The sequence below is a fragment of the Adiantum capillus-veneris genome, chromosome 12 (assembly GCF_014529385.1).
Source record: "Adiantum capillus-veneris isolate H3 chromosome 12, ASM1452938v2, whole genome shotgun sequence".
NCBI lineage: Eukaryota > Viridiplantae > Streptophyta > Polypodiopsida > Polypodiales > Pteridaceae > Adiantum > Adiantum capillus-veneris.
Window position 1 is genome coordinate 51,034,691 of NC_140942.1, and position 72,089 is coordinate 51,106,779.

Genomic DNA, 72,089 nt, shown 5'->3' on the forward strand with positions numbered 1-72,089 from the left:
CTTCTGTATCTCATTTTCGAACCTTTGGATGTATTGCTTATATTCATGTTCCCAAAGAAACACGAACAAAGCTTGAAGCTCATGGTCTGAAAGTTATTTTTATTGGATATTCTGACACTTCCAAAGGCTACAAATTCTATGACCCTTCCTCCAAGAAAGTAATTGTGAATCGTGATGCTACTTTTAACGAACAGCTTATGGGAGGCTCATGGTCCATGGATGATTCTGATGATACTAAATCATTGCTTCAGGCTTTTCCATTTCTTTCAGAAGATGAAACTCTTTCTATAGAGAAACTTTCCTCTTCACAACCATCCATTCCAAATGTTGCCAATGATGACATTGATATTTTTGTTGATCTACCTTATTGATTTTAAACATGGCTCATGTCATGTTTATGATGACGATATTGCTGATAATGCTTTTTCTACTTCTGAAGATCCCGTTACTTATGATGCAGAAGCTATCTCTTCACCACAAAAGGATCAATGGCAAGAGGCTATGGAATCAGAGTACGGTTCTCTTATCTCTAAAGGTACATGGATACTAATTGAATTACCTCCTGGTCGTACAACTATTAAATGTAAGTGGGTGTATAAGACAAAAGTAAAAGCAGATGGATCTTTTGACAAGTTCAAGGTGCATTTAAGTTGCAAAAGGTTACTCCCAAGTAGCTAGTGTTGATTATCAAGAGACTTTTTCACCAGTTGTTTGGATTACAAGTGTTCGAGTTTTATTGGCATTTGCTGTTCAATTTGATTTAGAAGCTCATCAAATGGATGTGCGAACTTCTTTTCTTAATGGTGACTTGGAAGAGGAAATTTATATGGAACAACCAGAAGGGTTTGTTATTCCAGGTAAAGAAGACCTTGTTGCTCCACTCCATAGGCACTATATGGTCTCAAACAAGCTTCGCGAGCGTGGTATACAAAATTTGATCTTTTTCTCACCTCTAAAGGATTCATCTCTTGCTCGTCATACCCCAACTTATACATAAAACGCCAAGGTAGCAGTTTTGTGATTCTTGCTCTTTATGTGGATGATACCATCCTTGTTTCCAATGATTTGGGATTTCTTCAGCAAGTGAAAAAGTTATTGTCTTCTGCATTCGATATGGTGGATCTTGGAGAGATTCACTCTTGTCTTGGCATTCAAATCCAACGGAACCGTACAAAAGGTATTTTATTCCTTCGACAGTCAAAGTTTATTGCAGATACCATTCAAAAATTTGGTATGGAATGTGCACATTCAGCCAACATACCTTGTCTTGCGAGCTCTACGAAGAACACTTCTGACAATGGCGGTCAACTTGTCACAAATCAACCTTATGCTAACTTGATTGGATGTCTTCAGTTTGTTGGTATGAACACTCGTCTTGATATTTTGTTTGCTGCTAATTATCTTGGACAACATCTTGCATGTCCTTCTCTTAAGAATTGGTCTGCTGCAAACCGTGTATTAAAATACTTGAAAGGCACTACAGATTTTGGTTTAGTCTATCGACGACAACTCACATCGGACTCTATGCAATCTCTTTCTCTTTTGGGTTACACAGATGCAGACTGGGCAAGCTCACATTTATCTATGCGATCTACTAGTGGAAATTGCTTCTTTATAAATGGTTGTGTTGTTTCGTGGACCAACAAGAAACAACGTTGTGTTGCAGTTTCTACGACTGAGTCAGAATATGTTGCGGCATCACTTGTAGCTCGTGAGTTGATTTGGCTTCGACAAATGATGGTTGATATTGGTCACTCTCCTCTTTCTAGCACACCCTTGCGGTGTGACAACCAAACTGCTATTAGTCTTGCAAAAGACTATGTTCAACATAATAAGTCAAAGCACATTGCTGTCCATTATCATTATGTCAGGTATGAAGTACGCAAAGGAACCATTATGGTTGAACACTGTCCAAGTGACCAGATGATTGCAGACATTTTGGCCAAAGGCCTCAATGAGTCACGTTTCATCCTCTTGCGCTCGGAGCTTGGAGTTGCTTCGGCCTCACTCTTTCTAGATTAGCTTCTTTGCTATTGTAATAGCTTTTTACATATGACATTGTAATCGTTTAGGTACCATGCACTATGCACACTCCACATTTGCACATTGTGATATCTAAGTCACTTGAATATTTGTACATAGATGCACAATTCACTTTCACATCATCACCGCTAGTTCATATTTTCACATTGTATAGGAGGTTGGGTTTTTCCCTTGATCTCCCCAAGGGTTTTTTCATCCAAAGCTAGATACCTTTGTTTGAGTGGGGGTGTTGGAGCTATATATGGCTCACTCTACTGAACTTGGTCTCACCTATATATTTGTATCTTATCCTCAATATGAATCAGTCTTTGGGAGCGTATATGGTGTGTCTCTTGTCTCGTCTCTCTCTCTCTTTCTCTCTGCATCTCAACATGAAGTTGAGTCTTCATAATGTTGGTGATCTTGTTGATGTCACTCTTTACCGAAATGTTATTAATGCCATATTTATATATATGCAATACGAGGCCAGATATTCAATTTGCAGTTTCACATTATAATTTTTTTGCATAGCCTAGGGTCTAACAGCATTGGCAAGATATCAAGTGTTTATTTTGCTACTTGAGTGGCACTTTACATCTTGGGTTGTTTTATCCCAAGTGAGAATCATTGCTGCCGGATATACATGCTTTTTCAAACTCAGATTGGGCTAGTTGCTATGACACATGAGTGTCCATGAGTGGTTTTTGTTTCATCCTCAATGGCTCATGCATATCATGGTTGAGCAAGAAGTAAACTATTGTGGCCACTTCTAGTTGAGAGGTTGAATTTATGGCAGTCTTCACATCTATGGTTGAGTGTGTATGGGTCAAATGCTTTACAACTAATTTGTGTGTTGGATAGGATACTGCCAACATCATCTATCAAAGTGCATTGGCAGTTGCAAGGAACCCAGTTTTCCAATCTTGCAGAAAGCACATTGAGGTGCATTACCACTATGTGAGAGAGATACTTTTAGTACAAGAGATTAGCTTAACTTATGTGCCAACACATGAAAAACTTGGAGAATTTTTCACAGAGGCATTGTCTTGTGAGAAGTTCAAATCTTTGGGCTTATTCCCCTTTGTGGACTGATCATGTCCTCAAGGCATGGCACTTCCCTATACTCTATGTGCCAACCCTCGTTCATTGCATCACTCCTAGGGGGGATTTGTTACCATACATATGTGGTAGTGACATGTGTGAACACACTTAGGACTGTCGATGTATTTTTTCCCTCACTAGGAGGTTTTTCCCTCGTGCAATGTATATACGCCCATCACTCTAGGGCTATCTCATCTTTCATTGTGCACTAAGCAGTACCTACTCTTTGTTGTGTTATGAGCATTCAACATTCATCATTCAACTATTTTATTAGCATTGTGCTATTAATCTAAGCCAAGTACTTTCTCAGGGGCCCTTGAGGGTGGTAGACACCTGGCATGCGCTCTCTCTCTCTCTCTCTCACACACACACACACACACACACACACACACACTTACACACACACACACCGTGTTTAGTTTTAACAAGTAGTCATGTTTGTGGAAAGTACTAGATCTAAGCTTAAGTCATTAAACCCTTCCGATGCACTGGACGTTTTCTTATCTCCATATCTATCTTTTTTGACATAGTTTTTTTAGAGGTCCAAGCTACTACAATGCTATACCTCATGCTATACTTGCTCTGTTCTCCTCTCGTTAAACAAAATATCCACAAATTCTTCCACATTGGAAAGAACTTGGGATGCTCTTATTAAATTTTCCATCTCAGGATTCGAGCACCAATGTATTGAGGATCGAGTTTCTACTCGTTGCTGAGCTAACCAGTAGGCCCAAGACGGGCAGTTTCCTGAGGTGCGTGTCTCTCAATAAAAGAAGAGAAACATCCAACCTCATTCATATGGTGGTCCCCACCTTTTACTTGCATGCTTTCTCTGTTTTTTCATCGTCGCCCATCACTTATTCTTTTCATCCCCTTTTCTCCCCTTTACTTTTCAAAATAGCATCTCTTGTGATTTCCCCTGAATAAATCCTTCCAAAATTGAGCCCACATACTGCAAACATGTTTACAAGGTCTTCCATTATAGTTTAATATATCACACATGAGATTAAAAGTTGAATAATTTTTTGTTTTCTAAGCATCCACGGTGACCTTCCAATTTGGCCAAAATCTTGTTTGCTAGCATAGGAGGGAGTACCACAACACAAACATAAACGTTGGTGCCAAAATGTGAAAATTCTCTTCAACCACAAAATGCTCTCCAATAGAGGCAGTATTTAAACAGAAAAATAAGTGCTCTTAATATGGATGTTCATAACATATTAAGAAAAAGTAACATCATTTAGTTTTCCTCATGTTCATGAGTGCATTTCAAATCTTATGCAGCAATGTCGCTCTACATTTGAATTCGAGCATGACAGGAGTATGTAGTTTTTTGGATCTATCAATATAACCCACTCACAAAAAAACCATGAGACAAGAATATAAAATATTAAGGCTATAATTGCACTATCATGTCATATGTTTATACATAAACATGTGACTTAGTTATGATGTATATAAATGTTTATGTTGGCATAATCAATGGCTTATTGGACATTTGTGCCTGAAGCCTAAAGGGCTTCCCTTGTTTCTTGAAGGTAAAGAACAAGGCTCCCATCATCTTGTACGACAAGGTAGTTTCTAGACCAACAACCAGGTCCGCTACTGCATTGAGTAGGGGTCCACCAAAGTGGCTTACCATTACTATTATACACATCAAAAGTCCCATCTAGGTTGATGCGAGCATAACAATGTGCCCCATGTCTAAAGCATTTAGAATCTGGACATGCCCATATTGGATTTTCTGGACTACCATGGTATAACACCAAATTGCAATCATCTTGCATAATCAAGTAATATTCCTCACTAGGTGAGTATATGAGGTCCGGGTAATCAGTGTTAGCATCTCCACTCACAAGCACATTGATATCATAATTACATGTAAATAAACCATAATTCCATGGGCGACAATCTTGTAAAGTATCGTCTCGTGAATTGATGCTTGTTGTATTGCTAGTATTGAATGATGCTCTTGAAATATTGTTGGTTGTGTTGCTACGAATAATATGCCCATGTCGAGAAGGATGGATTTGATATTTGGTGTTGGTTGAGTTTCTTTTTCTTAAGGGAACACCTGAGTATAATTCAAAGTGAATGATTAGGTAGCAAAAATTATTTTCTAGATAAAGCAATTCTCAATTTAGAAACACTCTTTAATCAAATATCAAATGATCTCCTCAGAGACCGAGATCTCTCTCTCTCTCTCTCTCTCTCTCTCTCTCTCTCTCTCTAGCTCTCTCAACTTCTTGCTTACACAGTCTCCCCCTGGGCGAGGGCAGCCCTGTGGGGGGGCGTTAATCATCAGCTTTGCCCTCCCCTCCCCAGCCCACGACCTTTTAGCCCTGCACTCGGACCTGCTCTACCGACCTCGACCCGACTGTGTCGATGGTCTGCCTCAAATGCGGACCTCGTCACTTTGTGTTGATGCTCCGCCGACTTTGTCCTCGACCCAAGGGGCGTTGGTGACCTACCGACCTTGACCCAACTGCATCCTGTGTCGATTCTCTTTGAATGGAGATTCCCACACAAGACCTCTCAACATTTTAACAAAGAAACCCCACTATGAGCGAATCGGGGTTTCCCACACAAGTTTTGAGCCTCATTACACATAAATACGCCAACCTTTTGGTTCGACTCTCTGTGAATCAATGCCTGCAGACTTTGACCTCTCCATAGGAAAGATGACGACCCCGAAGACCCTCGCGAAAACACGGTTGAGTTTTGCCGCCATTTCTACAGCTCCGAATAAATGCGATCGAATCGAGTGCCCCGAAGCAACCCTTGATCGGGTCATGGAAGAGAATCGCGACCTCAAAGCTTGCCTTTGCAAGTTTGAGGCACGATTTGACTCCATGGTTGATCTCGCCACCAAAAAATTGAAAGAAGTTGAAGCGAAGGCCATCGCAACCCACTCGGCAACAATTGTGAAGGTGAAGACATGCGTGGAAGCACAGCTTCGAGTACGATGACTCCAAGAAGAAAATGCCCTAAAGGTCCGCATTGGTGGACTACCTCAAGCATGGGAAATGACCGAGAAAGACTTCTCGGCTCGCATCAATTTCCTCAATGAAACTCTCCAGCCGATCAAGCTCGAGTACAATGCGATAGAGTATATCATTTTGGGAGGCCCTAACAAGCCCATACCAAGTGGACATGCCATCCTTGAATTCAAAAGTTGAGAGGGTCGGCTCGAGCTTCTTCAACAATCACGTCTTCTCAAAGATACCAAGCTTTGGATTGCAGAAGATTTCACTCGGTTACAACTCAAAAACAAAAGTTGAGAACTCAAGAAGGTATATGAAGCCCGCAAACAAGGAAAATGGGCAGTCTGTCGAGGCAGTAAAGCCATCATCTAGGAGTTTTGAAATCCCAAACCAGCCCTCCCCACAGTTGACTCCCCCTAGGTTTCTATTGTCTTCTCTCATCTCCCTAACGGACCCTCAATCCTTAACTGATATGTATCGTCATCTTTCGCTTTATGTGCAACCGTTGTAATGTTTGCTTTTGGTCCCATTGGTCATATCTGACCTCTGTGGACGATAATTCAATCTATCTATCTATCTCCCCACCCCCCACAAGTATGGGTTTCTCCAATTTCCACCCACATTTACTTTTTTTAGGAAAGTTTGGTCACTTCTTTGAAGCTCATCCCTGGAAAATTGTATGAAAAAAACATTATGGTCCTATGAAAACATTGATATGGCTAGGGTCTTATCTCTCTCTCTCTCTCTCTCTCTCTCTCTCTCTCTCTCTCTCACACACACACACACACACACACACACACACACACACACACACACGCGCTGTTGAAATGTGTGCGGTCTAGCTGGGAAGGTGCAGAGCCTATGGCTGTGAGAGTTCGTGATGAGAGTCACACTTTGTGAGAAAGTGTTTGTGGAGAATCACCAACCTCTTTCTAAGGGTGATAGGAAATCTAAGAGCGTTCGTGACAACAAAGTCACAAACCCTCTTTCCTATCATGCTTGGAGTTTGCTTGTTCTCATAGTCAAGATTATGATGAGAGGATCACCAAATCACATTCAATTTCACTTTACAAGACCATTTAAAAACACTAAGTTTTAGCCATGAAACCTCAAGGCTCATACAAGCACAATTCTCAATCAAAACCCGAACCTCTTTCATGGTATCATGTAGCCTCGCCCCCAATTACATAGTCGTAACATCAAACAGTTGAAAGGAATGCTCGAGCTTTCACCTTCTTGGCAACCATTTTTTGATTTTTCTGAGATTTAAGAGCGTCTATATTGAAGCTCAAACACCATTTTGATAAGGGGAAACCCTAATTCACTCCTTCACAAGCTCAGATACAAGATTGCGAAGAGGCGGGACTGCAACACACATAGTTTGAGCAACCATGGAAGCTATTGAACAGTAGTGCAAAATTGCTGGTTTTTTCTGTAAAAAGCAGCCCTCTCTCTCTCTTACCCACGGTATTTTCAGCTGATGTGTCAAGTTTTGGGCCATTTTACCACTTTGGACCAAAACTAGGTCATTTCCAGCTTATTTTTTACCCAAAAAATACCATTTTTGATGCGAAAAATTCCAAACGGAGTCAAAAAAATCCCTTAATTTGTGGGATCGCTTGCATAAGCATAAAAAGCATAGATAAGTATCATTTTTCATCAATATACCATTTTGGATCACTTTCCATGCAATTCTGCAACGACACCTGTTAGCTGCTATTTTTGACAGTTTTTGTCCGTATCACTCTTTATAGGAGAGATGAGTGTGCCACCATGAGACACTTGGACTATGTACATTGTCAAACCAAATTAAGCATCTTATCAAGTGGAAAAGCATGCAAATGTTCCACATCTAGGGCCACGACTCCCCGGATAGGTATGTACATGATAATGACCGCAGTAGACGCTTCAACATATATCACAATATGTACATGATTGCTTTTATTTGCATACATCGAGAAGTGTCAAGAGTGAGGTGAATGTTTTTTTTTTCACACTATGTACCTCCCACGGCACGAAATTCACCCCCTCTGAGCTTGCACATCCTCCGGTATGTGCCAGAAAAACATTTGTAGAGCATCAAAACTCATGGTCAAATGCCATATTCTCACTTTCATCCTCAGTTTGCATATAGTTGGCTTCATCATTCTCTTCACTTGGTCGCATCAAATGGATCAGCATCCCCTCTTCTTTTGAATACTTTAATTATTTTTCCTGCAATGGGAATTTTCAGTTCCTTCCCATATAGTTCATGCAAGGTGTAAGTTGCATTTCCATGCACATGTTTGACAACATAAGGACCAAACCATGTCTTTTCAAGCTTCCTTATTGTAGAGTGCTGGTTTTCAAGGCTACTATTGTACACCAACACCCAATCACCTTCTTCAATGTCTTTTGTCAAATCTGTCTTTGTTTTTCAACCTTGCATTCTTTAGTCGAGCTTTTGCAAGCTCAATGTCTTCAAGCCTTCTTTCCTATTTTCGTATCCGCAATGCAAGAAGGTCTTATCTACTCATTCCATCTTCCCATGGCAATACATTCCATGTAGGAACTACATCTTCAATTGGCATCACAGGTCTTTGACCATACATTAATTCAATCGGCATATAGCCAATGACAATGCAAATGGCAGTAACCTTGGCCACTCTCCAAGCTTACCTTCACAAGCCTTAGCTAAAGCTTTGATTATTGGAGGATGCCCTCTTTCACTTTTTCCATTTCCCTCTGGGTTATAAGCACAAGTTAAAGCTAGTTTGATACCCATTCTAGGGAAGAATTCCCTTGCTTCATCAGCATCCAATTCTCCTCTATCTGCAGTTATCTTTCCTAGACACCCATAGCGACAGATCACATCTTCAAGAAGAAATTTACATACAGCTTATGTACTCTTTGTCCTCAATGCACGCCTTTCAACTTGATTAGACAAATCTTCTCTTGCAAGCACCAAATAGCTCATTTTCCAAAGTCCCAAAGGCATTGTAACCAAGTCCACAACTCATTTGTAATGCATGGCTAATGGATACGTAGGATGTAGTCCATCACGATGCCGTACATTTGAATACATTTGGCATGTCACAAAAGACTCCACAAACTCAGGCACATCCTTATACATCCCTTTCCACCAATACCTTTCTTTTACTTTGGCAAATGTTGCCCATACACCTCGATATCTAGCCCATAAACTTTCATGGAACTCCTTGATGATTTGTTGTTGAGTAACCTTATCACATACTATGCGCAATGGTGTTCCATCTCTTCGTTTAGGATGCTTCCATAAGTAGCAATCCCTCAAGAAGTATCTATATGATTTTCTTCTTATCCTCTTAAATTCCTGCTCAGTCCAATCATCATGCTTCTGCAGAGTACTTAAGTAGCGACCTATGAAGAGCCATTCATCCTCATATAGTTCCTCTGAAAAGGACTCAAGTGAAGACACAAAACATGCATGACTACTCTTTGCATGATCAATAGTGTAAAACTTTGCGCCTACATCATCTCCGTCAATAATCATGTCCTGCTCATCTTCATGCCTTACCCTAGATAGCATATCTGCCATTGGATTGCCTTTCCATGCAATATGCTTGAGCTCCTGATTCAAGGACTTTATGTAGGCTATCCATCGCAGCATTGCAATATCAAGAGTCGAGTAGTTTGTGATCATTCCAAGAAGAGGCAAACAATCAGTTTCCACAACCACTGACGCCCATATCAAGTACTCCTTGTCACACCTCAATGTTGTAACCACCCCCCATAGTTCCCTTTTTACTTGTGCATAATCTCGTTGGCAAGAACTCAGAATCTTGGCTCCAAATCTCACCACATACCTTTTTCCCTCATTATCATCTTGCCCTACTGCCCATCCTATCCCTGTAGGACTCGTGTCCACTGTCACAATGACAGGTCTCTCACATGCATAGTCTACCTTTCTCAAGGTTGGCGATGAAAGAAGTAGCTTCTTTAGCTTTCTCATGGCTTTTGTGTGCTCTTCTTCCCATCAAAACTTCTGATTGTTTGTCAACAAACTATAAAGGGGATCTGCTACATGTGCATAATGTGGAATCCAAATAAGATAGAAGACACAAGCACCCAGAATCTTCGAGCTTCATTTATACTTGTACATGTTTCTTTCATGTTTTTTATTGCATCCATCTTTTTTGGACAAGGCCTTCTACCATAAGGACCACACATATGCCCCACAATCAACACTTCATTAACACCAAATACAGATTTTTGCCCTGACAAGGTAAGAGTAACTTCTTGCTGCTTTGACAAAATATTCTCACAATCTTTGATATGGTCTGCAACAAGCTTACGGCACCCCCTTGAATCCATAGATTCATCTTTATCTTTGTCTTCACATCCTTTGATGGGCACATCATCAAGAAATGGCATTGTGATTTGAGGTATGAAGTCACGTAGAACCTTGTTCATCCCATTCATCATATGTGCAACTGATGTTTTTGCTCCTTGAGGTAAGGTACACATCCTTACCAGGCCCAAATGTGTTTTCATAGTTGTCAGATCTCTGCTCTCAACATCTAGCTGAAATTGATCATACCCTGAATAGAGATCTCCCATTGAGTAAATTGACCTTCGTGCAATGCCTCTCTAAACTCATCCACTATAGGTCTTGTACCCACATTCCTGATGGTAACCTTGTTTACAGGTTTCATATCTTGTATGAACCGCAAAGCTCCATTCTTCTTAGGCACAACGAACCACCTATTTGAATATGGCGCACAAGAGGGCTCCAAGATACCCATGATAATCTTTTCATTGAATAGTCCTATTAACTTTGGCAAATGTACTTTCAGAACCGGAACTGGGCATAGATTCCAAGGTACATGAGGGATAGTAAAGATCAGCATAGGTGCAACAACATTAGGATCAACACACCCTATCTCATGTGACTAGAAAGAAAAAGCCTTACCATGTCTTGAAAGCATTCCTTTAAAACTCTTCTTCTCTTCTTTTGTTAAAAACTCTTCACAACCAACTTTTATCTCTTTTAGGGATTCCATTTTGAACTTGTATCCAGTTCTTTTTGGATCCCTGAGACTCAGCTGCAAAGAAGCTTGCTCTAGCTTTTTCCTGCAATCTCATGGTAAAGGTAAGGCCACTGGTATCACTTTCTTTGCCACTATTCTGTACTTGGTCTCCACATGCACTTTCGGTCTTTCATTAGCATTGAAATCTTTTTGATCTTCAAAAGCCTCAATCACATCATACATTTCCATAGAGAATACTTCCACAATGTGGGTTCCATCTTGCATGCTAGGATCCATTATAGCTTCAATCTCAAGCGTAGTATCTACATGAGAAACTTGTTCAAAGAAACCTAAAATGTATTCACTATCCTCTATGAAACCATTTTCTTTCATGTATTTCTTTACACTATATACATATTGTCGCAGACTTCTTTTCATATCCTCAAGCTTCAAAAAACATACTGACCCATGCTCTGTTATTCCCTGGAAACTTGTAGAAAAAGCTTCTTCTCGCTTTGGGTCAGGCGAGAATCTTTTTATTTGTGCCATTGCAATCCCACTTCACAATGGTACATGGCCAAAACCCCTTGTCTCCCTGTACTCTTTGAACTCTTTGTTCACTTTTGGTAGAGGATACTCATGAAGACTATTGCGGTTCCTCTCGTGATTCACACACAGTCAAAAATTGCACAGCTCGCTTCGCATCTCTGCTCTTTACCCTAGCATAAGCAAAACCATCATCCAAGACCTTTGTTTCCATGTGAACGGCTGTGATGTATGGTTGCCCAAGGATAAGAGGATAGGTAGACATCTCCTGCACAAAGAAGTTTTGCTCATCCTTCACATTACCAATTGTCACTTTCACATTTTAACAAGCTCGATACAACTCTCCTGATGAGTTATTTGCATCTCTAATCATCCACCCATGGTCTGTGTCTATCGGCCACTTACCCTTCATGTAAAGACTCTTGGGCATACGATTGATCTCAGAGCCATGATCTATTAATGCAACATATGGCTCCTCAAGATCACCCACCTTGACTGAGGTTTCTATTGTAGCTCTTGCCCAATGACTTTTGGAGTAGTGGCTTTTGTAGGAGGCTTCATCATCATCACCATCATCTACAAATCTAGCATGTGCATCTCTTTGAGAAGAGTGGTAGCATCCTACCACACTTTCATCCCAATCACTCTCTTGGACATGTATTCCATTTGCCTTAAGTGACTCCCCTTCACCCCTAGATTGTGGAGGAATAGACTCAGTGAAAGTTTGCCTCTTTATTTTTATGATATCTATGATTTCTTCATGAAACTCGCACTTAGCAATGCCAAGAACCTCACCCAAGGTAAACTCAACTTTGCTATTCAAAATACTTACCTCCAATACCTACTTTAAGTTTGTGCCAGCTTCAATGTCAGATTGTAGTTTGTATGTAGCCTTTTGCTTTAGCTTTTCCTTGCTCTTTCTTCTTCTCTGTAGATGCCTCTTCCATAGGAATCTCAGGAGGAGGAGGCACATGTGGTGGAGCCTCATAAGAAGGTCCTGGATCCTTTCTTCCACCAACTCTTGTAACCCTCTTTGAAGTAGAAGGACCTGCATCTCCATTCTCACATCTGCGCTTCTCTTCCACAATTGCTTCATTGTTATAGCATTTTGATAGATAGGCATGCATTGATAAAGAGTCCACAGGGTCATCCCAACCTGTTGTATGGCGTATGCAATCACCAGCTTCATGTAATACCTGTTTAGTTACCTTCCCTTTTTTGGCTGAGGCTACTGCATATATGGACACAAGCTATCAACCTCCTCAAAATCATCTGGAGTATACTTTAACACTTTCTTTTGAATTAGCTCTATCTTTGCCCCATAGGTAGTAGCCTCCACTACAGAAATAGCATGACTAGTTGCCATATCCTCCACTTCTGCATACCTTCTTTTCCAAAGTTAGTTCCTAATGGCATACCTGTCTCCCACAGATGGATCTTGCCATCCTTAAAAAACACAAGGTCTCTTTTTAAGGAATCACTAAAGCTATCACAATCCTTTCTGCCATGGTCTGTGCCATCACACCATATGCATATGTGCACAAATCCTTCTTTGCTTTGGGATTTTTTTCCTGCAACAACAAGTTGTCCTTTCTCTTCAAGACTTGTTAGCTTTTACTTCATTTCTCGCATGCCCTTAACAAGCTCATCAAGCATTGAATTATCACCTTTTTGACTCACAACAGTAGGCTTTGGTGGAATCTCTGGCGTGCTAGGAGGAGAGGTAATTCCATTCACCACCATCTTGTCCCTACAACGTTGCCTCTTAGCAAGCAATGAGACTGCGTCCTCAACCTCTTTTCACTTAGACCCTGTTCTGTATTCTTGTCTTTAAGGAGTAGCTCTAGCTTTTCTTGGAGCTCATGACCTGCAGCTTGAAGGAACAATTCGTTCTTTTCACTATCCAAAGTGGCTCTCTCTGTTCCTAACATTTGAGCATAGCGCCGCTCAAACTCTCTCAACAGTTCGTTGATGGAAAGTCCTTCTTCTAGCTTTGCAACCCATTTCAAAAAGGTCCTTTTTGTAACCCTTTCAGAGTCCTCCATGAAGTATTCCTCCTTTAGGGATAATTTGAATTGCTCCCAACCTTCTCCATGCTCCTCCTTGATTCCGCTTACATGGTCTGTAATCACGGGGACCACAACAAGCTCAAAACTATGAATCATGTCCACCTCTAGAACCCGTTGTAGCTCCATCTCCTTTACATAACCACAAAGAAAATTTGTGACATCTTTACCTTCAAATTGGTCCATTTTGTTCACAATAGCTTGAAGGGATTTTGTTGCTGAAACCTCCCTTCTTTCTGCCCTATTGTTGTTGCATAAACATGGCCAATGCTTGAAACATTTGCATTGTGCCTTGATCAAAATGAATGCTTATTGCTCTTGTTGGTCCATAGATTTAATTATTTGTAATTAAACCTTTAAAACCAAGTTTTTGAACCCCAACCCCAGCTGCTTCGCGTCGAGTTCACCAGAAATGTCGGAATGTGTGCGGTCTAGTTGGGAAGGTGCAGAACCTCTGGCAGTGCGAGTTCGTCATGAGAGTCACAAACACTTTGTGAGAAAGAATTTATGGAGAATCACCAACCTCTTTCTAAGGGTGATATAAAATCAAAGAGCATTCGTGACAACAAAGTCACAAACCCTCTTTCCTATCACAAACCCTCTGCTTGTTCTCGTAGTCGAGATTGTGATGAGAGGATCACCGAATCACATTCAATTTCACTTTACAAGACCATTTAAAAACACTAAAATTTCAGCCATGAAACCTCAATGCTCATACAAGCACAATTCTCAATCAAAACCCAAACCTCTTTCATGGTATCATGTAGCCTCGCCCCCAATTACATAGTCCTAACATCAAGGAGTTGAAAGGAATGCTCGAGCTTCCACCTTCTTGGCGACCATTTTCTAATTTTGCAGAGATTTAAGAGATTCAATATTGACGCCAAAACACCATTTTGATAAGGGGAAACCCTAATTCACTCCCTCACAAACTTAGATACAAGATTGCGAAGAGGCAGGACTGCAGCATACATAGATTGAGCAACCATGGAAGCTATTGAACAGTAGTCCAAAATTTCTGTTTTTTTATGTAAAAAGAAGCCCTCTCTCTCTTACCCACAGAATTTTCAGCTGATGTGTCAATTTTTGGGCCATTTTGCCACTTTGGACCAAAACTAGGTCATTTTCAGGTCATTTTTGACCCAAAAAATGCCATTTTTGCTGCAAAAAATCCCAAACGGAGTCAGAAAAATCCCTAAATTTGTGGGATCACTCTCATAAACATAAAAATAATAGATAAGTATCATTTTTCATCAATATACCATTTTGGGTCACTTTCCATGCAATTCTGCAACGGCCCCTGTTAACTGCTATTTTTGACATTTTTTGCCCGCATCACTCTTTATAGGAGAGATGAGTGTGCCACCATGAAACACTTGGAATATGTACATTTTCAAACCTAATTAAGCATTTTATCAAATGGAAAAGCATGCAAATGCACCACATCCAGGGCCACGACACCCCGGATAGGTATGTACACGATAATGACCAGAGTAGACGCTTCAACATATATCACAATATGTACATAATTGCTTTTATTTGCATACATCGAGAAGTGTCAAGAGTGAAGTGAATGTTTTTATTTCACACTATGTACGTGCCACGGCACGACAGCGTACACAAACCTTTGTCTCTCACACATGTGCCCCATACAAGGGGTAGTTCTCTCTCTCTCTCTCTCTCTCTCTCTATATATATATATATATATAGATATATATATATAGATATATATATAACACATACATATATATGTGTGTGTGTGTGTGTGTGTGTGTGGGGGGGGGGGGGGGGGGGGGGGGGGGGGGGGGGGGGGGGGGGGGGGGAGGGGCTATGCCACCTCTATTTTGATTTAAGGAATTAATATATGTGAAAATCGATACACAATAGTACTTGTAACCACTGAAAGCTCATCATGACGGTTAGAATTATTATCTGAGCTACCCTTTGCCTCTTCTCTGTTAGGGGTGGATGCTCCACCATCAGTTCCACCTATCCTCTCCACCCAATAATAGAATTGTGCAGAGAGACCTTCTTGAACTAAGTTTGGATCGTCTGCACCCTCCACCACAACTCCAAATCCGTATCCATTTCTAATTTGATTTCGAATGGTGTCAAGCATATTGTTGATAAATACATGGACATAAAAAGGACAAAAATGGAAATTACTCTAACGTTCTAGAGCTTCAATCAATTCAAAGGTATGTGAGTTGAGATGTGGAATCTTTTTCCCACCTTGATTAAGGATTGAATGTTGGATATTATGTGATTTTTAAAATTATCTTTAAGCTCAATTTTCATGAGATGATTTTGAGGTTCTATATGCTGGACTAATAGTGTTCATAATGATAATGAGATTTGTGTACAATGTACTTGTCGGAGTGTGTGTATCATAGCTATGGGGAGAGGAACATAGTGAACGTGCTTGAACAAGGTCATATCCAAGGATTGTTCCAACACCTTCTCCAAAGCATGTGCCAGTATCGTGAAGCATTAAAGTGGTATGAAGACTTATTGTATTCGAGATGTCAGCATCTATGGAAGATATGAATCCTGGTGGATAGTATTCATCACTATGAATAGGTGTTGTCATAAAGTCCTCAATGTCGCTAATTGCCTCTTCCTGTGCCTACACATTTAAAGATATGAAATTTACTAATGACTACAATAAGCTCGAGTGAAAATATAGCAAATGACACTTGACAAGGTTTTGAGCATTGCAAATATTGACATTTGAACGACCTTTAATGCCTCATCTATTGGCCTTAGTTACTGACCTTGCTTTGTTTTTTACCTACAAAAATTGACAGAGTTCAAAGGTCTACAGAGGACATAGTACTCATACCATTAAGAAATCTGTCGACACTTCTTTTGGATGAGGTGAAATACCAAATTTCTCACCTACGTAGTGCAGAGTCATGATAAGTGATATTAGACACCCTTTCACTTCCACCCCCCCCCCCCCCCCCCCCCCCCCCCCCCCCCCCCCCCCCCCCCCCTCCCTGCATTTTTCTCAAATCCCCCTACTTTGATAGTTACATTAGCATGTTGAATGCTCGATCAAGATTTTAGTTATCACCACCAAGATGCTATGCCAATGGTAAGGTGTTCACCTATAGGCATGTTGATGAGAGTTCCTAGAGTGATGAGATGCAAAGTTGGTTCGATTCAATTTTGTACTGGTTTCTAGCATGCATTCTCACTTGACATTTAGAGTTGTGTCCCACTGAACTCTTAGAGGGGCTTCAACACTTCAAGTTTAGATGCACTAGAAGTGCAATATTGTGGTCTTTATATGACACCTAAACTATTGTGAAAATTCTCACAATCATGTGTACATGCCTAATTAAGAACCTTTCACCTACAAGTCATGACAATAGCATCTCAATGGGTGGTTCCTTTGGAGACTTTCCCATCAATTTCCTAGAGGATTCCTATCAAAAAGTGTGGACAAGTAGTCTGAGCAAAAAAAAAGTGGAAAATTACCAACAACTTTCCATGATGTTGAAGTGCTAGATGTGTACTCCATGGAACCCTATGATCACCAAGCAATGAGCACCTTAAACCTTTGTAGCCACTCATAGGGATAGGTATCTATAGAGGACATGTGCATGGATGCATGCATGCAAGAGAGAAGGAGACCTAGATTTGTTGGAGATCTAGGTGAGTAATCCGCACGCTCCTTATTCTCTATTTATGTAAAGAATATGTGAGTTAGTGATGGTTTAGTAACATGCATCCGGCTAGATATCATGAACCCAAACAATCTCCCACTTGAAGGACAACATGTCCCAAGTGTCCTATATATGTACAACCATGAGGCATTCCAATGGCTTCACCCTACACCCATCATCTCAATGCAATGTGGTGTAAGCCACTCCAAGGCTAGGATCTTCATGAGAGCATCTATAGGGTTGTCATTCGTAAGAATTTTGACTATCTTGATGCACTTACTATCTGGTATATCCCGTAAGGATAGGCTCTTCATGAAATCATCTATAGGGTTGTCATTCATAAGAACCTTGAGTATCTTGATGCACTTACTAGCTAGTATGTCCCCTATCACATGATATCATACCTCTATGTGTTTTGACTTGGAGTGAAAAGCAAGGGTTGTTTTCTAATGCAATAGCACTCTGACTATCACAAGTAGAATTGGAGTTTGATAAATGCCAAGGTCTCTCACTAGATGATCTAACCATACAACTTCCTTCCTAGCACTAGAAACTACAACATACTCTACCTTTATGCAGGAAGATGAAGTGCAATACTGGAGACATGATCTCCATGACATGGTTGCTCCCACAAATAGGAATGCATACCAATATGTGGATCTTTGACTATCCACAAAACCCACATAGTCTGCATTCGTGTAATCCACTATGGATACATCACTATTACCAAAGCCTAAGCACCTACTTGCTATATCCTTAAGGTATCTTAGAATGTGCTTCACTAATTCATACTATGTCCTACCAAGGTTTTCCATAAATCTATTAACCGCTCCCACTACAAATGTAATGTTTTCTCTAGTGGCTACCATGGCGCACATTAGACAACCTACTTGTGATGAATATGGCACCTTTGTCATTTATTCAATCATATCATTAAACTTGGGAGAATCATTCTTGCTAAGTTTCTCATATGCTTGCATTAGGGTACTCAATGTAGCTTATTAAAACATTTCAAGGCCTTGTCGATATATGTTTCCTTATATACTTTTTGTATTCCTCTTTTCCCATCGCTCTTGATATGCATACCAAGAAAATGACTTGCATCTCCCAAATTTTTCATAGAAAACTCTATGCTAAGTGACTTGCTTAAAATCGCAATCTTGTCTAGATTGGACTTTTTGGCAATGAGGATATCATCCGCATAAAGTATCAAGGTGATATAAGTGAACCATCATTTATCTTTTGGGTATACAAGCAATGATCTTTGTGCCTCTGCACTTAACCTGAAACTTGCAAGTGCTTGTGAAATTTTTCATACCACTTTCTTGAGCCTTGCTTTAGGCCATACAACACCCTATGTGGTCTAAACAGTAGTTACACATACATGACCTCACATTTTCAATAAATTTCAAGTCAATATGAGTCACCTAGGCTTGATTGAACCATGCATACAAGAATAAATAAAGAACCATTCCCTATGGGGAGTAACATGGAAATTGGCACATGAGTGAATGATTGAATTTTTGGCATAGCACTCATCGAGAGCCAATAAAGCATCTAGACTCAAGTGAGCAATGGATATGAAGACATATGATGGCCATGTCACATCAGAAACAACCTCAGCTAGTGGAGACTCAGCTACATTGAGCTCTTCAATCTTCACACTTTTTTGGGAGGTCAAACTTGAGAATGGTTTTATCCTTTTTACTTTATATATGGAAAATTATTTCTTAAAATGGCCTTTCTTGTGGAAATGATAGCATTCCATATTTTGCAGGTCACATTCATGACTCTTGCTACAAGCATTCTTACGACCAAGGAAATGGATTTAAGTTGATCCTCAAAATTGAGTCCCTTAAATGAAAGGTCCGTAATTATGCTAGTGAACTCATTCAAGTATGAGCTGACACTGTTATCCTCTTTCTCCCACTGAGCATCAATGTAAGTACCCACTCTATGCTCTTTCATTTGAGTCTTACCATACACCGAGCGACATTTTCCAAGTAAACTAAGATATGATCAAATATTTATGTGGAATGGGCCTATGTTGTCCTAGAATTTTGACATGGGAAACTTCTCTACTGATCATAATTCTCTCAACTTCTCTTCTACTCTCTCTCTCTCTCTCTCTCTCATACGCAAAACTACCTTTAAAGCCTAATAGAGTAGTGATCTATCTGTGCCAACTCTTATTTTTATGTCATTATTTGCGAGACGTGACTTGTGAGTCTTTTACTCTAAGAGTTATAGGGAAAACCCATTCCACATGCTCTTTGTCTCTCTTCTCACATGCCTTGGATACCAGAGTTGCATTCTTTAGCTCTCTATAATAGGTGGCTTCATCATCACACTGACTTATATGGATATAAAATTATCATTGGGATCAAATCTTGTTGTTGGTCAGATGCATATGTAGATGATGTTTACAAACCTACAAAATTCTTTTGGGCAATGAAAAAGCTACAAGGTTTATTTTACTTGAAACACAAGAAAGAACAAGCTCAAGAGTCCACTGCCAGGCTTGCTAGCACCTACCTCTCTAGTGGAGAACCCCATCATCACATGGTTTGATATGCCACATCAGTCACAACACCATGGCTGATGGGCAAGAGGAAATAAAGGGGATTCAAAGCATAAGGAATAAGGATAGAATATAGAAGGAGAGTAGATGTGAATCTTACATAGAGGAGACGGAATCTCCATGGCAAGGAATCTTGATCGCTCTCTCACTACAAGAGGCTATTCATATTAGCGACCCTCACACAGCGACGCTCAAAAAAAAAATTCCCGGCATCGCTATAAGCGTCGCTATGAGCGTCGCAGGCTGGGCTAAAAAAATAACAGAGAGCGCCCAAAAACTCAGATCTCAGATCTGAGTTTTTCAGCGCCCTCAAGCAAGAGCAGGTAACGCTCTCCCTCTCTCTCTCTCTCTCTCTTTCTTCACCACACACACACACACACACACACACACACACACACACACACACACACACACACACACACACGAGGAGAGGAAGGAGAGCCAGGTATGCTCCTTCCCTCTCCTCACTCTCATGTTCCCTTCCCCTCTTTCTCTCTCCCTCTCTCTCTCTCTCTCTCTCTCTCTCTCTCACACACACACACACACACACACATAGAGTTTTTGAGAGAGAGAGAGAGAGAGAGAGAGTACAAATATAAACAAAAGCGCACACACATACATAAACAAAGAATGCACACACACATTGAGAGAGGAAAAGAGAGAGAGAGAATGCATAAACAAAAAACGCACACATTGAGAGAGGAAAAGAGAGAGAGAACATGCATAAACAAAAAACGCACACATTGAGAGAGGAAAAGAGAGAGAAAACATGCATAAACAAAAAAATGCACACACATTGAGAGAGAAAGAGAGAGAAACTAATTTAACGTCATAGGAAACTAATTAAAATTAAAAGACCTAAAGATCTAGCTGACGAGGAGTTGAACTCAAGACCTATTATTCAAGAGGGAAATGGCATAACCAATCTATCATACTTGGCATGGGTGATAGAAAGGTTATACCATTTATCTCTTTTTATTGGCACACACATCCACACACGCGCACACACACAAGAAGAAGAGAGTTATAACGTCGTAGGAAACTATCCTAAAAGACGTTAAAGTTTAGGTTAGATGTAGAATTACGATAAATTAGATTTAGGTTTATTTAAGTTAAATTAGATTACATTTAGGTTTATTTTTAGTTAGATTTACGTTTATTTACGCTAGATTTAGATTTACATTATATTAGATTAGATTTAGGTCTCCATAGACTGCGATGCCTGCATGAAGCGGGTGAAGAAAGCCCTCAATGGAATTTAGGGTATTGCTGCCTTCACTCATGGTGGGCTCCATCGATCCAAAAGTACTGGTGAAATGTCTTCAGAAGATAGGGAAGAAGGTGGATCTTTAGGGCGCCAAGAGTCACTACATCCCCGACAATGACCATCTAGACAACCTCTAGTCATTCAACAACAACTTCAAAGTTAGTAACAAGAGCAAGAACGGTCCAAAGGGCCAATTGCTGTCGTCAAATGTGGATGGATATGAGGTAGCGTCACCGCCGGAAGTTAACTCTCACATCTTTAGTGATGAGAATGCCAACTCTTGCCGAGTTATGTGAAAAATAAGTTTTAAGGTTCTTATAATCCCTGTTAGTTTAGTTCTTTGTTTTTAATATAACATAATTTACGTTAGATTTAGATTTATGTTATATTAGATTAGACTTAGGTTTATTTAGGTTTACCCCCCCCCCCCCACACACACACACACACAAGAAGAAGAGAGTTTTAACGTCGTAAGAAACTATCCCAAAAGACGTTAAAGATTAGGTTAGATGTAGACTTATGTTAAATTAGATTTAGGTTTATTTTTAGTTAGATTTACCTTTATTTAGATTTACGCTTATTTACGTTAGATCAAGTCCACGCTTATTTACGTTAGATTTTGCGAAACTTGGGGATGGACTACAATTCTATCCACGCTTGTCCTAATGACTGCATTCTTTTCAGAGGGGAATACATAGACATGGAGAAGTGTCCGAAATGTGATTCCGAAAGATATCGAGTAGATCTCCACGGGACAAAAATTCCACAAAAGGTTTTGCAACATTTTCCTGTGCTTCCTCGCATCAAGCATTTCTTCGAATGTAAGTCCATGGCCGCCCTAGCATCATGGCATGAGGAGAATAAATCTTCGGATGGTGTGCTACGAATTCCTGCAGATTGCGCAGCCTGGAAACATATAGATGGAACATGGTCGGATTTTGCCAAGGAAGCTCGAAATTTGCGCTTAGGCCTGGCTGTGGATGGTGTAAATCCATTTGGTCAAAGATCAACATCTTACAGTGTATGGCCCGTTGTCATCGTCAACTACAACATTCCCCCGTGGTTGACTACGAAGAAGGGGCACCTATGTCTAAGCTTGATTGTGCCAGGGCGATATAAAGTGGAGAATATGGATGTGTATCTTCGTCCACTATTGGAAGAGCTACAACAATTGTGGATTGGCATAGAGGTGGTGTATATGAGCCGAGACACAAGACGACGGAATGCTTTGATCAGAGGCATTCTAATGTGGACCATGCATGACTATCCCGGGCTAACAGAATGCTCAGGTGATCTATTGACACTCCTCACTCAGACACTGTAAATCTTGTTTTTTCCCATAGTTGATCTATTATCATGTGTATACATACAGGGCTTCAAACAAGCGGATACAGAGCATGTGTCACATGTGGACCTAGACTGAATGCATGTAGGGCGCCCTCACTGAAGAAGCAAATCTACGAAGGTCATCAAGCGTATCTTCCAGAGAATCATGTGTTACGCGACGGCTTTTTGGGAAGAGAGCCACCAAGGATGTCTGCACAAGCATGGTTAGAGCAGAAGGAGATGTGCGATGACGGATTGCCTCCAGGGATGAAGAGACTATCTCTATGGTACGAGTTACCATACTGGCCCCGACTCATGATCAATCACTTGCTCGATCCAATGCACATATTCAAGAATGTGGGTAATCTACTATGGGACCATCTGACCGGCAAGAAAGATACTTTGGGAGCCAGAGTTGACCTTAGAAATGCGGATCGTATGGAGAAATATTGGCCGCAAACAACGTCTGATGGATCGATAAAACTCCCTAAAGCACCATGGATTTTCACAGGAGCCAAAGAACGCAAAGTAAAAGAGACCATTCGATCTTTGCGGACCCCCACTGGCGTAATGCACTCGCTCCGAACGTGTTTTACTAAAGAAGGAAAGCTTACCGGTTTGAAGTCACACGATTGGCATAAAATGTGTCAGGTACGTTCATAGTGTACTTTAATATCATTGCATAAAATGTGGACTTTAATATCATTGCTGCACATACTTTACAGTTTATTTTACCGGTTGCCATTGAGGGATGTTTGTCTCTCGACATCCGTAACACAATCTACAAACTTGCAAAGCTGGTGTAATGGATCTCACAAAAGGAGATCAACGTAGACTCCATACCATTCGCCAAACTAAATGCTGCGGAGCTTGTGTGCATGTTTGAGAAACATTTTCCTACTACCATGCTAACCATTCAGGTGCATCTTCTTGTTCACATAGTTGATGAGGTGGAAATAGCTGGCACAGTTCATTCCAGATGGATGTTCTTCTTAGAACGTTTCATGAAAACGCTTAAGGGATATGTGCGTCAAAAGGCACGTCCGGAGGGTAGCATGGCAGAAGGTTGGTTGGTATCAGAGTCCCTAGTGTACATTGGAGAGTGGCTAGACGGATTTGATAAAGCTCGGGACATGCTATGGCGAACCATAGACGATGAGCGCATATCTGGGATTGTCATGTGCAATCTCGGTGTTGAGAAGAAGATGACGGAAGATCTAGAGGCTAAAATCAACAGATTTTGCCTGCTTCACAATCCAGTGATGCAAAAGTGGATTTCACAATATGAGGATGCAAAGCAAGAGCGACAAAGGGCACAAATCGAGTGGAAACGGGGAAGACGACCACCGATGCACTATCCGACGGTTCTGGAGAGCCTACCAACATTCATGAGCTTAAGATAATTCCACAACCAATTGAAAAGTGCACAACAATGCGGTGACGAAGTGACTGAGGAAGAGTGGGAGTACTCTCGGGGTTGCACGACCAAGGTAAGTTTGCAATGTACGACTAGCTAGTGACATTATTTCTAAACGTTTGAACGGCCACTCATAATCTTTGTTCGTTGTAGTATAAGTCATACACAGCAGCATGGTGTAAAGGTCGACATTTTAGGGTGGAACGGATCGACAAAAAGCGTTTTACTCAAGATTGTGGAATCATGGAAAAATTTGAACAGTCTAGTCGACGACGTTCCTCTGATGCAGATCCTGTGGTGGCGGAACTCACTTACTTCGTCACTCTACAAGAGATTTTGAGGATCGATTACAGAGGATTTTTTGTCGACTTGTTCGACGTGCAATGGTTCAAGATAATCATGGAGGGTCGCAACGCTACCGTGCGTAGAGGAGAGTCTGGTTTTCATGAGGTGGATTCTACTAAGAAATGGAATGACCTAAGAGACACTTTCGTACTACCCGAGCATTGTGAACAAGTAAGTATGTAAATAGTTAACATCCCCCTTTTACAAGTTATGTGCTTGAAAGCTCTCATATAAGTTATGTGGCTCGGGCAGGTAATATTTCATCCTACAAAGGCTACATCAAACTGGTGGTACGTCATAGAGGTAGCCCCTCGTAGTGCAAGGAGGTATGAAGGCTACCATGTGCCAATCACAACGGCATCAATGGAGGAGATCAGAGAAGATGCTCAATCAGAAGCCGCTGCGGTGGTGCGAGACGAGCATCAAGATGCTACTATTCTATATGGGGTGCATGCAGAGGAGCTACAAAATGAAACAGAGGATATGTGTTTAAACGGAGAGCTCTATATAGATATAGGAAGTTATGCTGAGTTATGCGAGGATGAGAGAGAGATCTCTTAAAGCCACAAATATTGTATTTGAACAATTTTGCTCCGTGTTGTAAAAGCTCTGGCTCTCTAAGTACCTTCCATGGTGTATAACGCTCTTTTCTACGCGCGCTCACATCTTTTGATTGAAAATTCTGAGTTTTCGACTTGCCTCTTCTATCACTCAATTCATTGCGTCATTGTATTTATATGCGCCATTACGTCATTGTATTTAATGGTCTTTGCGTCATTGTCTACTCTATTCATTCAATATTAAGTTTAAATATTCGTGTGTTTAATGCAGGTATGGATGATGAGGAGTTTCTTTCTTCTTTGTCACCGCAGCAGAGACAGTGGTACGTGGAGCGTCATCGCTCTGGCGCATCATCGCGCGTTCCTACTCCATCCACATCTCCCTCTCTTTCGGAGCATTCGGCGCGCTCCGAAGCTTCGGCGTCGACGAGACGATCTTCACACTCGGCTAGACACCGGCGCTCTAGTGGTGACGGTGGCGGTTGTTGTGGATATTATGCCGCCGATGCCTCCACACCGCCTCCTGTTCGACGAGGCTCCTTTGCCCGCCCCCACACCAGCCACAGCATCGCCATCTACGCCAGGTTTTGCGCGGTGACTGTTCCTAGCAGCTACACACCTCTACCTACTCCGCCAGGAGCCACCCCACTCGACATTCCTCGCTTCGGGGCCCAGACGTCGGTGGAGACACCTGACGTCCATACCCCCATCCACACGCCGCTAGAGACCCCTACCGGGACACCCAGGTTCACGCGTCACTGGCCAGAGGGCTTGCCTTATTCCGTCGACTTTAGCGGCAGCATCATCATGGATGATGGCGGCAAGAAGGTGATCTCGCGCATGCGTGGTTTTTGCTCTCAGCTATTTAGACACTACATACTAAACAAATGGAGTGAAGTACCAAGTGATTGAAAAAACAGAGTCATCAGCATACTTCATGATGAGTTTCTCGTTCCAACACGGGATCAGCGCTTCAATGAAGACCTGATGAAGATTCGAATGCGCGAATACTGCAAACACAAGCGTTCCGAAGTGCAAAAAGCAATCAAGCATGGGTGGAACAGGCCAGATTGGCTGGCCAAAGAAGATTGGAAGAATGAGAAGAAAGCAGCGCGCGAGAATCCCGACAAGTGGAAGCAACAAAAGGATGCAGCCAGAGCGTGAGTAGAGGCAGGGAGCTCGCACCACTTGGGGAGCAGTGGATGGGCATCATTTGAAGCCGATTTTGTAAGTGTTTTCGCATTGCTCTTTATGTTCGATAGTTTAGGGTTTATAAGTTTTTTAATTCTAACATACTGAAATCTTTGACAGTGGTCGATGATAGGACGTGATCCCACACCATACGAGTACGAGTACGCAGGCAGGAAGGGCTTAAACGCCCTGATGGACATTCTCAGTTCTCGCGGCGGCATGGTTAGTATTAGGGTTTACACTTTTTTTATTTTTTGTATTGTTTTATAAATGTCGTTATATGTTTATACTTACTGAAAGCTGTCTTATTGTCTTTTTTTGCAGAATCCGACAGATACGCCGCTTGGACGCGATGAGACGTCTGACTAGACGACGTCAATTTAGCCGTAGCTAGATAGCATTAGTTTAGGGTTTCTCATAGCTTATGTATCATGAGACGGATTTTATATGTCTTTTTGAACCATGTATATTATTACATTTGTCACCGCAGTTCATTTTGCCAATCAATTCTTTATGCCTATGATGTTGTACAATTGTCATTATTACATTTGCCAATCAATTCATTTTGCCTATGATGTGTACAATTGTCAATTTTACGCTTGTCAATTTTGCAAACAATGCGTCTTGTGGGTGACTATTTTGGGTCTATTATCTACCCTTGCACTTTTTTTAAAAAGTGAATCAAGTACAATATGGTTGATGGGTGGCAGGGCATTCAATGCCCTGTCACCAAAAAGAAATTCTCTCGGGCGTCGCTATAAGCGTCGCTATTTATGGCTCTGGAGCGTCGCTATGAGCGTCGCTATAGAATTTTGTGTAAACGTCGCTATAACCGTCGCTATGAGCGTCGCTATAGACTTTTGTGTAAACATCGCTATAACCGTCGCTATAGGCATCGCTATATAGCGACGCACATAGCGACGCATATAGCGACGCCTATAGGAACGGTTATAGCGACGGTTTTAGCGACGTCGGGGGTTATAAAAACCCAGTGTATTTCCGTCGCTAACAGCGTCACAAGAGCACACAACCTCTTGTAGTGTCTCTCCTTCAACTAAGCTCTATCTCTCACTTGGCCTCAACAAAGGAGAGGATTCTATCTCTTTTGAGCTAGCAAAGCGAAGGGGGAAGAGCTCAACTTCAAGCTCTGTTGCGCTCTCTCTCTCTCTCTCTCTCTCTCTCTCTCTCTCTCTCTCTCTCTCTCTCTCTCTCTCTCTCTCTCTCTCTCTCTCTCAATTTTGGGCAAAGCAAGCCATTGAGGAGGGCTCCAGGAAGACCGCAATCTCTCTCTCGATTAACTTATGCCTTCATATGCAAGTGTCATAACTCTCAGTTTCAAAGGGATTCTATGGCATCAAAATAGAGGTATCATGGAAGGGAAGATATAGGAAGTAGTGTAGTGGTTCTTGGTTGATTGTCAATATTGGCTGGAGCTAATAGATTTACCCAAGGTTTTTGATCATCTAAGTGATTGTTAGATATTGAGTGGTCCATACCTTGTACATTGACTTACAAGGACTCTTTGCTATGTGCTCCAAAAAGTTTTCTCGGTGTTTGGGATTCCTCTTTCATTGATGCTACAAGGCCCTTATTAACCAAGCCATCAACACATGCTGATTCCATATCATGACGTTTTTGTAGTCAAATGTTTATATATATAACTCTTGTTTCTGAGAAGGCCTAGCCATAACAGAGAAGGCAATGGAGTAGTGAGACTAAGAGTTTATGGTGGATAACTTTTTGTAGAATTTTGAAGGGTTATTCTTCATGTAGAGATAAATATCTCATATAAAACTTAGCAAAAATAGTACACGAACCAGATAAGAGTGCTAACAGTACATCAAATTTCACATACTATCCAAAAAAATACTATCAAAAGAGCACCAACTAGGCATCAAAATCATCTACACGCCTCTATGCATATTCTAAGGTAGAGCCACAAGTTGCGATCTCCAAAAACCTAACACACCTTGCACTAGGTAACCTGGCCCTCCTTTGTTCGGCTTGAAATAACCTCATGCATAACCCTTACAAAAGGCTAAGTAGACACAATGACTAGCTCTTCTAGAGCGACTCTCAAAAATGATTAGGACTACCAAATCAAGTCAAAAAAGACCCTACAATGGTGTCTAGAGGTACTATCCACAAAACAACCAACATGGGTTGTAAAATCACTACAGGATGTAGGATACATACATAAACAAGCATCAATATCAAAACACATCCTTGCAAGGATAACACTCTCAAAAGTGATCATAGCATAATACTTGTGCTATCATACCCACAATCAAAACACATGGAAATCCCACTGGAACTCAAATGATGCAAAATCATGTATCAAATTGTTGTAGACCGTGCGAGTATAAGAGGACTGCAACTTGTAGATACAGAGTTCGTAATCTTAAAAGTAAACCACATGTGTATACATTCTAGTCAAACATACATATGGCAATTCAAATCTACTCTTTAAATGCATACCTTGAAAGTAAACCGCAAGTGTATACATTATAGTCAAACATGCATACGCCGATTCAAATCTACTCTCAAAATGCATGGAGAGCTCAAAAAACATGTGAATTTATTTAAAAAATTGCTAATGGAAAGATATATCCCCACTTGTACTCAGCTTCCACTATTGAAAAGTTCTCTCTTTGTCTCTCACTCTCTATGATGCTAGACAACATGTGTGTGTGTGTGTGTGTGTGTGTGTGTTGAACCAATGAAGGGAGCATGTGTATATCTATGTGTAGGAGAATTGATGGAAAAGTCCGATATCATTATGTTGAAGTCAATGCCAAGTAGGAGAAGCGGATGCCCACTGGAAGTACCCGTTGATGCCAAATTTTGGAGAAGCTGATGCCGAATAGGAGTACTCATCAATGATGTTCATACAGATGTGTAAGTGTATGTATATGTATGTGTGTGTGTGTGTGTGTGTGTGTGTATGTGTGTGTCTCCATACATGTGTTTCCATTCTTTGTCAATCCATAGGATTGCCCATGCGTTATTTTCCTCTCATACTTCCTTATTCTTGTTTTAAGTTTATTAGTGTTGCATGTTGGAGCTATATATGGATCACTCTATCTAAGTTGGTCTCAGCTATATATTCAACTTTTCTTTAATAAGAATCAAATTTTGAGAGTGTACATGGTCTCTCTCTCTCTCTCAACATGGTATTAGATAATGATCACCTAGGGATGCAACCCATGGTTAAGAAAAATATAATGAGTGTTTTAATTGTTTGTTGCTATTCGATGTGATTCACTTTTGATACATTTACTTATCGATTTGTGTCTTGACATCCTTGGCTTAATGTTACCATATACATGTGGTAGTGATGTGTGTGAACACACTAGGGCCGCCGGGGCATTTTTTCCCTCTTTAGGAGGTTTTTTCCCCCGAGCATTGTATATATGCCCATCACTCTAGGGCTATGAATCTTTCCATTGCACACTAAGTAATATACTCTCTATTGTGTGCCTTGAGATTCCTTCATCTTCTCCAAGCTGTGTGTCTCTCTGTGCTATTAAGTATGGAGCCTGATTTACCCTTGTAATTTTCTGTGGTAAAAGCGCACATTTGTAAGGCCCCCATTATGAGGAGAAGCCATCGTGCGTGAAGGAAAATCACTAACCGGAAACCAAAATTTTCACGGACAAGAATCAGGGGCAACTTTAAAGGCCTTGGGGGCGGACGCCCCTGAGACTTTTTTTTCGTCGGAATATTCCTTTTCGTCGGAATATTATGGCCGGACGGTGGTCGGAAAGTGGTCGGAAAACAACCGGTCGGTTGGCCGGTGGCCGGTAGTCAATGGCCGATGGCCGGTGGTCGGAAGTCAATGGCCGGTGGCTGGTGGTCGGAAGTCAATGGCCGGTGGCTAGTGGCCTAATTCAAAAGCGGACTTGTCTTCTCAAGGGCGGCCACACATGGGCGGATTGGAGGGTCCGATTTGGACTTATTCGCACAAGGGCGGCTACACATGGCTGTCTCTCATGAGAGAGGGAAGCCCTTTTGGCCTATAAAAGGAGGCCATTTCTACACACATTTCATAGTGTGAAGTTGATGCAACAAGGTGAGTGTGAGGTGGTGAGAGTGAAGCAAGGCGGGAGCTCCATTAAGGGTATAATCCCTTTGTAAGCTACTTCTTGTTTTGAAGTACTAAAGCCATTGAGTGGCTGCTTTCCCGTGGACGTAGCCCACATTGGGTGAACCACGTATATCGTGTGTACTCTCTCTCTCTCTCTCTACTCTATAATCTCGTGTGTATAAATCTGTCTCTCTCCATTAAGTAATCTACTCAATTATCTATTTAGCTACGTCTCATTTCCTAACAACTGGTATCAGAGCAAGGTTTGCTCGTAGCTAAATTATCTCAAGGAAAGGATTCCTTGAATTGAGTGGGAGTTATGGCGGAGGAAGGGAAGCTCAAGATTGAGATGTTCAACGGCAAAAACTACCAACATTGGAAGATGCAGATTGAAGACTATCTCTACCAGAAGGACCTCTATTTGCCACTAGGCGGTCTTGCGAAGAAGCCCACAACAATGGCAGATGAAGCATGGATTGTCCTTGATCGAAAGGCACTAGGAACAATCCGGTTAAGCTTGGCGTCAACGGTGGCCTTCAATGTTTCGGAGATGAAGACCCCGGAGAACTTGATGAAGTCACTTGACGACTTCTACGAGAAACCATCGGCAACCAATAAGGTATTTCTTATGAAGCGCTTGTTCAATCTAAAGATGGCAGAGAATGGTTCAGTTGCAGAACACCTAAATGACTTTAACACAAACATAAGTCAACTTCGATCAATGAAAATCAATTTCGATGACGAAGTGCGAGCTCTCCTTATACTATCATCTCTACCGGATAGTTGGGACATCCTTGTGATGGCTGTAAGTAATTCTATCTCTGGAACAAATACTCTTAAGTTTGATGATGTTGTGGGTGTTCTCCTAAGTGAGGAAATGCGAAGGAGAAGCACAGGAGAATCATCAAGTGCTGCACTATCAGTGGAAACAAGAGGAAGGCCTAAGGAGAGGTTCAAAAACCAAAAGGGTCGTGATCGCTCAAGGCTGAGCAAGTCACACACAAAGTCAGTTCTTGAATGTTGGAATTGCGGCAAGAAGGGCCACGTCAAGAAGGGCCACATCAAGAAGGATTGCTGGTCCAAGAAGAAGAAGGAGACAGAGTCTCAAGACAACAAGCCAACATCGGAGGCCAATGTGGCAGGTAAAGTAGAGCAAGATGCTCTAATTCTCTCATTAGACAATGTGTCTAATTCCTGGATAGTAGATTCCGGGGCTTCATTCCATGTGACACCACACAAGCAACATTTCCAAGACTACACCAAAGGTAATTTTGGGTATGTATACTTGGGAGATGATGAAGCTTGTGAGATTGTCGGCAAAGGTACAGTTTCTGTCAAAACTGCTAACGGAAATGAATGGAAGCTTAAAGATGTTAGGCATGTTCCTTCTCTTCGCAAAAATTTGATCTCTACAGGACAATTGGACGATGAAGGTCACAACATTGCATTCGGAAACAAACGGTGGAAGATCTCAAAGGGATCTTTGGTGGTTGCCAAGGGAGAAAAAGTCGGTACACTTTACTTGTGTACTGTTGGCACGCAACCTTCAGCTTGTTCAGCAACTACAGAAGTTGACAGTGCGGTGTGGCACTATCGACTTGGGCATATGAGTGCCAAAGGAATGCAAATCCTTCAAACAAAGAAGCTTCTACCAGGTTTGAAAGAAGTGGACTTAGAGTTCTGTGAAGATTGTGTTTATGGTAAACAAAAGAGGGTAAAATTTCAAAAATCAGGAAATGAAAGAAAACATAAAAAACTTGAGTTGGTTTATTCTGATGTTTGGGGTCCTGCAAGTACACCATCACTTGGTGGCTCATTGTACTATGTAACATTCATAGACGATGCGACTAGAAAAACATGGGTTTATGTCATGAAGAATAAATCCGATGTATTTTCCATATTTCAAAGGTGGAAAGCCTTTGTGGAGAATGAAACAGGTACCAAGGTTAAATGCCTCAGATCCGACAATGGAGGCGAATATTGCAGCCAAGCTTTTGAAAGATTTTGTGCTAGCAATGGCATTCGGAGGCAAAGGACAACCCCAAGGACACCTCAACAAAATGGGATTTCGGAAAGGATGAACAGGACAATCATGGAACAAGCACGAAGCATGCGGCTACATGCAGGCCTACCGCTTGAGCTTTGGGCGGAAGCTGTAAGTACGTCTGTGTACTTAGTCAATCGGTCACCCTCAACCGCATTGGATGGGGGAGTTCCAGAAGAGGCATGGACAGGTAAACCGGTGAATTATGCTTTTATCAAAGTGTTTGGGTGTGAGGCTTTCATGCACATAGATAGAAGCCTAATATCAAAGTTAGATGCAAAGTCCAAAAAGTGTTTCTTCATTGGCTATGGAGAAGGAGACTTTGGGTATCGCATATGGAATCCTGAAGATGGTAAAATCTTAAGGAGTAGGGATGTAATTTTTAACGAACAAAATATGTACAAAGATTACTTGGAAAGAAAAAGAAGGTGGGAAGAAAAGGTACAAGTCTAAGCTTGTGGTAAAAGGTTTTTCTCAAAAGAAAGGTATTGACTTCAATGAAATATTTTCTCCTGTTGTAAAAATGAACTCAATTAGGCTTGTCTTAAGCCTTGTGGCTGCTCATGATCTAAATCTCGAGCAAATGGATGTAAATACGGCATTCCCTCACGGTGACTTAGAGGAGGAAATCTACATGCTTCAACCAAAGGGGTATGAAGTAAAAGGTAAGGAGAAAATGGTTTGCAGATTAAAGAAGAGCTTGTATGGTTTAAAGCAAGCATCAAGACAATGGTACTTGAAGTTTGATCGATGGATGTTGGATCATGGATTCACAAGATGCAACTCGGATCACTGCGTCTACACGGAGAATTTGGGAGATGGGAAATTCATCATCCTAATGTTGTATGTTGATGACATGTTGATTGCAAGTGCTAACATGCAGGACATCAAAGACCTAACAGAGGAGCTGTCCAAATCTTTTTCAATGAAAGATTTAGGTGCTGCAAAGAGGATACTTGGTATGAAAATATCAAGGGATAGGACGAAGAAGACAATAAAGCTATCTCAAGAAGATTACATCAAGAAGGTACTAGAAAGGTTTGCAATGCAAAATGCAAAACCAGTTTCTACACCTTTGGCTGGTCATTTTAAACTAACGAAGGATATGTGTCCGAAGACACAAGAGAAGATAGCCTATATGTCTAAAGTTCCATATGCTGCAGCGGTAGGTTCTCTAATGTATGCTATGGTCTGGACAAGGCCAGACATTGCACATGCAGTGGGAGTTGTGAGTAGGTTCATGGACAACCTAGGTAAAGAGCATTGGCAAGCTGTGAAGTGGATACTTAGGTATCTAAAAGGGACAACAACAAATGCTTTGTATTTTGGAGGAACTGATATTTTTCTAGAAGGGTATGCTAATGCAGATATGGCAGGTGACAAAGATACTCGAAGGAGCACTACTGGCTATGTGTTCACGGTTGGAGGCACAGCAGTAAGCTGGGCTTCAAAGCTGCAGAAAGTGGTTTCACTTTCTACCACGGAAGCAGAGTATGTAGCAATGACGGAGGCAAGCAAAGAAATTATGTGGCTTCACAGATTCTTAGAAGAGCTTGGATTCAAACAAGACAATTGTGTCTTGTACAGTGATAGCCAAAGCGCTATCCATCTTGTGAAGAACTCAGCCTTTCATTCAAGGACAAAGCACATTGAGGTAAGATATCACTTCATACGCACTCTTTTGGAAGAGGGACAACTAAAGCTAGGAAAGGTGCATACAAGTGAAAATCCTGCAGACATGTTTACAAAGGTGGTCAACAAGGAGAAGTTGAGCTTTTGCTCATCTTCAATCAGCACTCAAGGATAAGAAGCCAGAATGGAAAGCAGTCACAGGTTTGGTTTGGATATCAGTCTCCAAGTGGGAGATTGTTAAGTATGGAGCCTGATTTACCCTTGTAATTTTTTGTGGTAAAAGCGCACATTTGGAAGGCCCCCATTATGAGAAGAAGCCATCGTGCATGAAGGAAAATCACTCACCGGAAACCAAAATTTTCACGGACAAGAGTCAGGGGCAACTTTAAAGGCCTCGAAGGCGGAGGCCCCCAAGACTTTTTTTCGCCGGAATATTATGGCCGGACGGCGGTCGGAAAGTGGTCGGAAAACAACCGGTCGGTTGGCCGGTGGCCGGTAGTCAATGGCCGATGGCCGGTGGTCGGAAGTCAATGGCCGGTGGCTGGTTTCACGGGATGTAGTGTTTGTGGAAGATTTTGCTCAGCCCTTACTATCATGTACTAGAGACAGTAATGTAAGCTCAGAGGACATTTATGACACTTTGTTGCCTCTTTTGAGTCGTGGAAATACGAATGTAATTTACAATGAGGAAAATGTTCAACCTATGGGGGTTTCTGAGAATGTTACAGGTCAGCCTATTACTGATGCAGATGTACATGATGTACTTGATGAGGAAAGGGCTGAAAATGAGCAGGCTAGAGGTATGCCAAAATGGTTGGTGCACACTTTGCGTGACAGTAAATTGGATGCACCTTTGTCTAGTCGTACTCGTTCAGGCTCTTTCCATGCATCTAATGCATCAGATTGTTATGCTTTGGCTGTGTCTAGCTTACATGATGCTGAGGAGCCTTTGTCTTTTGATGAAGCACAGAACTCAAAAAATTGGATGGCTGCCATGCAATCAGAATATGATGCACTTATAGAAAATGACATGTGAGCTTTATGTGATTTACCTTCTGGAAAAAATTCCATTGGTACAAAGTGGGCTTACAACTTGAAATGCAAGCCGCATGGTGAGATCGATCGCCATAAGGATCGACTTGTTGCAAAGGGTTATGCACAGCAAGAAGGCAAAGATTATGAAGAGACATTTGCTCCCACTTGTCGTATGACTACTCTGCGTTTTCTATATGCATTGGCAACTCATTTTGGTTGGGATGTACATCAATCAGACATTGTTACCGCTTTTTTGAATGGTGACATATTTGAGGAAGTTTATGTAACGCAACCTCGCGGTTTTGTCATAAAAGGATAAGAGGACAAAGTGTGCAGATATAAGAAGGCTTTGTACGGGTTGAAGCAATCTCCTCGTGCTTGGTATGAGAAAGTTGACACTCATTTGGTCAAACAAGGCTTTCGTAAACAGTCCAACAGAAAGCACATTGTATGTAAAGCGTGAGGGTGATGTACTTCTCATTGTGGTTCTTTATGTCGATGATTTGCTAGTCACTCGACCAAATGAGAAACATATTTCTGAATTTAAGGCCGATTTGAATGCTACTTTCAAGATGAAAGATTTGGGGATGTTGTATCATTACTTGGGTATACACTTTAAGAAGTGTGATGGTGGTATTGCCTTGTGTCAGAAAAGCTACATAGAGACATTGCTATGTAAGTTTGGACTAGAGGATTGCAAATCTATTGCCACTCCCATGGAAATAGGTTTGAAGTTGAGTCTACATGATGTTGGAGATCCTGCTGATGTCACTCTTTACCAAACTACTGTTGGCTGCCTCATTTATGTATGCAACACGAGGCCAGATATTCAGTTTGCAGTCTCACAAGTCAACAGATTTATGCATAGCCCAGGGTCTAAGCATTGGTAGGCTGTTAAGAGGATCTTCTGCTACCTTAGTGCCACTATACATCTTGTCTTGTTTTATCCCAAGGGGGTATCATTGCCGCCATACTTACATGCTTTTTCGGACTCAAATTGGGGTGGTTGTTTTGACACGCGAGTGTCCACAACTAGTCTTTGTTTCATGCTTAGCAATTCATGTATATCATGGTTGAGCAAGCAGCAACCTACTGTGGCCAATTCAAGTTGTGAGGATGAGTACAAGGCAGTCTTCACAGCAACGGTTGAGTGTGTATGGCTCAAACGCCTTTTGGTTGATTTGGGTGTTGGACAGGACACTGCCAAGACTATCTACAGTGACAATCAGAGCGCATTGGCAGTTGCGAGGAACCCAGTTTTTCATGCTCGCACAAAGCACATTGAGGTGCATTACCACTATGTCAGGGAGAGGCTCTCAGCAGGAGAGATCAGCTTGGCTTATGTGCCAACAAAGGACAACCTTGCAGATTTTTTCACAAAGCCATTGTCTCATGAGAAGCTTGAAGATTTCCGCAAATCTTTGGGCTTACTCCCTTTTGAGGACTGATCATGTCCTCAGGGCATGACACTTCCCTTTACTCTTGTGCCAGCTCTCGTTCACCGCATCACTCCAGGGGGGATTTGTTACCATATACATGTGGTAGTGATGTGTATGAACACACTAGGACCGTCGGGGCATTTTTCCCCTCTTTAGGAGGTTTTTTTCCCGAAGCATTGTATATACGCCCATCACTCTAGGGCTATCTATCTTTCCATTGCGCACTAAGTAATATACTCTCTATTGTGTGCCTTGAGCTTCCTTCGTCTTCTCCAAGCTGTGTGTGTCTCTCTGCAACCCTAATTCCAACACTTAAGATCATATTTAGAGGGTCTTCTATCAAAATTTAGAAAATGGAAAAGTAAAATTGAGCTTGGGATTTTGTCAAAACTTGTTCATCTACTCATGCTCTTTGATCTGAGGGTTTGTACATAATGGAGTTTTTGCTTGTAGGTTATGCTATTCTTAGTGTATGATTGAACATGGTTTCATCTTCGTGAAGCGTTTGCTATTGTTATTTTCATTTTAAGCATCAATCCCTTTTTTTTGTAAAGGATCAATCCTTTTTCGAAAAAAAAATAGTGTTTCATGGTGCATAGTGCACCCACCAATTTTGAGTCTCACATATCTTTATTTTGAGGACTCTTTTATTTTGTACGTCTCCTTTTACCTGAGATTTTCTGCATTCTGTATGATTGAACATGGTTTCATCTTCGTGAAGCATTTGCTATTGTTATTTTCATTTTAAGCATCAATCCCTTTTTTTTTGTAAAGGATCAATCCTTTTTCTATTTCAAGCATCAATCCTTTTTGGAAAAAAAAATAGTGTTTCATGGTGCATAGTGCACCCACCAATTTTGAGTCTCACATATCTTTATTTTGAGGACTCTTTTATTTTGTACGTCTCCTTTTACCTGAGATTTTCTGCATCGTGTCTTGTCAACACTCTTTAAGCCTTCCTTGAGCGTCCTTTTTTGCTAATTTTGGCAAACTATGACCATGATACTTCTCTCTCATTATCACTTGACATCTCTTGGATGTTGTGGCCTTCATCATATATGGAGTGTAGATTTTGTGATCTTATCTTATATGTCTTCTTGCAACCAAATATGATTATGATTATTCTTATCAATTGTTTTCCTTCTTGAAAGTGTTTTGTTTCTCATTTTCAAGGCCATGAGTTTTCTAGGTGGAAAGCAAAGATTTTTTTATTTCTTGAAGGCGATGAGCTCTCGAATGTTGTTCTTGTATATATGTCCATCTCCATCTCTTAATCCAGGCATTACAAGTTCCTATCACTGAAGAACTTATTTTGAAAAGTGATATCTTTCTTATAGAGATTGACAATGGTGTGATAAAGAGGTTCATCCCTCACTATATTCTTTTTTCTCTTAGTAGTTGCCTTTTGCTTAATGCATATGAACTTTCTACTTCCAAGACATATGTGAGTATCTTATAGAAAACTTTTAAAAGAAGTCTATTACATTAGTAATTTATTTAAGAGGTTTTCTTACCAAGTTACAATATGAACTTGGTGTCATGATGCTTCACGTCCACAATGTGAAACTCAGATAGGACACACCATTTCAGGCATTCTCAACTCTCCAACAAAATTATTCTACTTGCAAGGATATGTAATTTTCTCGAGAACATTGCTTGTGCAGACATGCTCAATATAGCAGCAACAAAAAAGTTTTGAATATATTTGTTTTATTCAAGGCATGTGTTGGACTATACTTCAGTAAATATGTATACCAATTTTATTCTCGACAATGCATTGGCCGACATTTATGATGGTGGGATATGCCAAATGTTGATGTTGTGCTTGGCTCGTACATATGTATGTCAAATCTTGATGTTGTGCTTGGCAATTTTTTAGTACATATGTATGCCAAATTTGGTGAGCTTTAGAGAGCACATGGCAAGGAAGACAATTAACTATGCTTTGGATTTCCTTCAACATGAAAAATACGTTTTTTTTTTTTTGAAATCATCGACAATAATTTGTACTTTGCATGCTTGGGTAAATATCCATGCCAAACGTGTGGCACTCGCAAATGCTTTGTCCATTTCTCTAATACCATAAGTGTAGCGCTTTGCAAAGCATTGGACGACATTAATGATGTTTTGCAATGCATTGGCTGACAAGTGATGCTTACTAGTGCTTTGATCGATATATAAGCCAAAACTAGTGTGCTTGAAATGATGTGGGTGGCCCAAGGAGCATTGGCCATCAGGGCCGAAAATTGCAACCCTTCCCGCCCTTCCTTTGCTGCTAGCCCTGCACATGACGGGCAAATTTATAATAGCCCTTCCCAAGGAAGGACAAGTTGTTCGACTGGCCCTGCCCCAAGGCAACCTTTCAAAATGCCCTGCAGAGATTAATCATGTCAATGCTTGACATTGTGACTTTTGGACTTGTACCCAGAGGATGTTCTATGGACTTTGAGAGTCACTAATGAGTATAGAATCTGATTTTGTAGGTTGTGCAAGCATGCATTGCCATACACCTTAAAAAAAACTAAGGTGTACTTTTTAATATAGGGAATTTCAAGTATGCTTTTTAATATAGGGAATTTTAACGCGTTGGGCATACTGTAAAGGAAACAAAATATGAAGTTTGAACTTGAGAGTTGAATGTTCAATCGCTTGCAAGTTTTCTAACGAAGGCATCAGGCTTGAATGATGGGTCTCGTCACTCGTGTCTCTCATCCACCAATTGCTGACATAGAGCTTCTATATCCAAGTTCCAAGTGAGATGAGGAGGTTTGAGGGATACCATGTAATCAAGGCTAGTGGGTTGGAAAAAGAGAGAAGGTAAGTACACTAGAGATTAACTCAAAGCATGGCTGAATAATGCCTTATTGAAGGAAATTACGGAGTGAGTAAAGATTAAGCACTCTTGATGCTCTCCAATTTGATTTGCTATGAAAAATCTTTTAAAGTTGTTCTCAAATATTGATTCATTCTTACACGAGCTCAGACTCACGATCAACTAAAGCTCCAGATTCCAAAATTTCCTAGCACTCTCCCATTATTCATGAACTGCAAGCTCCCCTCGAGAGTCGCTTGGGAAACCTCTAGGTTGTGAGTCCAAATGACTCCAAAGTCTACGATTGCAAAGGTCCTTCAAGCCTCAAGGCTCCTTCATAAATCTTGATTCACATAGTGCTAGCCTCCTAGTTTGTTAGGCATGCTCCCAAAGCCTATTTATAGGAACCCCTACTTATCACTTCATCATTTTTAAGATGGCACCATGTGTAATGATTAGGATGCTACAGTTTATCTTGTTATATAATATTATGAGGATCTTATTTTTTGCTGTTGGTGATTCTTAGGGGACGAGAATGACTTAAGAGGGAACTTGAAAGCTGAAGTTTGAAGAGATGTCTACCCTAGCTTCACAGAGAGAATAGTGATAGCGATAACTTCATGATCTCAAAATGGGAGGTTTGTAACTCGGGAGGCGACTCTTCATGGTTACAATTCTAGCAAAGGACACATCCCAACAAAAATCAAGATATATGATGTCGTCATTGCAGCTGCATTGCAGGACATTTCAAGTTCCAAGTATTTGCATGTTCCATTTACAACTTACTACTTCTCTTGCTCATTGTGTATCTTGTAGAAAATGATTTTTAGTACTGCTACGCAATGTTTCAAAAGTGCACCCTTTCTCATTGTACTTTAGAATTTTCTTTACAAGAACTCTTGAAAATATCCCTTCCCTAGGATGGGTAAAGGTGCCCTGTAATTTTCAGGCATGTTGGCCATGCATAGAAAATAAAAATTAAGAAAGCAATCCTTTTTTAAAAGAAAAAAATCGATAAGGAAGAAATAGGAAATGAGCAGTGTAAGGAGAAAGTCAGCAGAGGTAAGGCCGCTTGCGTCAAATTTGACAAAGGGGATATTTTGGCTTGCCGCATCATTAGGGGGAGAGTCGCACACAAAGCCTTGGCTCTATATGCAAACGAAAGAAACCATAAAAATCTCTTGAAAAAAGAGAAGTTTTCGATGGCAAGCAGCGAGGATTGATAAACAATGTGGACAAACAAAGAGGGCGAGCAAAGTTTGTGCTCTACCCCGGTGGTCGCCATCTGGTCTTTTGCATTATAGGGCAAGGTCAATGCATGACCTTTCCCTTCCGGCAAGGTCGTGGGGAGGGGCATGGCAAAATTGACAAAATTGCAGACCGTGTCCATGCACAATGCATACTTGACTTTGCATTCGCCAAATTCGCTTGATGATGCCAAGGTCGTGCATCGGAGGGTTGCAGATCTCAGCCCTCCATCTATTGTCTCCAACTACCTAGTCAGAGACCGTCAAGGTCGGGGGTCGTGGGGAAAACCCTCCAGGCTCCCAACCGTCAATCTGCTACACGTTCTACAAAAGAATCCACACTTGCATCGTTAGATGTACGACAGGTCAGCACCCGGAATCGAGTACTCCCATGCATCCAATGAGGAGAAGGCATGTCAACGCAAGGGAAGCATGAACTTCTGACACCTCAGCCGGTAAAATTTTTGCAGCCTCAGATGCTCACAACTTGCCACCTCGGCTCTCGGAATCTGGAATGTCTATCTACTGTCCTTGCATGTCAGATGACACTGCCCCCACTCAGCTTGGCACAATTCCCACCACTGACGTGTCTGCTGCAAGTTCTTCCATGCATGGTCCCCCCTCCCTTCGGCCGTGAATGGTCCCGCGGTGACCATTCCCTGCAATGCTTCCTCCCCCCTGGCTCCCAGCCTCCGGCGGTCGCCAAGGGGTCACAAGCATTACAGGGAATGGTCACCACGGGACCATTGCCTAGCCCGTCATATGGCTCCCACATAAGTAGACGGAATCCACAGACCATCAACCAATGGTTGGCACCCCAATCAGCAGCCGGAATGGAGCCTGGAGTTGACAGCTCAGTAGTCGGAATCAACGCAATGCATGATTCACGCTATAGCTGCAACGGGCAGTGTAATTTGACCATCAAAGCCAATAACATCATTGCCAAAGGAAAATTAAAGAAGATTTATGGACAAAATGTAAGGATGACTCTCTCTCTCTCTCTCTCTCTCTCTCTCTCTCTCTCTCTCTGTGTATGTCCGTAGGACAGGTGTGTAGACTAGTGGTAAAATAAAACGCAGGGCTTACATTGGTGTCGGAGAGGTCGCCCGACCGGCCCTGCTCGCTGGAGAGTGCATGAGCGCGCAATACAATCAAAGGGAGCGTGATGAGCAAACAGCTCCCTATAGAAGATGATGGAGTTTCCATGTTAATACAGGCAACGCAGCGTCTCAATATACGGTAGCCAGGTATTAAATATGTATCGGCACTCGGCCATGGAAAATGCAAATCACATCCGTCCTCCACGTCCTCTCCGCCATTCCTCACCCTGGGGCCTATATGCTAATTAATTTCTTTCACCGAGTGACCCACCACAGATCACATCCTTTCCTTTCTTTTGGTGATCTTTCGTCAATGATGAGCTAATGAAGATGTAACTCATATTTGAATCGGAACTAGAATCTCGTGGTGACTCACTGCATCACAAGTGAATCGGAACTAGAATCTCATGGTGTATTAGGACATGGTCACGCGAGGCTTTCTTTATAGTAATCTTCGACATATTCTGACCACAGCAAGTACGGCAGCTCAGAGGGTGACGGGGAGCAGCCTGTAGCACTACAAAGCTGATGGAAAGTACCCTCCTATCATAGATTGCCCGCCGTTGTCTGTGGAGACTAAGCCTCGTGTGACCATAGCCTTATATATTAGCAGAAAGAGCTTGATGAATACCTCCTACATGTCAAAACCTATGCCAAGTTTGGAATTTTTGTGCAAAAATTTATCCATGTGTTCGGTGTGTGTGTGCGCGCATGTGTGTGTGTGTGTGTGTGTGGGTGTGGGTGTGTGTGTGTGTGTGTGTGTGTGAGAGTGAGAGAGAGAGAGAGGGAGAGAGAGAGAGAGAGAGATCAAACCCCTTATAAGCCCTTCTAAGATTTTCAATATAATTTAGTCACCATTATGAGTTTTGCCCCCCAAAAAAAAAAAAAACTTCTTTAACGTCTAGGATAGAGTTAGTTAATAAATGTTTATGCACATTAAGGAACATCTTGAGATTCATTTTCCCTTAAAGAAAGAGAATCAACTATGAATCTTTAATATCTCGATAGGTCCAAAGAGTGAGATAAGGCTTCGCTCTGTGGTTGCATATCTGTAGTCTAGTCCCCTTGCTCTGTACTGACTCGCTGGCAAAGGCACTCACCCCCCACTACCCTCTACCGAGGAGATCTTTTCCCCAAATGGGGAAGGGAAATGGCGCTCTAGGGTACCCTTGTCAATGGCGTGGTTTCTTCTCAGACCTAGGTTACAACTCACGGAGTATGGAAAAAAACCCTTTTTTAGCATATTTGAATGAATAAAATGACCCCTTACTTTAGAAACTTTTTCCAAAATTGAATATAAAAGCTCCTTATTTTAATGTCTCTATGTTAAATTGCCTAAATTTTTTGCATTTTAAAACCCCTTCTTTCGAACTCACGTTATACATTAACAGGATTACATAGCACTCGCCCCCGAGCTCCACGGCAATGATGCAACTTCAACTTGGGGCACAATGAATGGCCCTAGCAAGTCTTCAATAGAGCTTCCAAGGGCTTCTGGGCCACAACCCAAGTGGAGGGGAAGTGAGACCAGAACTGCATTCAACTCAACTGCCCCACAACCAAGTACCCTCCTATACTGACATTACTAAACCGATGTTGAATCAAAGCGCTTTGAATCCTCTGTTTCGAGTGGCCTGTCTTAATGTGCAAGGTATGCCCTTTCCCATGAGAGATTTGGATATTCTTTTCTAGTCTACCTTTGCCCCCAATGCCCCCCCCCCCCCCAAAAAAAAACTTCCAGGGAAAACCCCCAATTTTTGTTGCACAGTCTCATAGTCCCCCTAATTCTCCTCTACATGAAGCAAGCTTGCATGGTAATCAAACTCCCTCTGCTAAGGAGGGGAAATAACAAGCTCAAAGAGCACATGCTTCCCCACCTGAGAATGCGCTTGTGATTGACTCTCAAGAGCTTGAAATGGTTCGACCAACTAAGTGACAATGTTCTGATAGGGCTTTGTCATGGCCCAAGGCCGCTTCTGACGCCTTCAAAAACTGGATCTCTATTATTTGGGTGAAAAGAAATGCTAACGCCTACCACATCTAGTACCTTCCAAATAACTATTATTTATTCTTCTTTGAGGATTCTAACAGTGTCTTGCAGGTTCTGTACGAAAGGCAATGGTTGATTAAGAGCACCCCTCTAAACTTCTTCAAATGGGGTAAGGAATTCAATCCCAAGGGGTACAAGCCCTGTTGTGTTCCCATGTGGGTGGATTTCCCTTATCTTCCCATTGATTTTTACCCCTAGCCATGGCAATGGGCCCGGTGGGAATCAGTTGCTCGGCTGGAGAATCAAGGAGGCCTCGGAATTCTCAACCCTGTGGCCCATGCAGAAGCTTGTTTCACCAAATTTGTTGTTTCCTTGTCTAAACAGGATCAAGTTTGGGCTATCATGATCAAAGATATGATAGAACCTGCTAAACTTGGCTCGAAGGGTGGAAAGTGGAGAGGCATGTAGGTTCATGACAAACTGTTAGCCCCGGCGTGGTCTACCTTAAGACTGGGAAGAAGCTTAGGAGAATTGGTAAGAAAATGCAATAGAGTAGCAAGAGTCTTAAAGTGGGGGGAAGAAGCCAGATACTTCAAGAACTCCATTCTGCATTGGTCCCCCTGGCTTTTCAAAGTTGTAGATCTGCCACAAACTCCCTATTGGATTGAGAAAGCCAGGAAGCTAAATAATAAGGGTCTAAATCGACTTGGGCACTTCTGGGACAGTGATCGACAACAAGAGTTGGAAAACCATTGACCTTATGGTTACTCAGTACCAACTTAATAGCTTGGAGGCCTTGCTTGTCCACAAAGTGATGAAAGAGCTTGACAATCTAGTGATGCCAATCTGTGATTCGGAGTTGGACTGGAATGCCTCGAAATGGCCCGGAAGCAGTCTCTTGTTGGAAACCCCATACGAAAAGCATTTATCAGACAATGATGCAAAAGAAGAATTGGTCTAGCCCCCTTAACAAGCTATGGAAAAGCAATGGCCGGAGGAAAGGTGGGAGCATGTAATGGAGAACAAATGGAAGCCAAAGGTTCCGCAGCACATGAAGGTATTCTTATGGAAGGTACGTTATTTGGGGTGCTCTACTGACGGGGGTGAAAATTCACGAGAGAGGGATTGGGTCAGATCGATGCTTGGGGTGCAGGTTGGCTGGTGAAGATCTGGCCCACCTATTCATGGACTGCCCAACTATCAAAGGCCTCGCAGGGAAAATATGCAAGTTGGTCCAAAGAACATGGAAAATTAGTTTTTTCAAGACTGACCTATTCCTTGGAGGTAAGAATTTAGGTAGTCCTACACTCCTCATCAGCAGTCAGATCGTCAGATACTTCTTCTTACATAATGTATGGCAGACAAGGAACCGCCGTGGTTTTGAAGGAGGTTTTGAGGTGGCAACCTTCGTAGCAATTATACAAGAAAGAAAAGTGCTAATATGGACACTTGGGCGCAAGCAACACTCGGAGGATTGGTCTAAGACTACTTGTGCCTTGGTGTCAACAGACGGAATCCCTAGGTTGGGGACAAATCTTAGCCATCGGTAAATAAAAGATCTCGGGATGACAAGATTATGGACCTTGTGTATCAAGGATTGGGGGGAGGGTTCGTACGGGTGGCTGCCCTGATAGCCGATGTAATTATGGTCCCTCGATATTGTCATGGCTCAACATGAGCATGACAAGACCTTGTAATTTTCTGAACTGTTCAATTTAATTCACTCACAATAGTGAGTTTTGTTTTGTTTTGCTTTTTTTTTTTTTAACATAAGGAATATGGTTGGTAAAAGTTTTAGGGAAAAAATCAAGAGGGGGAATTAATCCCGAATGGGATCACTAACTGCTGATTGAAGTTGACATTGGCATGCGGCCATGGAAAATGCCAATCACATCCGTCGTCCACGTCCTCTCCGCCATTCCTTAACCTAGGGCCGATATGCTAATTACTTTCTTTCACTGAGTGACCCACCACAGATCACATCCTTTCCTTTCTTTTGGTGAGCTTCCATCAATGATAAGCTAATGAAGATGTAACTCATATTTGTTGTGTATCACTCACTGCATCACAAGTGAATCAGAACTAGAATCTCATGGTGTATTAGGACATGGTCACGCGAGGCTTAGTTTATAGTAATCTTCGACATATTCTGACCACAGCAAGTACAAGAACTCAGAGGGTGACGGGGAGCAACCTGTAGCGAGAAGGAGTGTGAGGCGCTGAACAAGAGAGAGAAAAAGAGAACTCACCGGCACATGACCGGCTTAGTTTGAAAACTATGCCTTTTTTGGCATAGTAGCACTACGAAGCTGATGGAAAGTACCCTCCTATCATAGATTGCCCGCCGTTGTCTGTGGAGACTAAGCCTCGCATGACCATAGCCTTATATATCAGCAGAAAGACCTTGATGAATACCTCCTACATGTCAAAATCTATGCCAAGTTTGTAATTTTTGTGCAGAAATTTATCCATATGTTCGTTTTGTGTGTATGCACGCATGTGTGTGTGTGTGTGTGTGTGTGTGTGTGTGTGTGTGTGTGAGTGAGAGAGAGAGAGAGAGAGAGAGAGAGAGAATCAAACCCCTTATAAGCCCTTCTAAGATTTTCAATATAAATTACTCACTATTATGAGTTTTGCCAAAAAAAAAAAGAAATCCCTTCTGAGATTCCAAATTTTTCTTTAACGCCTAGGATAGAGTTAGTTAATAAATGTTTATGCACATTAAGGAACATCTTGAGATTTATTTTCCCTTAAAGAAAGAGAATCAACTATGAATCTTTAATATCGGGATAGGTCCAAAGAGTGAGATAAGGCTTTGCTGTGTGGTTGCATTTCTGTAGTCTAGTCCCCTTGCTCCGTATTGACTCGCTGCAAAGGCACTCACCCCTCACTACCCTCTATCGACAAGCTCTTTTTCCCAAATGGGGAAGGGAAATGGCGCTCTAGGGTACCCTTCTCAATGGCGTGGTTTCTTCTCAAACCTAGGTTACAACTGGTCCTACTCACCTGTCCTAACATCATTGCCAAAGGAAAATTAAAGAAGATTTATTGCAAAAATAAGTAAGTCTCGAGGTAATTTAATAAAAAACCCTAGCGATGTCCTGAGCAACCGTCCCTTCGGCGGCATCCTTCACGCCCCATGCGAGATGACCTCACTTGTCATCTCACCCCTTCGAAGCATTGGCGCGAGACCCCCCAATATTTGGGCTACAGGCGCGCTCCCCCACCAAGCACTCGTGCAAAATAACTGTCCACTCTTGCATGGCAGAGGCCTCAACGACTTCGACCCAAGCTCTTTCTCCCCACCCAACCCGTTAGCTGCTGCCCTTCTCAACGGCATCGATCATCACAGCCCCCTCATTGGAAGTGCAGAAAAGCTTGAAGCCGCAAGGTTGCTTCGACATGAATTCGGCTTCTTCTCCCAGCAACCAACCCTCCCTCAACATGAAAGTGGACCTTCGGGTTTTGTTAAAAGCCCTGCCGCTCCAGCCACCCACGGCCGTGTCCCGGTCACTCAACAGGGAGGAAGCAATAAGACTGCAGCAGGAGGCGATCAACCGAATGGAAACTGTAAGCCTTATGTTATTTTTCGGATGTAAAGAAGTTTTCATGGGGCGAGTTATTTGATTTTACTACTTCCTTGGTACTACTAGGGATGAATACACTGTTACCATTGAAGATGGCCTTGGCATGGCCTTAAATGAATGGGTTTTCAATCAACTGGTGAAAGTGATCCCGATTTACAGGATCAAACCCAATTCTATCCCTGACATCTTTCCTCAAAAAAGGAGTCTTGTATTCTATGAACCCTGCAAAGATGTGTATAAAAGCTACTACTCAGACGACATAGTGAATTGTAGAAACTTAACTACAAATACCTATCAATTGTACCACTATGTCCCTGAGAATGCAGCTTTAAGAATCATACAGATTTTTGGCAGAACTAACCTTTGTATATATCATAATAGAATAAAAAGATGCTCATCTAGCTTCTCAATGAATCTCGACTTTGTACATATCTTGATATAGGTAAATTTATGGCATCTTGAATTTAATAAAGATGGATTCTTTCTAGATTTTGTCATGAGTTGTGGAAGTTTAAAGCACTTTTATTGCATTAACTCTTAAATCAAACCATCGACAAGCATATTATTGTGTAGGTACCGTATACACGTCCATTTAGAAGAAAACATTTCTCCTGAAATAAGCCCAACCACCCACATTTAAAGGCGAGGGAACCCATATCAAGCATGATTCTGTAGCCTAGATTGAGGCAATGGAAGATTATTTCAAAGCTGTAGGAACCCAACTTGAAAACCAAACTATGCTTGCAATGTTTTGTCGTACATGTGATGCAAAAATATGGTGGAAATAACATTGTAAGGACTTGGGTGTTTTTGGATATTTCGAGTCTTGGGAGGATATCAAAGAAGCGGTTACAACATGATATCTTTCACCCTCTCATCAAGACGCCACAATGAATGACCTCTTTGCTCTAAATAGTTATCCCTATTAGTGGGAGAGTACTACTCTAAATTTGTAACCTTACAAAGGCATGACCCAAAAATGTCCATAGAGCAGTAGCTAGCATGGTTCTGTTAAGGATTGAATCATCCCTTGGATACCCGTCTTGAAGAAATGAGACTCACATCGCTTCAAGATGTGCTCTTAAGGGAAACACCTCTTGTTAAAGAGACAACTGGAAATGATGGAAGAGGAAACTTTAAGAACCAAATGGCCAGGCCAAAAAATTGGAGCCCTAGACTTATCAACCTCGCCCTATAGTATAAAAAACTACAATAAATCCGCTGCATCATCCAAATGATTGTTTCTTTGAGTGTTATGAGCTGGGTCATTACAAAAGTCATTGCCCTAGAAGATACATAGAAACAACCGCAAATTTCATTCTTGTAGCACTAAATGGTAGAGGCCAACCTGTTTGTCATAGAGGAAGAAGCACAGGAAGAGGACGTGGAGGAGGAGTGATGGCTCAAACTCATTCCGTTATTATAGAAGATCCAATAATAGGATACCAAGCTTAAGAGAGAGTGACTTGACATGCCACAATTTACAACCCTAGTTCTTGTCAGTAATATGCAATCATTCAAGCATCAGGATCTTGCCAAGGTGAAAAAATTGAATTCTTAATTGATTGTGGAAGCACACACTCATCTCGCATATATAGCATGACATGTAGAATTTGAACTAGGAGGATACTCTACTTCTGTTTGCTTTTTCACTTTACCTGTAGGGATTTAAAATGGGATATTAGGAATGTACTAGTTGAAACAAAACTAAGATCATATTCACTATGCACAAGGTAATTCTACCTTTATAGATGAACTATGGAATGAAATTCTAGTTGAAGGAAAGAGTGGGAAACCTAAAGCTCACTTAGTGAAGGCTAGTAGAATTCTTAAGGGTTTACAAAAGGGTCAGAAGATCTATGCGGTTAAACTCAACAAGGTAGAAGACACATATTTAAACTTTTAACCCGATTGGATTAGAGAGAGTATTCAGATCTGCTCCCTGGGGATCTTACAATTCTTCCACCACCTAGAGAAGTTGATCACAAAATTGAGACTATCCCTCATTGTGAACCCGTTTCAAAGAGACCATATAAAATGTCACTCCCTGAAGCAATTGAACCCAAAGAGAAACTTAGGAAACTTGTTGAACAAGGATTTATCCGACCAAGTACTTCTCCTTGGGGTGCTCCAATACTTTTCCAAAAGAAGAAGGATGGTTCTTTACAACTTTGCGTAGACTATCGTGGACTTAATCAAGTTAGTGTTAAGAACAAGTACCCCATTCTTAGAATTGATGAGCTATTGGATATGCTAACGGGGCTAAGATCTTTGCAATTACTAATCTTTGTTCTGGGTATTGTCAGACAAGGATCAAAGAATCAGACATTCCAAAGACGGCTTTCAATACTAGGTATGGACATTATGAGTTCAGAGTAATGCCTTTTAGTCTTGCTAATGCTCCTGCAAGCTTTAATCTACTAATGCAAGATATTTTTAGAACCTACCTAGATGAACTTGACTTGGATTTATTTTATGGTATCTTGATCTATTCTAAAGATGAGGCATATCATGAAGATCACGTTAAGTATTACAGCTCTTACATCAGCATCATCTTTATGCTAAAAAGAGTAAATGTACCTTTTGGTTTTCTCAAGTCAGCTATCATGGCTTTATTATATCTTCCGAGGGTATCTCAGTCAACCCAAAAAAATTCAAGGACATCGGAGAATGGCCTCAACCTACCTTGCATCAATGAAATAAGGGGATTTCTTGGAATCACATGATGGTACAAGATATTTGTCAAGGATTATGCTCTCATTGCAGCACCTTTAAATAATTATTAAAGAAAGGAACGAGAATCAAATGGAGAGCATCACACGAGGCCAATTTTGCAAAGTTAAAAGGTTACCTAGTATCAACTCCTATTCTTAAGCTTCATGATTTTAGCAAGGAGTTTGAGGTTATAGAAGATGCTAGCAAGCTCGCATAAAACCTGACACAAATAAATATATCGATAAAGTATTACTTTTCTCAAGAGGGATGTCTTTCTTTTTGACAGGCTTTGTGTACCTAAGCACCCAACACTAAAGAAATAACTCCTATTTGAGGCTCATGATAGCCCAACTTTAGGACATACAAGGTATGCAAAGACCCTAGATGTTGTTAGAAGAAGCTACTATTGGACAAGAATGAAGGGGGGTGTTCTTCGTTATGTGAGGCAATGTCTCTCCTGCCAACGAATCGAAGTTGAAAGAATCAAACTACCTAGACAACTTCAACCCCTTGATAGACCTCAAATGAAATGGGAATATATCAGTATGAACTTTTTCACATGATTAACCTTTGTTGGGGACTATGATTCAGTATTTTTTGTTGTTGATATGATTACTAAGGTATCTCACTTGATGCGTGCGAAGACGACATTCAATGCCTTTGATATAAGCCGAATCTTTGTAAAGAAAATCTTTAGACTTTTTGGTCTACAAATGTCAGTGAAGGGATTCAAAACTTACCTCAAATTTTTTGATTTTACTCTTTCAATTCATCGAGACAAAATTGTGTTTTAGCACGGCATATCATCCTCAAACAAATGGTCAGATTAGAAAAGTAAAACAGGTGATTGAGGACATTCGTAGAGCATATTGTTCACATGAACCAAGAAATGGATCCAATATCTACCTTTGGTTGAATATGCCTATAATGTCTTTGACCATAGAAGCATAGACATGTCACTAGTTAAGTCTCTTTATGGACAAGAATTTGTGGCTCTGTTAAACTTCTCGGATCCTACTATCAAGGTAGAAGCCTCAAAGAAAATGCTCAAAGATATGGAAGCCCAGACCAAAGCAATACGTATGAATATTCAAGCCACCCAAGACAAAAAAAAACATTATGTAGATAAGAGGAGACCATATTGAGTCTTTAAAGAAGGAGAGAAGGTATTCCTTAGGGTCAGGCCCAAGAAAAGCAACCTATGCTTGGGAAAGTACAAGAAGCTCAACCCAAGATATTGTGGACCCTATGAGATTGTCAAAGCGATAAATGATCAAGCTTACAAGCTAAAGCTACCTTCTAACCTCAAAATTCATGAATTTATTCCATGATATCTATTAAAACCTAATGTTACTAACCCTGATCAACTTTTTGATACTGAACAAATAGTTGTTCCAACCCAAGGAGTCCTTGATTTAGCATGACTATATCCTAGAAACTTGAGAGAGGAAACTTAGGAATAGAAGCATCATTGAACACCTTGTCAAATGGAACTATTTTCCTGAAGAATATGCAATGTGGGAAGACATAACATATATTCTTAAATATTATCCGAACATACGTTTTGAGATGATGACATCTCAATTCTTCACGTTGGGAAGAATGTAAGGTCTTTGCCACCCTTGGAGGGGGGATTCTCATGTAAACAATTAATATCATGCCATTTTGGTCATAAATAAAAAGTTTCTATTTTTAACAGTTCTCCCACCTTCGATCAGTTACTAATGTATGCATCAATGTAAGTTTCTCAAAAATGAATTTTTACTTTTTGTCTCTTTTGTCCAAATATAGTAATTTTTGAGGTGCTTGCATCCACCTAGGCACGATCGTCTTGTTTAAATCTACCTCAACTTGAATTTCCATAAAAATAGCTATCTATTTCAAAAACCACTAAATATAGCAGGTATGTGCATCTCACACCTTAAGCCGTCGTCCTCAAACACATCTTTCTATAGCAACTTTCAAAATTCAATAATGATAACATATGCTCGCCTGGCATAATTAAATCCTTATCCTAACGTTACTAGATTTAATTTATAATCCTAAGGTATGTAGGTTTATGCATGTGCATGGGCATGTATGTGCTTGTGTATGTATTTCCATGGATGAAACATAGCCATGGACCCATCTCTTATGGAATATTTGACTATGAGCATGGGGAGACTACATGAGGTGTATCCCTGGGGTCTTCACTAAGGATTACCGTATGATGTCACGTGAGTGTACAATAGGGGGGGTTTATAAGGCCAAAAAGGTAGATTTTACAAAGGAGGGTCCCGTATATAGGGGGTAAAAAGAAAGTTTTAGTGCACACAATGGACGTCTTCCTAGTACTACCTATGAATCTCTAGCGGTGTATCACCCAAAAGAGTAAACAGGGACACCTTTTATGGCAAAGTGGTAACCTCTACTCATCCTTTTAGCGAGAGGGGGCAAGCAAGGGAGGCATGGGGCGTCTGACTTGGGAAACAAGACACCTCCAAATGTCTATATAAAGGACATTCCCACTCAGTTTTACACGCACTTGAACACACATTACAGATAGGGAAACTCTGTTGTTGTGACTACTCTGTCGGTGAATCTTCTACAAGGCCTTGAGAGATCAAAAAATCCTAGGCACAAGCTGGTAATGTAAATTTGTTGCATCAAGTCACTTCTACATCTCTCTTCTCTTCTCTTCTCGAGAATTCCCAATCAACTGCTACCATTCTTATTCTTATCTATCCAAATCTCGCTAGGATACAGCAGAAACTCTACTTATTATACTCTAATCTATGATTTCACAAGATGTTGTATGGAAAAATTATAAATCACGTGTTTTGCTTGCAAATTCATGATTATGATACTTGTTATGCACTCAATTGTGTTGACATACACAAGTGTCTTGTTCAAATTCACACTAAAAATTGAGAGAAAGCAAGTTAAAAGTCAATCATCATTTGCTAGTGGTAAGTTAGGTGCTTAGCCTAAACTTAGTATGCATTAATCTTGTGTAAGTTGTATTATGGTCGTCCACAAATGCAAGAGAGTGAGAATATTGCATGGATTGTAGTGTATGTGTATCATAAGACTATGAAATAATTAATCAAATCATATCTTTGAGTAATGTATGTCCTAACCATAAATTGTTGATATTGAAGCACTTAAAACCAATTACCTTAGTAATTCATTGGGTTCTTTACACTTTAGATTACAAACTTATCAAGTTGAGCTAATTATCTAGTAGTGGGAACTCGCTATGGTGGATCACACGATTAGAAACTGCAACTAGTGATGGTAAAGCAAAAGAAAAGGCCTCAATGAATGAGGATGTGCCACTAATTCCATGAACTGATGTTATTGGTCAAGAACAGGTAGAAAATTTCTTTTTTGTTCAATGTATCATGAGTAATTAGGAAAGAGAAAACTAACTAAACATTTGGTTCCCAATTGGACACCGCATCAATTGAACTTGTTAAATTCCTTTAAGTTGTACTAATATGGAAGGATTGTTTGAGGATATAATATCTGAAATAGAAAATAAATGTTACTCTCTCAACCTTATTTCATTGTATTCCAATATTGATTTAGTATGAACTCCCCTTTGATCACAGGGAGGTAGCTCATGTTTCTAGGCAAGAGCCATGCATTTCTATGCATAAAGTTGATCCATTTCTGTGAGGCAACTTGGTTTTTTCCGATAAAAGGTGGTACACCTTTTATTGGAAAAGATGGTGGTACACCAAAGATTTACTCCAAGGGGAGTAGTCCACTATTGGTTGTATGGGCAGCCAATGACAATGGATGGAGTGAACATTTGCCAAAAGAAGTTTCTATGATTTTGAAGTATTGGAATATAATGAAGTAATGTTGTATGCCAAATTTTTATATAGTAAATATTGACTTGGTGCCGATTTATGCATTACCACTACGTCAGGGAGAGGCTCTCAGTAGGAGAGATCGGCTTGGCTTATGTGCCAACACAAGACAACCTTGCAAATATTTTCACAAAGGCATTGTCTCGTGAGAAGGTCGAAGATTTCCGCAAAGCTTTGGGATTACTCCCCTTTGTGGACTGATCATGTCCTCAGGGCATTGGCTTTCCCTTTACTCATGTACCAGCTCTCGTTCATTGCATCACTCCATGGGAGATTGGTTACCATATACATGTGGTAGTGATGTGTATGAACACAGTAGGACAGTACTGTAGGCATTAAGGTGCAAGATGTGATGCATGGGTTGGTAGGCTGTGTTTGTCGTTGATCTCTCGTAGTAGATAGTGTATGAACATGGCTTTGTCAAGAAAGGATAAGAGGATAAAGTGTGAAAATGTAAGAAATAATATTCTCCTCGTGCTTGGTATGAGAAATCTGCCACTCATTTGATTAAGCGAGGCTTTTGTAGCAGTCCACCAGAAAGCACTTTGTATGTAAAGACTGAGGGTGATGTATTTCTCATTTTCATTATTTTATGTTGATGATTTGCTGATCACTAGACCGAATGAGACACTTATTGCTGAATTAAAGGTTGATTTGAATTCTACTTTGAAGATGAAAGATTTGGGGTTGTTGCATCATTCCTGGCCATATAGTTTAAGTAGTCTGAAAATGGTATTGCCTTGTGTTAGACACGCTACATAGAGACATTGCTATGTAAGTTTGTACTTGAGACTGCAAGCCTATTTCCACTCCCATGGAAATAGGTTTGAAGTGTTGGAGCTATATATGGCTCACTCTACTGAACTTGGTCTCACCTATATATTTGTATCTTGTCCTCAATATGAATCAGTCTTTGGGAGCGTATATGGTGTGTCTCTTGTCTCGTCTCTCTCTCTCTCTTTCTCTCTACATCTCAACGTGGTATCACACTACAAGAGGCTATTCATATTAGCGATGCTCACACAGCGACGCTCAAAAAAAAAATTCCCGGCGTCGCTATGAGCGTCGCAAATTTACAAGTAAATTTGCGACGCTCATAGCGATGCCGGCTGGGCTAAAAAAAATAACAGAGAGCGCCCAAAAACTCAGATCTCAGATCTGAGTTTTTCGGCGCCCTCAAGCAAGGAGCAGGTAACGCTCTCCCTCTCTCTCTCTCTCTCTCTCTCTCTCTCTCTCTCTCTCTTCTCCACACACACACACACACGAGGAGAGGAAGGAGAGCCAGGTATGCTCCTTCGCTCTCCTCACTCTCATGTTCCCTTCCCCTGTTTCTCTCTCCCTCTCTCTCTCTCTCTCTTACACACACACACACATAGTGTCTTTGAGAGAGAGAGAGAGAGAGAGAGTACAAACATAAACAAAAATGCACACAGATACATAAACAAAGAATGCACACACACATTGAGAGAGGAAAAGAGAGAGAGATCATACATAAACAAAAAACGCACACATAGAGAGAGGAAAAGAGAGAGAGAACATGCATAAACAAAAAACCGAACATTGAGAGAGGAAAAGAGAGAGAAAACATGCATAAACAAAAAAACGCACACACATTGAGAGAGAAAGAGAGAGAAACTAATTTAACGTCGTAGGAAACTAATTAAAATTAAAAGACCTAAAGATCTAGCCGATGAGGAGTTGAACTCAAGACCTATTATTCAAGAGGGAAATGGCATAACCAATCTATCATACTTGGCATGGGTGATAGAAAGGTTATACCATTTATCTCTTTTTATTGGCACACACATCCACACACGCACACACACACACAAGAAGAAGAGAGTTATAACGTAGTAGGAAACTATCCTAAAAGACGTTAAAGATTAGGTTAGATGTAGACTTACGTTAAATTAGATTTAGGTTTATTTAAGTTAAATTAGATTAGATTTAGGTTTATTGTTAGTTAGATTTACGTTTATTTACGCTAGATTTAGATTTTCATTATATTAGATTAGATTTAGGTCGCCATAGACTGCGATGCCTGCATGAAGCGGGTGAAGAAAGCCCTCAATGGAATATAGGGTATTGCTGCCTTCACTCATGGTGGGTCCGTCGATCCAAAAGTGCTGGTGAAATGTCTTCAGAAGATAGGGAAGAAGGTGGATCTTCAGGGCGGCAAGAGTCACTACATCCCCGACAATGACCATTTAGACAACCTCTAGTCATTCAACAGCAACTTCAAAGTTAGTAACAAGAGCAAGAACGGTCCAAAGGGCCAATTGCTGTCGTCAAATGTGGATGGAGATGAGGCAGCGTCACCACCGGAAGTTAACTCTCACATCTTTAGTGATGAGAATGCCAACTCTTGCCGAGTTATGTGAAAAATTATGTGTTAAATCAGTTTTAAGGTTCTTATAATCCCTGTTAGTTTAGTTCTTTGTTTTTAATATAACATAATTTACGTTAGATTTAGATTTATGTTATATTAGATTAGACTTAGGTTTATTTAGGTTTACCCCCCCCCCCCCCCCCACACACACACACACACACAAGAAGAAGAGAGTTTTAACGTCGTAGGAAACTATCCCAAAACACGTTAAAGATTAGGTTAGATGTAGACTTACGTTAAATTAGATTTAGGTTTATTTTTAGTTAGATTTATGTTTATTTAGATTTACACTTATTTTCGTTAGATCGAGTCCACGCAAGAATTACTTACGGTTTAGGGTTTAGAGTTAGACGAACAGTGAAAAGATCTACTGTGAAAAGATGTTAAGATTCTTTGAAGTGCTACAGCTAGAGAAGAGGCAAAGGGTTTTTGTCCACTACATGCAGTATCATGTAGAAATGGGTCTGTAGATTTCTTGTACCCACAAATATAGGTATTGACCAATAAAGACGAGATTATAACCCGGTGGTTCTGATCTCCGTGCACCTCTAGACCAAGGTGTGCGGGGATTGGACATGACTAGAGAATGTGAGGTAGAGAGAGAGAGAGAGAGAGAGAGAGAGAGAGAGAGAGAGAGAGAGAGAGAGAGAGAGAGATAAGACGAAGAATGCCAATAGAATATTAAATTTGTTGTCCAGGTTATAAGATTTTTATCCTCATTATGAGTAGTGACGAGGATGTGGGACCGTCCAATCGAAACACCTATCTCTCAACGAGGGTCTTATGTCCTTGTCATCAATGCAAGCATGCTGTGCGACGGACAAGACGTGTTTCTTTGCAGCACGTTCGCGAATTTGGCGAGTTCGATCCATCTATTATAGATCGAGTTGTTGCTAATTATAACTCGTCGGACTCTGACGCTGGCCAACAAGCAGCAATCTTGCAACCCAATAGACGTGTTCGCAGGCGCTTTGGTCAAGCAGCATATGTGAGGCCACAAGATGTAGCCTCTGACAGCTCGGGGGATGATCATGCAGAGCACATTCCCAACAAGGCAATGTTTGAGCCCGAGATTGATGAAATGATCGAGACGATCATGGATTCAGAAAGGCTTATCTATGATGATATGAAAAGTGAAGCCGATACGCCATTGTATAATGAAGCACGTATGTCTAGATTGAAAGCACTCCTGGTTCTTCTCAACATGCAGGCAAAGTTTGGATGGAGTGACACTAGCGTCACAACGCTTTTCAGGTGATCTATTACAATTAGTTTACTTTAATAAAACTCTAAATGTATAATGATCTGATAGATTTTTACACGACAACATCGTATTTTTATGTTGTGTAGATTGCTTAAAGAGCACATACTACCAACTGACAATGTGATGCCAGATTCCCGAGATGAAGCAAGAAAGATTTTGCGAAACTTGGGGATGGATTACAATTCTATCCACGCTTGTCCTAATGACTGCATTCTTTTCAGAGGGGAATACATAGACATGGAGAAGTGTCCGAAATGTGATTCCGAAAGATATCGAGTAGATCTCCACGGGACAAAAATTCCACAAAAGGTTTTGCGACATTTTCCTCTTCTTCCTCGCATCAAGCATTTCTTCGAATGTAAGTCCATGGCCGCCCTAGCATCATGGCATGAGGAGAGTAAATCTTCGGATGGTGTGCTACGAATTCCTGCAGATTGTGTAGCCTGGAAACATATAGATGGAACATGGTCGGATTTTGCTAGGGAAGCTCGAAATTTGCGCTTAGGCCTGGCTATGGATGGCGTAAATCCATTTGGTCAAAGATCAACATCTTACAGTGTATGGCCCGTTGTCATCGTCAACTACAACATTCCCCCGTGGTTGACTACGAAAAAGGGGCACCTATGGCTAAGCTTGATTGTGCCAGGGCAATATAAAGTGGAGAATATGGATGTGTATCTTTGTCCACTATTGGAAGAGCTACAACAATTGTGGATTGGCATAGAGGTGGTGGATATGAGCCGACACACAGGACGACGGAATGCTTTGATTAGAGGCATTCTAATGTGGACCATGCATGACTATCCCGGGCTAACAGAATGCTCAGGTGATCTATTGACACTCCTCACTCAGACACTGTAAATCTTGTTTTTTCCCATAGTTGATCTATTATCATGTGTATACATGCAGGGCTTCAAACAAGCGGATACAGAGCATGTGTCACATGTGGACCTAGACTGAATGCACGTAGGGCGCCCTCACTGAAGAAGCAAATCTACGAAGGTCATCAAGCGTATCTTCCAGAGAATCATGTGTTACGCGACAGATTTTTGGGAAGAGAGCCACCAAGGATGTCTACACAAGCATGGTTAGAGCAGAAGGAGATGTACGATGACGGATTGCCTCCAGGGATGAAGAGACTATCTCTATGGTACGAGTTACCATACTGGCGCCGACTCATGATCAATCACTTGCTCGATCCAATGCACATATTCAAGAATGTGGGTAATCTACTATGGGACCATCTGACCGGCAAGAAAGATACTTTGGGAGCCAGAGTTGACCTTAGAAATGTGGATCGTATGGAGCAATATTGGCCGCAAACAACGTCTGATGGATCGATAAAACTCCCTAAAGCACTATGGATTTTCACAAGAGCCCAAGAACGCAAAGTAAAAGAGACCATTCGATCTTTGCGGACCCCCACTGGCGTAATGCACTCACTCCGAACGTGTTTTACTAAAGAAGAAAAGCTTACCGGTTTGAAGTCACACGATTGGCATAAAATGTGTCAGGTACGTTCATAGTGGACTTTAATATCATTGCATAAAATGTGGACTTTAATATCATTGCTGCACATACTTTACAGTTTATTTTACCGGTTGCCATTGAGGGATGTTTGTCTCTCGACATCCGTAACACAATCTAAAAACTTGAAAAGCTGGTGCAATGGATCTCACAAAAGAAGATCAACGTAGACTCCATACCATTCGCCAAACTAAATGCTGCGGAGCTTGTGTGCATGTTTGAGAGACATTTTCCTACTACCATGCTAACCATTCAGGTGCATCTTCTTGTTCACATAGTTGATGAGGTGGAAATAGCTGGCACAGTTCATTCCAGATGGATGTTCTTCTTAGAACCTTTCATGAAAACGCTTAAGGGATATGTGCGTCAAAAGGCACGTCCGGAGGGTAGCATGGCAGAAGGTTGGTTGGTATCAGAGTCCCTAGTGTACATTGGAGAGTGGCTAGACGGATTTGATAAAGCCCAGGACACGCTATGGCGAACCATAGATGATGAGCGCATATCTGGGATTGTCATGTAGAATCTCGGTGTTGAGAAGAAGATGACGGAAGATCTAGAGGCTAAAATCAACCGATTTTGCATGCTTCACAATCCAGTGATGCAAAAGTGGATTTCACAATATGAGGATCCAAAGCAAGAGCGACAAAGGGCAAGAATCGAGTGGAGATGGGGAAGACGACCACCGATGCACTATTCGACGGGTCTGGAGAGCCTACCAAAATTCATGAGCTTAAGATGGTTCCACAACCAATTGAAAAGCGCACAACAATGCGGTGACGAAGTGACTGAGGAAGAGTGGGAGTACTCTCGGGGTTGCGTGACCAAGGTAAGTTTGCAATGTACGACTAGCTAGTGACTTTATTTCTAAACGTTTGAACGGCCACTCATAATCTTTGTTCGTTGTAGTATAAGTCATACACAGCAGCATGGTGTAAAGGTCGACATTTTAGAGTGGAACGGATCGACAAAAAGCGTTTTACTCAAGATTGTGGAATCATGGCAAAATTTGAACAGTCTAGTCGACGACGTTCCTCTGATGCAGATCCTGTGGTGGAGGAACTCACTTACTTCGGCACGCTACAAGAGATTTTGAGGATCGATTACAGAGGATTTTTTGTCGACTTGTTCGACGTGCAATGGTTCAAGATAATCATGGAGGGTCGCAACGCTACTGTGCGTAGAGGAGAGTCTGGTTTTCTTGAGGTGGATTCTACTAAGAAATGGACTGACCTAAGAGACACTTTCGTACTACCCGAGCATTGTGAACAAGTAAGTATGTAAATAGTTAACATCCCCCTTTTACAAGTTATGTGCTTGAAAGCTCTCATGTAAGTTATGTGGCTCTGGCAGGTAATATTTCATCCTACAAAGTCTACATCAAACTGGTGGTACGTCATAGAGGTAGCCCCTCGTAGTGCAAGGACGTATGAAGGCTACCATGTGCCAATCACAACGGCATCAATGGAGGAGATCAAAGAAGATGCTACTACTCTATATGGGGTGCATGCAGAGGAGCTACAAAATGAAATAGAGGATATGTGTTTAAACGGAGAGCTCTATATAGATATAGGAAGTTATGCTGAGTTATGCAAGGATGAGAGAGAGATCTCTTAAAGCCACAAATATTGTATTTGAACAATTTTGCTCCGTGTTGTAAAAGCTCTGGCTCTCTAAGTACTTTCCATGGTGTATAACGCTCTTTTCTACTCGCGCTCACATCTTTTGATTGAAAATTCTGAGTTTTCGACTTGCCTCTTCTATCACTCAATTCATTGCGTCATTGTATTTATATGCGTCATTACGTCATTGTATTTAATGGTCTTTGCGTCATTCAATATTAAGTTTAAATATTCATGTGTTTAATGCAAGTATGGATGATGAGGAGTTTCTTTCTTCTTTGTCACCGCAGCAGAGACAGTGGTACGTGGAGCGTCATCGCTCTGGCGCATCATCGCGCGTTCCTACTCCATCCGCATCTCCCTCTCTTTCGGAGCATTCGGCGCGCTCCGAAGCTTCGGCGTCGATGAGACGATCTTCACACTCGGCTAGACACCGGCGCTCTAGTGGTGACGGTGGCGGTTGTTGTGGATATTATGCCGCCGATGCCTCCACACCGCCTCGTGTTCGACGAGGCTCTTTACCCTCCCCTTCTTTGCCCGCCCCCACACCAGCCACAGCATCGCCATCTAGGCCGGGTTTTGCGCGGCTGACTGTTCCTAGCAGCTACACACCTCTACCTACTCCACCAAGAGCCACCCCACTCGACATTCCTCGCTTCGGGGCCCAGACGCCGGTGGAGACACCTGACGTCCGTACCCCCATCGACACACCGCTAGAGACCCCTGCCGAGACACCCAGGTTCACGCGTCACCGGCCAGAGGGCTTGCCTTACTCCGTCGACTTCAGCGGCGGCATCATCATGGATGATGACGGCAAGAAGGCGATCTCGCGCATGCGTGGTCTTTGCTCTCAGCTGTTTAGATACTACATACTAAACAAATGGAGTGAAGTACCAAGTGATTTAAAAAACAGAGTCCTCAGCATACTTCATGCTGAGTTTCCCATTCCAACACGGGATCAGCGCTTCAATGAAGACCTGATGAAGATTCGAATGCGCGAATACTGTAAACACAAGCGTTTCGAAGTGCAAAAAGCAATCAAGCATGGGTGGAACAGGCCAGATTGGTTGGCCAAAGAAGATTGGACGAATGCGAAGAAAGCTGCGCGCGAGAATCCCGACAAGTGGAAGCAACAAAAGGATGCAGCCAGAGCGCGAGTAGAGGCAGGGAGCTCGCACCACTTGGGGAGCGTTGGATGGGCATCATTTGAGGCCGATTTTGTAAGTGTTTTTGCATTGCTCTTTATGGTCGATAGTTTAGGGTTTATGAGTTTTTTAATTCTAACATAATGAAATCTTTGTATGTTTTGACAGTGGTCGATGACAGGACGTGATCCCACACCGTACGAGCGCAAGTACGCAGGCAGGAAGGGCTTAAACGCCCTGATGGACATTCTCAGTTCTCGCGGCGGCATGGTTAGTATTAGGGTTTACTCTTTTCTATTTTTTGTATTGTTTTATAAATGTCGTTATATGTTTATACTTACTGAAAGCTGTCTTATTGTCTTTTTTTGCAGAATCCGACAGATATGCCGCTTGGATGCGATGAGACGTCTGACTAGACGACGTCAGTTTAGCCGTAGCTAGATAGCATTAGTTTAGGGTTTCTCATAGCTTATGTATCATGAGAAATATTTTATACGTATTTTTGAACCATGTATATTATTACATTTGTCACCGCAGTTCATTTTGCCAATCAATTCTTTATGCCTATGATGTTGTACAATTGTCATTATTACATTTGCTAATCAATTTTTTTTTCCTATGATGTGTACAATTGTCAATTTTACGCTTGTCAATTTTGCAAACAATGCGTCTTGTGGGTGACTATTTTGGGTCTATTATCTACCCTTGCACTTTTTTTAAAAAGTGAATCAAGTACAATATGGTTGATGGGTGGCAGGGCATTCAATACCCTATCACCAAAAAAAAAATATCTCGGGCGTCGCTATAACCGTCCTTATTTATGGCTCTGTAGCGTCGCTATGAGCGTTACTATAGACTTCTGTGTAAACGTCGCTATGAGCGTCTCTATATAGCGACGCTCTCGTAGCGACGCTATTAGCGAAGGTTTTAGCGACGCCGGGGGTTATAAAAATCCAGTGTATTTCCGTCGCTAACAGCGTCACAAGAGCACACAACCTCTTGTAGTGTCAGAGTGGTAACGATCACGCGCCGATTCATTTCATGGTGACACAACAGTATGTGTATACGATTTTCATGTAAGATTCAAAATTGCTACAAATTTTATTTTTGAGCGTTGATTCTTGTTAACTGTGGTTGTTTTGTGTTAAGAAGAATATGATTAGTGTTTTATGTGGCATTTATTTCTAATCAATCTAATCATTGATTACGTTTTCTTGTTGATGACACCCTGAACTTCATCTCAATTTTTCTTGCTATTCGGCTCTAAATTTGGAGAAACGGGAAAAGCGCAATGGCTCTTTTCACCCCAAACTTGTTCGTCTCCTCGAGCTCTTCGATCTGAGTCCTAGGTTTGCGTCAATCGGAGTTCGCAGTAGAAAGTTATGCTGTTTTTACTGCAATTGAGCTTGACGCAACTTTCTTCGTCCTACTTCTTCGTGAAGCGTCCGCGATCGTTTTTCTTATTTTGGCGTTAACTTTTTCGAGAAGATTTAGCTTTTTGCTATTCGCATTGTGGCCGTCCATCTTGCGTCTCACGCCACTCTATTTTGAGGACTCGTTTATTATTAACGTCTCCTTTACCCTGCCTTTTTTGGGTGACGTCTCTCAATCTTTGGACGTTCCTTGAGCATCCTTCTTACGTTTATCGTTGACAGAACGCGGTACTCATATCTCTCTCATTCTCAATTGCGGCCTTCACCATATATGGTGTGCAGATTCTGTGATCTTATCTTATACATCTTCTCACAGCAAGATATGGCTATGAATACTCTCGCCAACAGCTTTCCTTCTGGCCAGCGTTCTGTTCCTCCTTTCCAAGGTCAAGGATTTCCAGGCTGGAAAGCAAAGATGTTGTTAATTCTTGAAGGCGATGAACTCTCCGATGTTGTTCTTGGAAATCGTGTTTGTCCGTCTCAGCCTGTTGATACAAATAATGATAACGTGCTTATCACTGAAGGACCTATATTTGAAGATTGGAATGTTGCCTATACGGATTGGCAACAACGTGATAAAGCAGCTCGTCGGTATATTCTTTCTGCTCTTACTGATTCCCTTTTGCTTGATATGTATGAACTCTCTACTTCCCACGATGTATGAAAGTACCTTATTGCAAACTTTCAGAAGAAATCTGTTACAGAAATACTTTATTTGAGAGGGTTGCTTAACAAGATACGATATGAAGTTGGTACTGCCATGACGGGACATATTGAATCTTTCAAATCTATTATTAATCAACTTGCTGCTGTCGGTGATCCTGTTCCACAAAAGCAACTGATTACACTTCTCCTTGATACGGTGAAGGACTCTTCTTATGATAACATTGTTACTATTCTCTCTAATAAAGATGGTCTTGATTTCGACCAAGCCTGCATGTCTTTAATTGAATACTCTCAACGTCAAGAACGTCGGAATTTTGGTCACGATACAGCTATGATTTCACAAGAGGAGACTGAGTCACAACAGATGGAACGTGCTTTTTATGCTCGAAGGCGTCCATTTCAATGACGAAACCGCAGAGGTGGCCGTCGCGGTAATATTTTCTCTCGTCTCAAATTTCCTAATAAGCATTGTTCTTACTGCAACAGAAATGGCCATACTGAAGATGATTGTTGGGCACGTCAATATGATGAAGAACACAATATTACCACGAAACAACCACGCTTATCTAGAGACTCCTTTTCTTCTTGTTGTGAATATTGTGGACGATGTGATCATCCCACTCATATGTGCTATAAGCGTCGATTCGACATAGATCGGAATAGAGCATATGCTACTGAACATCGAAACAACATTGTACCAGAAACAAGCTGCGTCCTATGTTCAGTTGCTATAGCCACTGCTTCTCGAAACGGTAATTTGTTTGAATTGAGAAAGATGGACAGACTATAGCCACTGCTCCTCGAAACGGTAATTTGTTTAAACTCTCTCTCAACGATGCTGTAGCAAATATTGTCACTGCGCCATGTGATCATGATTGCAAAGTATGGCATCACCGTTTTGTTCATGCTGATTTCTCAAAACTCCTTGATCTTTAACGTCGTGATCTTGTTCATGGCATGGATCTTAAAGCCCATCCCCATATGGGAATTTGAGAATTTTGTGCTCTTGGGAAACACAATCGTAAATCCTTTCCTCTTTCAAATACAACTCATTCTCATGACATATTGGATCTTGTTCATACTGATATATGTGGACCTCTACCTTCTTCGAGATCACAATATCGCTACTTCATTACTTTTATTGATGATTTCTCAAGGTATATGACTGTATTTCTACGTAGACAAAAATCTGAAGCCTTATCTGTTTTCAAAGAATTCCACAAGGCTGCGGAACTTCAAACTGGTCGTCGCCTTAAGAAGCTTCGTAGTGACAATGGAGGCGAATATGTTTCTCGAGAGTTTGTGAGTTATTGTGCTGACAGTGGAATTCATCATGAACACACTATTCCATATTCGCCTCAACAGAACGGTGTTGCTGAACGAAAGAATCGCACTATTCTCAATGCTGTAAGATGTATGCCGATTCATTCTGGCTTATCTCGTGTTATCTGGGCTGAAGCCACTTTGACAATAGCATTTATTCAGAATCATCTTCCTACTACTGCACCCTCTGGTAAGATACCCATCACAGCATGGACAGGTGACATTCCTTCTGTATCTCATTTTCGAACCTTTGGATGTATTGCTTATATTCATGTTCCCAAAGAAACACGAACAAAGCTTGATGCTCTTGGTCTTAAAGTTATTTTTATTGGATATTATGACACTTCCAAAGGCTACAAATTCTATGACCCTTCCTCCAAGAAAGTAATTGTGAATCGTGATGCTACTTTTAACGAACACCTTATGGGAGGCTCATGGTCCATGGATGATTCTAATGATACTAAATCATTGCTTCAAGCTTTTCCATTTCTTTCAGAAGATGAAACTCTTCCTATAGAGCAACTTTCCTCTTCACAACCATCCATTCCAAATGTTGCCAATGATGATATTGATATTTTTATTGATCTGCCTATTGATTTTGAACATGGATCATGTCATGTTTATGATGACGATATTGTTGAGAATGCTTTTTCTACTTCTAAAGATCCCGTTACTTATGATGAAGCTATGTGTTCACCACAAAAGGATCAATGGCAAGAGGCTATGGAAGCAGAGTACCATTCTCTTATCTCTAAAGGTACATGGATACTAACTGAATTACCTCCTGGTGGTACAACTATTAAATGTAAGTGGGTGTATAAGACAAAAGTAAAAGCAAATGGATCTTTTGACAAGTTCAAGGAGCGTTTAGTTGCAAAAGGTTACTCCCAAGTAGCTGGTGTTGATTATCAAGAGACTTTTTCACCAGTTGTTCGCATTACAAGTGTTCGAGTTTTATTGGCATTTGCCATTCAATTTTATTTAGAAGCTCATCAAATGGATGTGCGAACTGCTTTTCTTAATGGTGACTTGGAAGAGGAAATTTATATGGAACAACCAGAAGGGTTTGTTATTCCAGGTAAAGAAGACCTTGTTGCTCAACTCCATAAGGCACTATATGGTCTCAATCAAGCTTCGCGAGCCTGGTATATAAAATTTGATCGTTTTCTCACCTCTAAAGGATTCATCTCTTGCTCGTCAGACCCCAACTTATACATAAAATGCCAAGGTAGCAGTTTTGTGATTCTTGCTCTTTATGTGGATGATACCATCCTTGTTTCCAATGATTTGGGATTTCTTCAGCAAGTGAAAAATTTATTGTCTTCTACATTTGATATGGTGGATCTTGGAGAGATTCACTCTTGTCTTGGCATTCAAATCCAACGGAACCGTACAAAAGGTATTTTATTCCTTCGATGGTCAAAGTTTATTACAGATACTATTCAAAAATTTGGTATGGAATCTGCACATTCAGCGAACACACCTTGTCTTGCAAGCTCTACGAAGAACACTTCTGACAATGGCGGTCAACTTGTCACAAATCAACCTTATGCTAACTTGATTGGATGTCTTCAGTTTGTTGGCATGAACACTCGTCCTGATATTCTGTTTGCTGCTAATTATCTTGGACAACATCTTGCATGTCCTTCTCTTAAGAATTGGTCTGCTGCAAAGCGTGTATTAAAATACTTGAAAGGCACTACAGATTTTGGTTTAGTCTATCGACGACAACTCACATCGGACTCTATGCAATCTCTTTCTCTTTTGGGTTACACAGATGCAGACTGGGCAAGCTCACATTTATCTATGCGATCTACTAGTGGAAATTGCTTTTTTATAAATGGTTGTGTTGTTTCGTGGACCAACAAGAAACAACGTTGTGTTGCAGTTTCTACGACTGAGTCAGAATATGTTGCGGCATCACTTGTAGCTCGTGAGTTGATTTGGCTTCGACAAATGATGGTTGATATTGGTCACTCTCCTCTTTCTAGCACACCCTTGCGGTGTGACAACCAAACTGCTATTAGTCTTGCAAAAGACTATGTTCAACATAATAAGTCAAAGCACATTGCTGTCCATTATCATTATGTCAGGTATGAAGTACGCAAAGGAACCATTATGGTTGAACACTGTCCAAGTGACCAGATGATTGCAGACATTTTGACCAAAGGCCTCAATGAGTCACGTTTCATCCTCTTGCTCTCGGAGCTTGGAGTTGCTTCGGCCTCACTCTTTCTAGATTAGCTTCTTTGCTATTGTAATAGCTTTTTACATATGACATTGTAATCGTTTAGGTACCATGCACTATGCACACTCCACATTTGCACATTGTGATATCTAAGTCACTTGAATATTTGTACATAGATGCACAATTCACTTTCACATCATCACCGCTAGTTCATATTTTCACATTGTATAGGAGGTTGGGTTTTTCCCTTGATCTCCCCAAGGGTTTTTTCATCCAAAGCTAGAGACCTTTGTTAGAGTGGGGGTGTTGGAGCTATATATGGCTCACTCCATTGAACTTGGTCTCACCTATATATTTGTATCTTGTTCTCAATATGAATCAGTCTTTGGGAGCGTATATGGTGTGTCTCTTGTCTCATCTCTCTCTCTTTCTCTCTACATCTCAACATGAAGTTGAGTCTTCATGATGTTGGTGATCTTGTTGATGTCACTCTTTACCAAAATGTTATTAATGCCATATTTATATATGCAATACGAGGCCAGATATTCAATTTGCAGTCTCACATTATAATTTTTTTGCATAGCCTAGGGTCTAACAACATTGGCAAGATATCAAGTGTTTATTTTGCTACTTGAGTGGCACTTTACATCTTGGGTTATTTTATCCCAAGTGGGAATCATTGTTGCCGGATATACATGCTTTTTCAAACTCAGATTGGGCTAGTTGTTATGACACATGAGTGTCCATGAGTGGTTTTTGTTTCATGCTCAATGGCTCATGCATATCATGGTTGAGCAAGAAGTAAACTATTGTGGCCACTTCTAGTTGAGAGGTTGAATATATGGCAGTCTTCACATCTACGGTTGAGTGTGTATGGCTCAAATGATTTACAACTAATTTGTGTGTTGGATAGGATACTGCCAGCATTGGCAGTTCCAAGGAACCCAGTTTTCCAATCTTGCACAAAGCACATTGAGGTGCATTACCACTATGTGAGAGAGATACTTTTAGTAGAAGAGATTAGCTTAACTTATGTGCCAACACATGAAAAACTTGGAGAATTTTTCACAGAGGCATTGTCTTGTGAGAAGTTCAAATCTTTGGGCTTATTCCCCTTTGTGGACTGATCATGTCCTCAAGGCATGGCACTTCCCTATACTCTATGTGCCAACCCTCGTTCATTGCATCACTCCCAGGGGGGATTTGTTACCATACATATGTGGTAGTGACATGTGTGAACACACTTAGGACTGTCGATGTATTTTTTCCCTCACTAGGAGGTTTTTCCCTCGTGCAATGTATATATGCCCATCACTCTAGGGCTATCTCATCTTTCATTGTGCACTAAGCAGTACATACTCTTTGTTGTGTTATGAGCATTCAACATTCATCATTCAACTATTTTATTAGCATTGTGCTAGTAATCTAAGCCAAGTACTTTCTCAGGGGCCCTTGAGGGTGGTAGACACCTGGCATGCGCTCTCTCTCTCTCTCTCTCTCTCTCTCTCTCTCACACACACACACACACACACACACACACACTTACACACACACACACACACACACACACACACACACACACACACCGTGTTTAGTTTTAACAAGTAGTCATGTTTGTGGAAAGTACTAGATCTAAGCTTAAGTCATTAAACCCTTCCGATGCACTGGACGTTTTCTTATCTCCATATCTATCTTTTTTGACATAGTTTTTTTTAGAGGTCCAAGCTACTACAATGCTGTACCTCATGCTATACTTGCTCTATTCTCCTCTCGTTAAACAAAATATCCACAAACTCTTCCACATTGGAAAGAAATTGGGATGCTCTTATTAAAATTGCCATCTCAGGATTCGAGCACCAATGTATTGAGGATCGAGTTTCTACTCGTTGCTGAGCTAACCAGTAGGCCCAAGACGGGCAGTTTCCTGAGGTGCGTGTCTCTCAATAAAAGAAGAGAAACATCCAACCTCATTCATATGGTGGTCCCCACCTTTTACTTGCATGCTTTCTCTGTTTTTTCATCCTCGCCCATCACTTATTCTTTTCATCCCCTTTTCTCCCCTTTACTTTTCAAAATAGCATCTCTTGTGATTTCCCCTGAATAAATCCTTCCAAAATTGAGCCCACATACTGCAAACATGTTTACAAGGTCTTCCATTATAGTTTTATATATCACACATGAGATTAAAAGTTGAATAATTTTTTGTTTTCTAAGCATCCACGGTGACCTTCCAATTTGGCCAAAATCTTGTTTGCTAGCATAGGATGTAGTACCACAACACACACATAAACGTTGGTACCAAAATGTGAAAATTCTCTTCAACCACAAAATGCTCTCCAATAGAGGCAGTATTTCAATAGAAAAATAAGTGCTCTTAATATGGGTGTTCATAACATATTAAGAAAAAGTAACATCATCATGTTCATGAGTGCATTTCAAATCTTATGCAGCAATGTCGCTCTACATTTGAATTCGAGCATGACAGGAGTATGTAGTTTTTTGGATCTATCAATATAACCCACTCACAAAAAAACCATGAGACAAGAATGTAAAATATTAAGGCTATAATTGCACTATCATGTCATATGTTTATACATAAACATGTGACTTAGTTATGATGTATATAAATGTATATGTTGGCATAATCAATGGCTTATTGGACATTTGTGCCTGAAGCCCAAAGGGCTTCCCTTGTTTCTTGAAGGTAAAGAACAAGGTTCCCATCATCTTGTACGACAAGGTAGTTTCTAGACCAACAACCAGGTCCGCTACTGCATTGAGTAGGGGTCCACCAAAGTGGCTTACCATTACTATTATACACATCAAAAGTCCCATCTAGGATGATGCGAGCATAACAATGTGCCCCATGTCTAAAGCATTTAGAATTTGGACATGCCCATATTGGATTTTTTGGACTACCATGGTATAACACCAAATTGCAATCATCGTGCATAATCAAGTAATATTCCTCACTAGGTGAGTATATGAGGTCCGGGTACATTGATATCATAATTACATGTAAATAAACCATAATACCATGGGCGACCGAGCTCTCTCTCTCTCTCTCTCTCTCTCTCAAATGATCTCCTCAAAGACCGAGCTCTCTCTCTCTCTCTCTCTCTAGCTCTCTCAACTTCTTGCTTACACAGTCTCCCCCTGGGCGAGGGCAGCCCTGTGGGGGGGCGTTAATCATCAGCCTTGCCCTCCCCTCCCCAGCCCGTGCACGACCTTTTAGCCCTGCACTCGGACCTGCTCTGCCGACCTCGACCCGACTGTGTCGATGGTCTGCCTCAAATGCGGACCTCGTCACTTTGTGTTGATGATCCGCCGACTTTGTCCTCGACCCTAGGGGCGTTGGTGACCTATCGACATTGACCCAACTGCATCCTGTGTCGATTCTCTTTGAATGGAGATTCCCACACAAGACCTCTCAACATTTTAACACAGAAACCCCACTTTGAGCGAATCGGGGTTTCCCACACAAGTTTTGAGCCACATTACACATAAATACCCCAACCTTTTGGTTCGACTCTTTGTGAATCAATGCCTGCAGACTTTGAGCTCTCCATAGGAAAGATGACAGACCCCGAAGACCCTCGCGAAAACACGACCGAGTTTTGCCACCATTTTAGCAGCTCCGAATAAATGCGATCGCATCGAGTGCCCCCAAGCAACCCTTGATCCGGTCATGGAAGAGAATCGCGACCTCAAAGCTTGCCTTTGCAAGTTCGAGGCACGATTTGACTCCATGGTTGATCTCGCCACCAACAAATTGAAAGAAGTCGAAGCGAAGGCCATCGAAACCCACTCGGCAACAATTGTGAAGGTGAAGACATGCGTGGAAGCACAGCTTCGAGAACGACGACTCCAAGAAGAAAATGCCCTAAAGGTCTGCATTGGTGGACTACCTCAATCATGGGAAATGACCGAGAAAGACTTCTCGGCTCACATCAATTTCCTCAATGAAACTCTCCAGCCGATCAAGCTCCAGTACAATGCGATAGAGTGTATCATTTTGGGAGGCCCTAACAAGCCCATACCAAGTGGACACGCCATCCTTGAATTCAAAAGTTGAGAGGGTCGGCTCGAGCTTCTTCAACAATCACGTCTTCTCAAAGATACCAAGCTTTGGATTGCAGAAGATTTCACTCGGTTACAACTCAAAAACAAAAGTTGAGAACTCAAGAAGGTATATGAAGCCCGCAAACAAGGAAAATGGGCAGTCTGTCGAGGCGGTAAAGCCATCATCTAGGAGTTTTGAAATCCCAAACCAGCCCTCCCCACAGTTGACTCCCCCTAGGTTTCTATTGTCTTCTCTCATCTCCCTAACGGACCCTCAGTCCTTAACTGATATGTATCGTCATCTTTCGCTTTATGCGCAACCGTTGTAATGTTTGCTTTTGGTCCCATTGGTCATATCTGACCTCTGTGGACGATAATTCAATCTATCTATCTATCTCCCCACCCCCCACAAGTATGGGTTTCTCCAATTTCCACCCACATTTACTTTTTTTAGGAAAGTTTGGTCACTTCTTTGAAGCTCATCCCTGGAAAATTGTATGAAAAAAACATTATGGTCTTATGAAAACATTGATATGGCTAGGGTCTTATCTCTCTCTCTCTCTCTCTCTCTCTCTCTCTCTCTCTCTCTCTCACACACACACACACACACACACACACACACACACACACACATGCGCGCGCGCTGTCGAAATGTGTGCGGTCTAGCTGGGAAGGTGCAGAGCCTATGGCTGTGAGAGTTCGTGATGAGAGTCACACTTTGTGAGAAAGTGTTTGTGGAGAATCACCAACCTCTTTCTAAGGGTGATAGGAAATCTAAGAGCGTTCGTGACAACAAAGTCACAAACCCTCTTTCCTATCATGCTTGGAGTTTGCTTGTTCTCAAAGTCAAGATTATGATGAGA

The 72,089-nt window shown here is 41.3% G+C and overlaps 1 pseudogene; it reads right to left on the bottom strand.

Annotated features, from left to right (window-relative positions):
- Positions 1 to 4,610: 4,610 nt before the first annotated feature.
- Positions 4,611 to 41,567, bottom strand: LOC147445730 (uncharacterized; annotated as a pseudogene).
- Positions 41,568 to 72,089: the final 30,522 nt, after the last annotated feature.